The 72,089-nt window shown below is 31.5% G+C and overlaps 1 protein-coding gene across 1 annotated transcript; it reads left to right on the top strand.

Annotated features, from left to right (window-relative positions):
* Positions 1-4,955: 4,955 nt before the first annotated feature.
* On the top strand, positions 4,956-40,632 carry LOC139517812 (mu-type opioid receptor-like). The gene is made up of 2 exons (XM_071309257.1): positions 4,956-5,091; positions 38,939-40,632. The coding sequence occupies exon 2, from the start codon at positions 38,960-38,962 to the stop codon at positions 40,055-40,057; it is 1,098 nt and encodes a 365-aa protein (XP_071165358.1). The 5' UTR covers positions 4,956-5,091; positions 38,939-38,959; the 3' UTR covers positions 40,058-40,632.
* The last annotated feature ends 31,457 nt before the right edge of the window (positions 40,633-72,089 follow it).

Consider the following 72,089-nt stretch of genomic DNA (forward strand, 5'->3'; position numbering starts at 1 on the left):
TTTTTTTGTCCTTTTCATTTTTAGCCATGGCGTTGTCAGTTTGTTTAAGATTTATGAGTTTGACTGTCCCTTTGGTATCTTTCGTCCCTCTTTTAGATATGAGTACCAATCTTGCCATAAATGATCAATAATTATATCTGTCCAAGCTTATTATTCATATTAAACTTTCTTATTTTTTAAATGGCCATTTTAAGTCAAATAAGTGAATTTTGAAATCTGTGACATAGGGCTATCACAATTGACATTAACGAACCAGAACTTCGGTGAAATAAATTTGTCTTAATGATAAGGTAACTGAAGAGTCCAAATTTACTTAATCAGAAGCACTCGCATATTTCTTAAGGTTGTCTTCAAGTGTATAATCAGCATTCAGTTGTTTTTGCTTCGATACCGACATGATCTAAAACATACAATTAAAACAATTCGCCGTAGACAAGTTGGAGAGGGGACATTCAAGATAATTTTGGAAAAGCTTTCGATTTTTGAAAAAGTAGGGTCACCTCAACTGTCTTTTTTTTATCTGGATTTAATCTGAGATATAAATCAAAAACTTTTATGTGGCACATTATATATGCACATATAAACATTTTTCGTAGATAAAAAAAAAAGGGGCCACATTTTTTTTTAAATTACTCTCTAATAGACACAACTTTCTAATCTAGACATCAATGAGTGATTGCGCCTATAATTTATTTCGTTCCAATCAAAAGTTTCAAAGAGGACGATATTTTGAAGTACAAGTATGTTCACAACTCTGTTTCATATAAGCTTTTTAAAAGACTGTCATCAATTGAAAGTATGTGAAAACCAGGTGTTCCGCAGGGCACAGCTTTATACAACCGCAGTGGTTTGAACCTGAACAGTTGGGGCAAACTAAAATTGGTTACAATGTTCAAGCTTGATGCTGGAATTTGGATTGTGAATGAATATTTGACAAAATAAAGGTTTTTGTTACAAAGTAAATGTGGTCAAAGATCAAACAAATCTATTGCACAATTGAAGATTTCTTCTTTAAACTTTTCAAAATTTGAAATTTGAAAAATGTTGAAAAAAAAGAAATCCCTTAAAATAATTTTAAACAAATCCCCCCCCCCCATTTATTGACACTCCCTTTAAGCAATAACCCTTAAACTCTATCCAATCCTTTCCTTTGTAGTATAGAACCTTGTAGTACAATTGTAGAGAGATCCAAACCTTCTACTTGTGGTTTTAAACATTGTGGTACAATATCAGACCAATTGAAATACTTATACACAAGTTATTATCTTTAAACTATAAAATGCTGGTTTTGGGCTCCTTTTGGGCCCTTAATTCCTAAACAGTTGGGACCATCATCCCCAAAATCGATCCCAACCTTCCTTTTGTGGTATTGAATCTTCTGGAAAAAATCATAAAGATCTATACACTTAAACTTATTGTCCTGAATATAAGTCTACTTTGATCAGTTTTAGTTAAAATATTAAGGGGAAAAACTATTACAATTGGTGCATTTTATAGATATTTTAGGAGCATATTTTACTAACTTCCCATTATTTGCCAGGCTAAATTGTTTTACTTGTCTTAGAACTGATATGCACCTTTAAAAAAATCCTAAAAGTTAAAAAAAATAAATATGATCTTGAGAGAAAACACCTACTAAGTACATGTACTACATGCAAGTTATCTAATAAATCTGTTGCACGAACCTCTCTGGCAACCTGTCAAAAGGTAAAAAAATTCTCAAAATGCATTTTTCTTTTTTTTTATGATGTTCTTTGTAAAATATCACAATATAATGTTATATTTAAGAGATATATCAACTTACCAGGCCCTTAAAAAGTACCTAAATATGGTGATTTTTTTGCATTGATTTTAATAATTCACAAATATGTAAATAAGGCTGTTAAATGGAAAATAGTGTGAATTAACAAAAAAAACTTTTTTTTTATCTTAACTCCTAAATACCCAAAGATTTTGGAAATATATATAATGTTGCCAAGTTGTAACTACCAATTTGGACGACCTTTGAGATTTTGCATGGTTTTATGGCAGACTGGCTCTTAACATAGATGAATGCTTCTTTCGAAGGCAGATAGTGAGCTTAAATGAACGGTGACTCCATCTTTTTAATATATTTTTCTATAAGGTATATGATATAAAGTTTATTTATAGAAAAAAATAGTGAAATCATCTATTAAAAAAAGAAAATAATTTATACCCGCGAGCTCCTTTAATGGTGGACAATAATAGAGTAACATTTAACACATACGTTTAAAATTGGTTAATAACCTTTATTACATATAATTCAAATAAATTACACTAAACAATTATTTTTAGATAAATATTGCAATCTCAACTCTCAACATAAGTGTATTGCTTGTAAATAGCTTATAAATTTAGAAATATGAATTTATTTGGAATATGTCACAAATTATTAATATTATCCATGTAAACAGTTGAAGGACCTGTTGTTGATATTTAGAATGTACTTTTAGTGTTTTTGCATTGATGAATAAAATATTTAACGACTGTATAAGTCAACCCTTTACGACGAGATTTTATATAGCAATCTGTTTGGATCCAGGTATAATGTAGGTGATAACGATATATAATTTTGCGTGCCATTCTAGGTTATTATCATATCCTGTACACAATGTTTTAACGATACTGTGATGTCTACAAAAAAATAACTATAGCGTGTAAACATCTCTGTATCAACTGTCATGTTTTGTTAACATAGTCAACAATTTGATCGCTTTTTTTTAATTCGCAGATGAGTGTTGTCGTCCTTATGGTATCTCCTACACAAATTACGAGTTAAATAACATTTACACAGGGTCGTACGTTTTTTACGAAAGCATTAATCTACATGGTTGGTTATAAGGATTTTATCAACACTTATTCCCAAAGTCAGGGACATTGGCCTGTATTTGCTCGGTTGACAAAATAAACGCTAAGATGTAGGTTATACTCTTTATACAGTGCTCACCTAATAATGCTATTCCTAGAGTGTAGACTCTTTTATGTATACCCTGTGTACACGATATCGTTAACATTGCAATTCCAAAGATGTGAACCATGTAAAGACAGGGTTAAGACTCGATCAACAATATTAACACGATGTTAGCATTCAATTGCTAATATTGTAATAGCTTAAACGCATTGTCCATGGAAAATCACTGTGCACGCGATACAATGTACATTCGAAATAATAATGCAGGAAATATTCGTTTGGGCATTATCCATTGGACGCAGTTAAGAGTATGATTCCTTTGCCGATAGTTAAATTGTAAAGGAGAAGATAAGGTATAATTTCGGCCTTAACTTCGATCTACATCTGGTAAATGATTTTTTTTTCATTTTGTAAATACTTAAGAGTCTACTTTATTTGATACAATTGGTTGTTTGAAAAGATTTGGACTGACTTGGGTATCACAAACGTTCAAATTCAAGCTTAAATATGAAAAATCTATCAAATATGCCCTTAAACGTTACTTTTAAGATGGTTTATTTCTGTAATGAAAGTGGTCACATTCGTGTTCACTCACAATAATTATATATATTATTTATAACTATTAAATAAAACATATATTTGAATATCAAGAATGAACACAAATGCGTCCACTACCATTTTAGACAAAAACCGACTTAAAATTAGCAACAATGTGTAAATTGTAGATATCAGTGTTTGTCCATGCAATAATGAAGCTAGTACCTGTTGTATGTCCATTGAAAAATTAAAAAAGCCCATATGTATGTAAAAAAGTATGTTTCTTTCTGATATATAACTTAAAGTTAACAATTTAACAACTTTGTTAATATTTATTTTTTAGGGCCAAAAAAAATAGTCTTACCGTGCATACTCTTTTATTTCGCTATTGTTTAAACCTGGAACAACAATATATTCATATGTTGCTAATTTATAACTTAATTTAGTTTTCATTGAATTTTATTTATATTTTTTATAATTTTAAATGCAATTCGTCTATTTATGAATACGTTGACATTGTTTTCTAGAGTTAGACCTTTATTATCCCATATAATCAAGTATGACATTACTTTCACAACTTTGTCAGTTTTTGTGCGTTTCACAATGTAGTCCAATTACCCCAAAGTCTGCAATGGTTTTGGAATCACACATAATAAATGATAAAAATTGGAGATTTTGTTTTCTTTCTTTTCAGTCACATAAGATATAGAAACTTCTTTTCCTGTTGTGTTGTTGTACTGATGGCATTTTGTAACTGTTATCAATTAACTCACGACTTACTTTCACAGAGAGAAGTGGTGAGTTGTGACAATAATTTTGTCACGTGTGAGAATAAGATTATCAGAAGTGAGCGTATAATTCTGAAAATAATCATATCAGATAAGAGTCTTGAGAATAAATAGCGATTGAGTGCATCAACATAATAATTTCAGATGGGAGTGTTGATTTCTGTTAGTAATTTCCGATGGGAGCGTTTTGATAATATGTTAACTCCACTTGTGCTCATCTACAGTGTAAGGAGCTTGTAACAATACGTGTTGTAGTAAATACTATCGTTAACATTGAATGTAGTCTTAACTCAACGCAACAAACGTATCAAGTAATGTCATACGATGACATTTACATCTATATTCATGATGCATTTAATTTTAATTTAGAAGTACTACATGTATACTTGTTGTTAAATATGATTTTTTGTTGCCAACAAATGAATTTTATATCATCTAGTAGTTCATTCGTATCTAATATACTAATGCATCTGACCCTATTGTGTTTTACATACATTTTGTGGCTTAGTTTATGTGCTGCAACATTAGATATTGACAGGAGGTCAGGCAGTCAGTTCAATCAAATCAATAGAAAATAATTTCACGATCAACCTATACCGTTCATGATAATAACTACCATCATAATATTATATTGATTATTTGAACAAACCAATCAAAATAGAAATAAAGCCAAGTAAATAAAGGATATACTATGCGTAAAACCATTATTTTACAGGATTTCTCTAGATTCATAAAGATTTAAACAAATACGTATTATCAATGTTAACTTCAACATCTTAAAACACGGATGAGTATAATATTAGAATTATATACGAGGATACTTTACGCTGAGAGGTAAGATAAAACTTATTATTATTTTGAATTTGTATTTTGTATTTTGTATTTTTTATGTTTTTTAGGTTGGAATTTGTTTTAATTATTCATATAATATATCTAGCTCGATTGCGAAGAAACCGAGCACAATCTCCTAAACAGAACAACATTAATTTTAGCATCGTGTGCTCATGAAAAGAAACCGCTCTTTTAAAGAGAATGTTATGATATTTTTGACTTTACTGAGATTGACTGCATTTTATTTTCCAAAGATATTAATAAAAGAAGATGACTACGATAAAATGTATATAAAAATTAAACAGTTTGAAACATTTAGATATCGAAGTATTTTGAGTTTTAATTTGTCAGTTGTACTTTTTGAGTTATATACTCTATTTAGAACTACTCATATGGTAACATCAATGCAAATCAATTAACATTGTTAACTGTTCTATAAGTATTTTAGTTTTCTGCTTTTTTTGTCGGGTTGTTGTCTCTTTGACACATTCTCCATTTCCATTCTAAGTTTTATTGTTTTAATGGAGCTTCATAATATTCAATATTTAAATCACTTAAGACTTTCTACTAGCTACCAACAATTAAAACGATGACTTATTAAACACTATTTGTTTAATAAGTCATCGTTTTAATTGTTGGTAGCTAGTAAAAGGTAAAAATGATAAAAAGATATAAATCTAAAATTCTTGCTTTAATTTCCTTGAAGATCAGCATATTTACTAATATATTTACGATTACTACCCAGAGTAAACGAATAACATCTTTTATATACTTAATATAACAGTTCTATAGAAAGTTTATATAATATCAAATGTTTGACGTTCTTTGTTGTAATGTTATCTGTTGCTTGATTTCTATTTTACCTCATATGACCAAACATGGCAGTTGGATATCTTAAAACCCTTGCTTCATTCTATTCATTAGTTCAATCAGTCCTCTCCTACGTAGATCACCAAATTTTACCAGACAACATACTAAAAGTAAGAAAACTTTTAAGGTAATTGATAATCGTTTTTTTTTAATCTACTTATGTACAGTGATTTTGCTCATTTGTGTCTTTTCATACAGAATCTAGTGTGATTACAATTTGTTTATCTTTCATTTTGTGTAATCTGATGCAACATAGCCATAATAAAGCATTGCTATAAATGTTCTACATAATTGTAATTAATAAATCATTGCGCAAATATATTGTGTTAACAGCTGTAGTGACGAGCAATTATATATCATATTTATATTTTTCGTTGTGTTAAAAAAAAGTATTGATCGTAGCATTGATCTTAATCGAAGCTTAACAACGGTCAAATTAATGTAATAAACTATCCCTTCTTGACGAGCAAACACAGCAGAATGTTATATACATGTGTATGTTAAATGTCCTTTTTTATGTTGTGTTTTGATTACGATTGTGTGTCTGTTTGTCTCGTCCTTTTTTGTAAGGGCGTGGTCAAATTATTTTCGATTTTTGAGTTAGAATGTCCCTCTGGTATCCGTCGCCCCATATTCATATGGCAGTTTTAGATTTCAAAGATAGTGCGTTAATATTTGCATATGAGAACGACTTATAATATCATGTTTGTAAAGTCAAAATGAAATGTATAATCAACAAAGCCACTTTCACCTTTGGTTTTATTATCGGTGCTATTTTCGTTTACTTTTGAACTGAGGCTTGTAGCTATACATATCGAAGTCAAGCTTATATTATTAATAGTACGATTTGATTGCACTGTTTTAAATAATAAAGGGCGGGAAATTTTTGACTGCCGCTAATAACTGAGGGAATGATAGATAGAGAAAATTTATATTAAAATAGGCTTTCTACGGGTCTGTTGCGATGCTTCTTTTACTTTAAAAAAAAGTGGAAAACTCTCGGAAAAATGGTAAATTTATTTTAATTTCTTTCAAAATTAGGCTTGGCTTGATATGTTTATTCCTGTCATACGAACGTCCACCACTGTCATGCTTTGAAAGTCCAAATAACTACATGTGTAAGCTTCTGTCAATACGTCAGACCGGTAGATGGTATTCGTGGTAATGAATCGGATCCTGCATCGTAATGATGTGGTTCTTGTAAAATTACAATATCAAATTACATTTATATGTTAGTTCGTAAAAATGAGTTTATTAGTATGTCAAATACTTCTGGTTTGGATTAGCATTTTCTGTCATTTTCTGAATTCACGTGCCATAATATGAAAAACAATGATTTTACATTGTGTAAATATTGAATTAATATTAAGTCATAGATATGTACAACAAAATAACTGCTTACTTCAATCAATCATTTTTTTTTTCGAAAAAAAACCAATCAACCTTCTTTATTTACTCTTCACCACATGCATTCCATATACAATGTCCGTTTTTCCAGTTGACCATTTGAATTCTTATCAGAACCCTATGGTAAAAGCAATTTTGTTGATTGCCTTTGCATCAATCCAATGTCATAAAAAGACTTGTCTTTACGTTCAACATAGTTTATATCAATAATTAATGTTTTAATTAAAAGTGATACAAGTCGATATCAGCTGTCAATTAATGCTTATCTAACGAGAAGAGAATGGTCAATGTTTTAACTAAGAGACTGATTATTTTGACGTAGTTATAAATACAGCAAGATGACTTTAAGTGTAAAATAATTTTAAGTAATACATTTTAAACATGTGATGAGTAAGTACCTGTTTTACTACTAGTTGCAACGAAAGCTGGTGGCATCTTCCATTTAACAAAAAATAATATCCTTATAAGAATGAAGACAAAGAAGACAAACAGTGTAACATGTCCCGTACGGATACTTATATTATAATAGTTAATTTCTGTGTCATTTGGTCTTTTGTGAAGAGTTGTATCATTGACAATCACACCACATCTCCTTTGTTATGTATACAAAACAAATTCAAACGCAAACTGAAAGAAGTACATATTCTTTAAATTTTAGATACACACAGTTAAAATTTAATGTACGTGTTATGACTCTTTACTTATGGTGGGTATTATAATGTGATGGTGAAAGATAAGAATAGTGACGACTGTTTTGTTAATATTTCGTCGTTATTACGAGATTGTAGTGTATGTTCTATTGTATGTTTAATGAGTCAATTATCAACAACGGTTATAAATTTAACTGTAAAAAGGGCTATTTCAGTTCTATTTCCAATAAAAGAACTTCTTCTTGTTGGTTCTGTTGACAATTACAATTTGAATAACAAAGAATTAAAGCGTAAATTGTAGTGACTTGTTTGAATGTATTAAGTCCATTAAAACAACGAAAGTTAATTAACTTTATATGTTTCATTACAGATAACGGAAGCTAACTACAATGTACTGCAAAATTAATGTATCTTGTTCAATGAATATTTACTTCTGACTAGTCATTCTTCTATCTTTCTTTATGTGTAAATGAATACGAAGTTTGTATAAATTCGAAACACCGTCTTCAACCATTGATATACTGAACCTTAATTCTATTTAACTTTTACTAGTCAATGATCAACTTTGTTTATTACATATGGATCATTTAGAAAAGGGGGTTTATGTATTGAGTATAAAACATCAGCTTGTACTGAACTACAATGTATAACGCCACCATTATCTTTGACACATTTGCATGTCTAAGCACAGAAGATTAACTATATAAATATATACTTTGTCTTTCAGACCGATAAGTTAGAGGCGGAAATTATATAGATTGTATAGACTGGCAATAAGCCGATCAGATCATTTATTTGATACACTATAATTTGATCAATTAACGCCATTGACCAAAGTAATTTTCACCCAGTTTTGTCAATAAGTATGAACATTAACCAACATAATTCATATGGTGATAAAATCTACAGAGGAACATATATTAAAGGAAGATAAGTAATTGAATGGAAGTAAATTGATGCTAATGGAAGTTTATTACTTACAAACTAGACTATATTTTAGATACTGATGTTATTGCTGTCATTGGATATACAAATAAATAGGATTTTCTCTGTCTGGTATTCTTCCTAACCGCTTTGTTTTATTCTGTCATTTTTTTTTTATTTCTACATCAAATTTCTTTACACAATTGTCAATTGTTTCCCTGGTTATATACATGATGAGTTTGAAAGAACCAAATTGAGGGCGCAATTAAATTTTTTTTTTCAAACATTCTGAAACAAAAGACAGAAATACACGAGGAATGCAAAATGAAATTACATATTGCACTTGCACAAAATATATGTTGTGAACAAGATGTAAGTTTGTACAAATTATAATTTGTACAGGGCTTTTGTACAAGTTATAAGTTTATTGACACATACCGTCTTGCACCAGCTGTTGATAAAGTTTTATCTTCTTAAAATGTATCAGTTTAATTTTGTAAGTTCAAATTTATATACTTTAACCTTACATTAAGTGCTATTCTCTTTGTCTTCAACATGGAAATGAGGATACCTGAACAGTTGAAATGCTAATTTTAGTTTTCACTTTATACCATATTCATATCCATAAAAAGTGTTTTATTTTTTTGTCTTATAATGTTTGTTGTATCCAAGCTCAGTATTAGACTGTATCATGTAGTTGTGTAAATATGGCAGAAATATGCAAAACAAAGGACTGTTTGCTTGCATTATCCATTTGTGTTAAGCAGTTCATAAAACACTGATATCTTGTACAAAAAATATGTACACACATACATTTCAAATGCAAAATGAAGTAAAAGATAGCATTGTTATAAATGTGTAATGTTTTGTGACATAGATTACCAAAAGTTTGATCCCACTGTAAATCTGATACCATAGTGGCTACAGTTGAACTGGGCTTACATGTGGCAATACATCAGTCGACAAAGTTATACGACAACACAGATAGTTTTACCTTTCTGAACATTGAAAGGTTGATATTTGAAAGCTTTTGTTTAATTTTGTTTTCTTTTTAAGATAGTGGCTGCTGGAAACTTGATTTTCTTAACAAAACAAAGCAAAAAGACAATATTAAAGGTGCATTTTTACATCCTGACATGATCCTTATATAAATTTGAATCAAACATAAGGTTCGTCAGTTCCAAGTGTACAATTTGCAAATATATAATTATTTTATTCAAAAACTATACAGCTGTGAAATCGAATGGAGAGTTAGTTCTTTGTTATTCCATCCTCTCGGTACTACGTTAATAAGTCAATTTTCATTTTATAAATCATTTAACTGTTTTATACTTCAAGTTCTATCTCCTTAAAAAAAAGTGACCATAGATAACTGCGCTGTTTTGTTCAGACCGTATTTGTTTATTATGCTTAAAAAGAACTAATACATGCACATGTGAATATTGAGTTAAATGTACTTTCCTCCGAACTTTGTACTTTTCTTTCTTATAAGGTTTATTCTATTTTAGATAAGATAAGTGATGTTGCAACGAAACATTGTTGTTTTTAAATCAACAAAAAATCTCTTATTGAAATTTAATCCAGAATTATAAAGCAGCTTCACGATTTGTCAAATTTTGGTGGGCCAAGATTTTGAGTTTGTAATGAACAAAAGGAATAGTTATGGTACTGAAGGAATATGTGTTTGGGATCTTTTTTATAATTTGATAAAAGGATACGCCATGACTTTAAAATTATGAATAAAACATAGCATTTTATCATGTTTATTAAATTATTATACAAAATATGATGCCTTTTTGGCTACACACGTAAGGAATTTTCTGTATAAAACGGCATAGTGAACGCTGGCAAAAGCCTCATAGATCAATATAAGATTCGAAACACCTAACGGGTTCCAATGAAAAGGTTTTTTTCCCTAGCAAATTAAAGGACGTTTTTATAACGTCATGCTCTTTCTTAATTTTCTTCTTTTATTTCTATGTTATTTTTGAAATAAATATTTTTAAATATTTCAACTTACAAAGTTTAGCCACTGCCAAAGCAGATTAAGTATTTAGAATAAAAGAGCAATGGCAGTTCTTGAACAAATGCTAGAAAATGAAGATGGATAAACAAGTCATGTTATAATAAAACAATAATTGTTGTTGACCTTTGATATCAGTTGTAAATATACAATTACGACTTTTGATGAGGTTGATAACGAGGCCAACGCTCAAGGATGAATGTCTTATTTATGTTGTTAGTAATCCCTGTATCATCTGATATAAAAAGTCAACAATTATTTTTATTTTATTACTTTTTTATCAATCTTCAATATTTCTAATATTTGCTGAAGATATTTAAGTATTCCTGTAATACTAAATATCTCATTTACTTTATCAGTTGCTAACATTAATAAGTCGAAATATTCAATTTGATTAATCAAAAAGAAAATAAATATATCGAAAAAAAAGAGGAATTATGGTAATGCATATGACTTAATAAGCCTATGTTGTTGACGTCGCCTAGAGAAACTATTTATAGGTACATGTTAGCATTTAAAAATCTTATATCAAACTATCGTGATTTTTCCGTTGGTGAATGTATCGTTTTTCCAAAGAAGATTATCCATGTCTTTAGCCAAATCAGAAAAATATAATTTGTTTTCTCATTAATATAATGACATGATTTGTCAGACCCATATACACGATGTTCACCATCAGTTGTAGAATTAATGTATGGGGAAAATCTGGATTCAGAGTACTTTTTTGTCATCAGCTTGAACTTAATATTGTTTTTCATCAACAAGGGGATCAGAATCTTTGTTTAGGAAAACTCATAACCTTCCCCCTTTTTATGTTAAAAAAAACATATCATGTTTCTCTGTATCCTTTATTTGTCGTTCATGGTAATATAAATACAGTTTGGTGGTGTAGAATATAGTTATTATAGCTTTAAGACGATAAAACAACTCGTGGACGCGTACGTTCCAATATTTGCGGTACTGTTGTATGAATAACATCACGTTAATTTTGCTGATATGTTTTTATTTTTATTTTTTTTTATTTTTCATTGATCTTTTTGGTGTTCAAACTACAGTGCATACATACATTTTTACAAAACATAAGTGATTGACATGAAATTTATGGCATTGTCATACTATTGATATTTTTCGAATAAGACATAGTAAAAATTTACAAGTAAATGATGTGAATACTCAGTATATGATACATTTAAGGTAGAACAATACAAAGATTTTACTCCAACTCCCAAGTTTGAAAATGCTTTAACTTTCTTAATAATGCTTGAAAATTTATAAAAGTGGTAGTTATGGATAGCTAACAGATTACTCTTTCAAATTAATGCAATGTTAGTATTATGCAATAATTTTGTAACCAATCATAATGTTAACTGTGTCTAAAATATTTTCCCCCAAATTTCCACTTTCAATTGCAATTAGCTTCTTCATAGGTCTTCCTAGAGATATATGTTAAATACAGGCATTGGCAATTTTGCCCGCTTTGGTAAAGTAGCGATTTTTATAGAAATAACTATTTTGTTAGCCTCTAATTTGTTGATTAAAGCAAAATAGTCACTGCTGTATTAATATTAACACGGGTGAACCTGAAAAACGTGACTTTACAGCAATGTACCACGCGATATTGCTTTTCTGTTAAAGTACCACGCGCTATCGGCGATAAAAAGAATATATGACAGTATGATTTAAAGGGATATGTACAAAACTGTCGATAAAATGAGTAGCAAGGTATACATAAAAGATACTTCAAACAAACCAAGGACCCACATAACCAAACTTCACCCTGAGGTAAAAGTACTGTAGACAGGAAGTTAATATTAGGTCTTCACCATTGTTTCGAGTGTTTGCGTGTGACAAAATCATCAATTAAACATGTCGATACTTTTTGACGGATGATAAGGTGAATTACGATCAAACAGTCATTTCAGCGTGAGATGTACTTCTACAATATTTGTCAATTATCAGAAATTGTGATGAAATAGAATTGATCTACATGAAAGCTTTTAAGTATTGAAATTAATTGAAACATCAAATATTGGTATCATATTAAACATGTATTATCAGATAGTCAAACGGAAAATACTTAACTGACTTTAGTGAGTAGTATTTCAGAAGAAAATTTTGTTCTACAGCGGCAATTCTTAATTGATTTGTTTACGTCGGTATACAAGGAAATGGATTGTAAAATACATGTCTTAGAATTGCATTCAAAATACTTCTCTACAACTCAATTAGAATGTAAATGTATTTATCAATGTTGACATTGGTTCTAAGCATAAACAATTTAAAAATATTATTAAACAAAATTTGTAAAATAAATCGCTTATTCAAATTTGATACGATTATTGGATCCACATCAAAACATTCAAATCCAAATAGATAGAATTAAGAAGTTTAATAAGAAGGAAACGGTGTAAAATGTTATTCTTCAGAAATTAGAAAAACCAACACCATAAATTTTAAATCAAATCAAATTACAAAATGTAAAACCATTTAACCTTTAACGACCCAAGAAGAGCTCAAAGCTTTAGAGAAATACAAAAGTCAAACGAAAACCAATTGACCCGAAGTTTTTTCTTGTAATTTGCACACAAGACCAGTTATGGGTTTAAATACTTCAACTTGTGTGTGAGCGCTGATCCCCTTTTCTAACGTTTTACATTCGTGTAACAAGAAAACAGAGATTACAATTTAAAAAATAGTTCATAAGGGCTTTGCTCATCAGATTAGTAGTAGACACATACAAATAATTAAAGAAGCAAGGTACCACTTATAATACTTCCATTAACTGAAAGCTAAAAAAAAGTCCAATTTCAACTAGTAAATTAATATAAATCGGTATACCTCCAAGAAATAAAGTGTTAGCAAAATGAAAAAAAAATGCGACCTTGTGTAAATAAATCGCAATATATAAATTTTTATATCCGTTTCAAAGATGACAATAGATATTTTTCAATTGTCGTACCAACAGTCCAGTCCCATCCCCCTTTCCCCCCGAATGTGACCAACCGCATACGAATTATTACCGGGTTTGTACTGTCATGAGCAACACGATCTATCATACTTGGTTTTTTTATACATTTGTTCTCTGGTAACGAGTTGTCTCTGATAAGAAACTTTCTGTTTTGAAATTTCCTCGGAGTTCAGTATTTTGTGAGTTTACTTTTCAACAATCATACCACATGTCTTTATCTTTATATTACGTTAGTTGACATCCAATACGTTACTAAAATTTCGGGCAACACATTGTGTAGCCAGTGAGTATGGAAATATGCATTGTAAGATAAAACCGAAGGACTCTTAAAAAACAAAGAGAACAACTCAATGATTGCAAAATCGTCTCTTTGTTGTTAATTTTATCTTAAACCTTCTATTGACAAACAGAAAAAGTATCCATAAAAGAAAGTTGTTGCGAATATTGATTTCACAAAACAAAAAATTATTGACAGATTTTTATTAACAAACAAATCGACGTTTGTATCAACACAGAAGGCAAGGACAAGATTTTATTTAATTGCCAGTGACATTTAACATGAATCTGACTGTGTAACAGTATGATCTGCGATAGTTTAAAATTGAAGAAGCTACTGTTCATTTTGGATATGAGAATGATTGAGCAACTGACACAGCGTATAAATTATATCCACATTACATGTTAAAGGTAAAGTTTGTAATATATTGACAACTGTATTTTATAATGGACATGCATGCTATTTATAAACAAACAAAAACACATATATAATTTTAAAGTGATTATAAACAAATTAATATTATACATCAGTATGTAATTAATTGATCTCCAGTTATTATATATCTTGAGACATGTCACATATGTGATAAATCTAGGCATTTTGTAAAATACCTCAAACCAGATATTTTCTTAAATGCCGATAAGATTCAGGCATTTTATGTCATAAATTATTTCCCAGTTGTTTTTTTTTTCTTCAAATCCTGGACAAGTTAAAAAGTCTGGCATTATGTTATAGAATGTAAAATCTTAGCCATTAAAGGTATTGAACAACTGATATGCTACTGAAATCTGAAAAATAATGATTAAGTACGAACTGAAATTAAGCAAATTCACACATAAACTGCAGAATACGACATTAAAATACAACATTTCGATACTGGTATCTATGATGAGTTTATTTACAACCACTGGGTCTATGCCACTGCTGGTAAAGTTTTTATTTCCTGGTTGGTGTCACCTTCTCGGTAGTCAGACCTTCTGTGTGGACATGAATTATTATTTAAATGGTCCTAATTATAAATTAACTGTTTACAAAAAATTGGAATTTTTGAAATACTAAGGCTTTTCTACATCAGGCATAAAATAATTACCTTAGCTGTATTTGACAATTTTTTTTTGGAATATTTGGTCCTCAACGCTCTTTAATTTCGTACTTTATTTGGCCTTGTGAACCGTTTTGTATTCGAGCGTCAATCACGAGTCTTTTCGCGTCTTGAGCAAATACAAAATTTCAATCCTGGTATCTATGATGAGTTTATATATTTCCTACTTTCACTAGAAATTAATTATAAAATAATCCATCAGTATTAGATATAAATGCATTATTACTCGCAATTTTTTTTGTTCATCTATCACAATTAACAACACTTCCTGACTCAAGAATGTTATTCTGCGGATACGTGCTTATATTCCCATTAATTTCTAATGATCTATCAGTGGTCCTATATTTCTAACATCGGATCGGTACAACTTTCTTGCACTTGCCTAATTGTTTCCTAAATTGATCTTCTATAGATGCCTAAGTACAAATAGTTTGCATTATTCAAGTTGACAACACATTAACTTTAATTGGATGTGTATCAATATTCTAGGATTCCATAGGTTTTCTAAATGAAATATGATTTTGGATATGATGTTTAATATTTTTCGCCACCATCTGTCTCTAATGAACTCCCCACCCCTCCCCTTAAAAAGAAAAAAAAAGAAATAAAATAATTTCATTCAAGCGGAATGTATCATTACTTTGACATTGTCTTCAAAACTTTTCAAATCTAATAATCAGTATTTTATATAATGTACTGGATACTAACATGAGTATAGTTAAATTGTGTGCATACATGTGTCGTCAAGGATTTGTACAGCACTACTTATACAAATTGAAATCTTTAGCTGTGTTTACTTTAGCTTTGAACGCGAACCTTGACAAAATACTTAGATCTGATGGAAATGAGCGTTTGCTTTTTAATATATTTAGTACAAACATGCTTTATGAACTTTCGATTTTTAAAACTTTTAAGAGAAAAGAGATTAAAAAAGGTAGACAAAAGAACAACGATACCTTAATGTTACATGTATTAAGATAAAGTGAAACAATGTCGTCAAGAATAATATTTAACTATGAATTCATTTTTAATATTGAAAAACACTAACAATCATCGTCAAGGGGCACTAGCTGTCAAATACATGTTCACTGGTTTGACTCAGATTCTCATACTTAATTTATAGCATACTTAAACGTATATCAAAATTACAATAAATCTGAAATAAACAGTTAGAAAAGCATGCACCTGATAATCTATATAAGAATGTCGTGTGTCTACGAGCCATCTAACATACTATTTAGATGACCTCCGAATACTGCAGATGGTCACATAACCTTATATAAACATAAACAAACATGTAAATAGATTGCGATCTCGTGCAATGAGATTGGTATAAGTCTGTTTGGTTTCATGTTACAGATTAAAAAAGAGTTAATTAACGTTTTTACCTGTATTATAATGATTTTTTTTTCTGGATGGATAAGTCAACGAAATGCATCCCATTTGTTTCACGTTCTATGTTCACATTCTTTTCCTTTTAATGGCTGAACACGACTTGTGCTTGCAAATTAATCTCTAGCTAATAGCTTATATTGAAAGTCTCACGAATACGGATGAAATGAGGTCGAACTATTCATATGTAAGCGATATTTATATTTGCCTATTTTGAAAACAAATTGTACCAAATTGGCTGCTAAAATGCATCATCCTTTCATTATTTCACTTTTAATATTGATTGAACCAAACGAAATCATACTCAATTATTTTTCATATCTCGTTGCTAGCGCCCCTTTACTTCCTCAGAAAATATTAAAGGTTCTATACCTATAAAAAGTGTAACAAAAAACAACAAAATGAAAATAAGGATTCTTTTATAAACATTTAAAAACTTCGAAGAACTATTTGACCAATACAAATTTAGCAAAATCCACATTAACTAGATATAAAAAGATGTGGTATGAGTGCTGTGTCTATCTTATTAAGGTGGTATTGGGTGTCTTTCGCCATCTTTGATTGAAAAAATCAGAGAATCTAAGGTCCATATTTTCTATCAAGTTAGCAAAATTTGATGCAGGAATGCAGATATTTAATATGAATTTTCATTTTAAAAAAACCAATTTATAAGAATAGAACTTATAAATATTAATATTTTTACAAGTATAGATATTTTTTTTTTTTTTTTTTTTTTAAATTGGCATTTTAAGGGGAGGTAACTCTAAAACAGTGCATTTTCTGAAGGAATCTACATGGAATTTTCCTATTTTGTATTTTAGACGGGAAAAAACTTACGGTGACCCTATCTTTTCTTTTGATATTCTCAAAGCATTGTCTGCGAGCTACCTTTTTCCTAATTTATTATACAATTCTATCATTTTATTTAGTTTATAATCACAAAATGTTTTTTTTTTGCTGTATAATCTATACAAAATGTGTCATTTTTTTCACAATCTGTAGCTTGAGAAAATGTGCGGTGACCTATCATTTTCATTATATTTCTGAACATATATCAATAAATATTACGTTTTGGCAAAGTATGTACAAATTATATCATTTTTATTTTAGACTCCCTTACCACCTTAAAGCAATTGTTTTAAAGTACAGAAAGTGCTTTGAATGATATTTTTTTCCAACTTTGGCATATAATGAAAAGTAAAACCGTTGGATAACCTTTCTATTGTATAAAAATATTTCGTAAACAATTCCTTTAGTTATTTGGAGCTAGTAAACGACTTCCTTGGTCATATTTCTGGGTATCGGTATCTAAAAGCAAAATATAAGAGCTATCTCCTAATGTTTTATATCTCAATTACAATTATTTTATTATGACTGACTGATCGATTTTTTGACTGGTGTTTGTGCGCCACTATCAACACTATGTTGTGCTATTTGGTTAGGAAGCCGGATGAGAGAATCATGGCCCTTCGGTAAAAAAACTAGCAGTCCTAGTACATTAAGATTAGAGTCGAGTGCACTTGCCTCAAGCAGGAATCGAGCTTTCAACCTAAGTGTATTGACAGGCAGGCTAGTGTCCGTGACAAGGTTATTTGTCTTAGGTAATGCTCGACTTTCTTAAATTATTTAACATCTCACAGTGGTATACTACTGTTACCTTTATTTATTCACCCCGTGTTTTATTGATTTAGTATTGACATTGTGTCATATATCAAATTTATTCGTTCAGTGTATAATCAGTTGTGTTAATATGTCTTTTGATTGAGTTAAGTCATTTCAATTAATATTTTATATTGTGTCATTCTATGTGGTGATGCAACACTATTGTGTAGGGTAAGTATGAGGTTGGTATGTAGTGAAACGTTCAAACCAGTTGCATTGGTTTGTAGCTGTTCTAAGTCAGGAACCTGATGTTCAGTAGTTGTCGTTTGTTGGGATGGTTCATAAGTGTGTCTCGTTTGTTATATAGATTAGACCGTTGGTTTTCCCGTTTGAATGTTCTACACTAGTCATGATTTTGGGCCCTTTGAAGCTTTGTGTTTGGTGTGAGCCGAGGCTCCGTGTTGAAGACCGTACTTTGACACATTATTGTTTTTCTTCTAAAATAGTTACTTGGATGGAGAGTCTCTTTGGCACTCATACCATATCCTATTATATCTAGTAATTCAGTAGTTCAACTACTTTAAACCTCTCAGGACAGCCATCGAGGCCCCACATATTTATGTTTTATCTTAACAAAATCTGACAACTTTGCAAACCTTTAGCTGCTAAAAAGCTTCATGACCCATTTTATATTATATTTTTAGAACTTTACTTTGTCAAAATATTTAAAAAAAAAAAAAAAAAGACTTGATAATAATTTTGACCCTTAATCTACCGTAAGCCAATCTTTGCATCAGGAAATCAGATCCTTGATTTCTTTCTATTTTTTTTTTATTATTTAGAAATTTATATGTTACAAATCAGATTAGTACCAAAGCACTGACTATATAGATATCGATACCCTCGAATACTAGAAGAATTTTAGTAGTGCTATCGACCCAGTGCTAGAAAATAGAAATATATAATTATTCATAAATTTGGTCATTCAGGCGAACTTTTCTAGATTAACTCCTCGAGTTCAAATGAAACAACACATTCTTTAATCTAAAATCAATTTAAAATGATGTAAGGTTTGACCAATATTCCCATCCTAGTATTTTAGATGTAAACAAAAATAGAGATCTTGAATAAATCGTGAATCGAGAAATTATTTATGAGAATTAAAAACATTTTCTATTATTAACAACAAGAAAACTTTGACGGTTTTCTGGTTTCAATAGTGAAACATTATGTTATATATCATTTTGCACCACAGTGTAGACAGAACTTATAAATATCTGTTTTCTTTGGTATATTAATAATTCCACTGAAGAGGGTTCAAGTCAGCTCACTTCATAAGGGAAATTATCCATTAGAAAAAAGTAATTACTGACTAATGAGAGTTCTTTTAATATTACCCACAGTATATAAAAAGATGTATGTCCACATTGTGACGTCGCTATTTAGTTATACTTCCACTTTGTGACATCGATGATAGGTTTAATTTCCACATTGTAAGGTCGATGTTAAGTATTGCTTTCACATTGTGACGTCGCGGAAAAGTTATATTTACCGGTGACATCTTGGTTTGTTCTGTTCTAATGTCATAAAGCCGTGATACAATAATAGTGGAGCGACGGAGCTGGATTGCTCATTATAATCAAAATTAAAGTATGTATTATAAATCTGTCATGAACAAATCATGAACAAAGTGTACGCGTAAACCCCGGTTGTAAAAGAGAAGTTTCAGAAAGAAAAAAAATCTGAATATATGTATGTAGTACTAATAAACGAATATTCCGAAATTGTACATCGTCAAGCACATTACTCAAATTGAACTATCATGGTAAATAAAAAAGTAATGAAAGAGTAAAATATCTTTATTCTATGACCACAGGACTATGTCTTATCACACATGGCTTGATTTATCCATACATAAATGAAATACCGGTAACAAATAAAAAGGTTGGCATCTTTCCATTATTATTAATATCTGTTTTATATTGTTTTCCGTAAAACGAACGTCTGTGTTTACATTTTGTTTATTTTTGCTCATTATTTAAGAATAGGAAGATTTGGTAGCTTGCCAATAAGACACCTCCCATAAATATTTAGAATGTTCTTTCTACTAAATTGTGTTCAAATAAAGCATGTGTATAGGGAGATACAATTGGAGGATATTTTCTCAATAACTACGTATTATTTTGCTGTATTTATCAAATATCATCTCAAAGTGTCTTAAACACGCGTTTGTATCTATTAATATTCAGAAGATACCAAGGGGCATTCAAAACTGGGAAAACATAAGACGACGAAAAAACAAACAAGTCCAGATCGATATACTTCAACAAACCAAATGGTAAAATCAAAAGCTCAAACACATTAAACGAATAAATAATAACTGTAAAATTCCTGACTTAGTACAACTGCGCTGCAATAGACATGAGTGTCTTTACGACAATAAGAACATATCCTTCGTCTTTTGTTACATAGAAATTCAAAATGATAAACTTACACGTGATGGCGTCTGTTATTTACTGGGATGACTCTATAACTTTGCCATTGGGAACTCTCTATCAATTTAACCATGATAAAACCCTTCTCAGACTCCTCCATATATCATAAATATAAAAAAAGAAGATGTGGTATATTTGCCAATGAGACAACTGTCTAGTAGAGACCAAAATGACACAGACATTAACAACTATAGGTCACCGCATTAAGAATTATTTGTAAAGAAGCTTGTGTGATTTTGATATGCAGTATAGTGCAAAATGATACAGTTTTTTTTTATCTTTGGTTGAAATTTCCTTGGAATATAGAAAATACTGTTCGGGAAGCCTTAGTAGAGCATGTTGAGTTTTCAAGTTAATTGTTTGTCGTCTTTTTGCAAGGACGTGTTCACTTTGTCGTTGATTTCTACGATAAAAAATCTAATTGGTAAATTCCGACTCTCGAAACAAAACGGTAATATAAAAGCCTGTCTACGTTTCAAATAGAAATAATTTGTTACAACAAATATGCAAATATAAATAATAAAAGTGGTTGTTTTAAAATGTTATAGAGACAAAATGATTTTTTTTATTGTTAAATCTCTTATTAACTTTAATCTTTCATTACTCGACAGGGTAGTTAAGTGTTGTTATGTAAATACTTTATCCATTACATCACAAGCCTGTCAACACAAGGGTTGTGAGTTCAAATCTAATTAAAGTATAGATTTGCCTATTGCTATTTTCCTCTCCGATTACTCTAGTTCCTTAAACAATAAAAAAAAACTAGCAGCCACTATATGGACATTAGGGCTAAAGGTGGCGAATAACACCGACAATTAAACAATCATTCATTACACGGAACCTTAGATCTGTTCCGGACCATATGAGTATTTGGACCATACGCGTATGGTCATGACCATATGCGTATACTCATATGGTCTGACCATACGCGTATATTTATATTTATATTTATTTATAAACTTTATCTAAAAAAACAGTGATGGTTTAAAACATGACAATTTTTTAATTTTATAATAAAAAAAACTACGTAAAAATTTAATATTGATGCCATAGTTAGTTTTCATCGCTAGTTACATTAGTGCATGTAGGCTTGGATGACATTCACTGCCACACGGTATCATAGCTTTTTTGCATTTGCAAGTTTTGTGCACGATCTTTTTCATTTACACATTTTGTTTGCGAGTGAAAAACAAGCCTTTTTTGCAGCTGCGTACAGTGATACCGAGGTCTTTGGCAATTCTGATGTCTACAGTGTTTTTAAGAAGCTCTAGATCTCAAATATCGTAAAATGGTTGACTGCAATACACCATCTTCACAACACAACTTAAATAAACTAATAGTATGCTACTTTCCAGTGACTTCTTATGTAACAGTTCATTAAGAAATTTTTGGAATTTAATTTTTTAGTCGACATATTGCCATTTACTCGTAATAACAAATCGGTTATGACCATCGGTAATGACCATCGGTATAAAATGTGTTTACTTTAAATTTGACAATTAAGTAAAATTAACAATGTGAAAAAACTTCTTATTTTTATTTAGCTTATCTTTTTATTATAATATAACGATAAAATTACCTATATGATAGCGTCTTTTGAATGAACGGTCATACCATATGAAGAGTTTAGAAGTATGAAAAGTAAACTGTAACAGAGTGTTAATTACCCCGACCATATGAGTATATACCCATATGGTCATGACCATACGCGTATGGTCCAAATACTCATATGGTCCGGAACAGATATATCAATTTCAAAATAGAAACGTTCCGCTCTTTTTACTGTCAAATATTAAACTTAATTTTAACAATTTTTTATTTTTATAAAACAATCTCCTGTTGATTTCCAGACTTGTTTTCATACAAGAATAATTGAAGTCATCAAGACAGTTGTCTACAGTATCATTTAATGATCGTTTGTGTGTTATAATAGAATTTAGTGGATTTAGAAAACAACACAAAACACGCTAATAAATACTTAAAAGGACATTTGCTTAAATGTCAATTCTGCTTTGCTTCTAAATGTCATCAACAAACGAAAGGACTTATTTACAACATAAAATACATCATTCAGTTATCTATATACAATTTCCAATATTTAGAAATGTCAGAAAAGCACTTTCAACAATATTATTGATATGAGTGCGTATGACATGTCATTGCGATTATATATATATGCATAAAAAATGATATGGTATAATTGCAATCGAGAGAATTATCGACTAGTATTCAAATGACATGAACATAATCAATTAAAGGTCATCGGACGGCCTACATCATTGAACAGAACCCACTGCAAATTAATTATAAACGGCACCGGCATAGAATATATTAAACAATGCAAATGATCAAACCAACCCTGATAAATGAAATAATAATTAACGAATAGCAAAATATCACAACTACTGAATTATATACAGTGCGAAAAGTAGTCTCAGATCTAATCGTAGTGTTCTGTTGTTGTGAGGAATGAGGGGTGGATATATTCTGCCACGTCCTGTCTGTGTTTTTGTTTGGTGTTTTTTGTTGTAAAGATCTGATGAGTTCAGCCTTTTTTAACTGATTTTATACAGTTTGCACTACACTACATTCCTAAGTTAGGGGAATATTGAGCGCTCACAAACACGTTTAACTCCGCCTCATTCCTCATTGGTTCATGTCTGTCGTATTTGCCTTCTGTAAATTGCTTTAATATGAATAAGGCCATTATTTTTTTATTTCCCCTGTTTACTTGATCACGTCGGGGCATTGTATAGCCGACTATACAATATTGGACTTTATCATTGTTAAAGGCCGTACGGTTGCCTACAATTCTTTCGTCCATTTCATTTGGACTTTGGTGGATATTTGTCTCATTGGCATTCCTACCACATCTCCTAAATTTTATATTTGATGTCGATGCACAAAACACAAAGGTCGTAGTCAAACAATTTTGTGAGCGTTCACTCCACTAACATTGAAATGTTGTACAACTACAAAAAATGTACGAATTTACTTTAAATATTATTCGTCAATTCTTATGACTTATCAAATTGGCACGAAACAAAATCAAAACAATTAAATACAAATAAAGAAAAAAGGTGCATACCAATCTAAATGGACTTGTGCTTACTAAACGCTAGTTTAAATAAAAAAAAACCAATACGAAAATCAGGTTTTACCAAAGTAAGGAATCATTCAGTACAAATCTAACGATTGTATAGTAAAAATACCCTATTACATCCCACAGTAAAAGACAGATATAACTGGATACAATGCCAAAATCTAAGTACCGTGTATAGAATACAAATTAAGATAACTGTGAAGAAATATACATATTTGATGTTTTCAGTTATATAAAACACAATGAATGTTAATATCGTTATCTAAGATAGGTGGTTTCAGAACTGTGAAAAGGTCATTGAGTAGTTTATTTCAGATCACGAATTCTGTATAATTTTCAAATCTGATTACCCAATGGTCTGGTTGAATATGCCATTGAATACATCATTCCGTTGCATTACTGTTTTAAAAGTCATTAGTGATCATAGTGCCATTATTATTTAGATGCATTCATGTATATAATAAGGGGAAAAGAATAAATTCATTACCGTTTCTATATAACTAGATTTGTTTTTATTAGTAACTCAAATACAGCTTTCTTAAACGCAAGTCCATCCCTATGACTCGATTCACAATGGTTGACTGCTAAAAAATACCGACTACGTGCAGCGTCACAACGATTATAAAACAATTTAGTTTCCGAATAGTCATCAATTTTAAATAATTACAAAATACAAAAATGTACAACAAACCTTTTGATAAACAACATTATATGGCTGAGACTCACAATTTCCCTTTATAAATGACAACTTAGTAGAACCAGAAATGCAAGTGCAACTAATGACTCTTGACAACCTGTACTTTTATAAACAAAGCATTACAAAACTTCATTTATTTCAAAGAAAATTGTTAATTTATAACTTAAATAAGTCATTTATGCACATTGTTTTACCAATACTGTCAAGCAGTTTGATCAATAGAAAAAATATTATTTTCTTGTAAAACTGTCACATCAATTATTATTCTATACAATATTGTGTTGGTCTGTTGTTAGGGAAGTATAAACATGGGATTATACAATGTTCAACGAACTGAAATTTTACATAATAACCTTACAGTTTCATGTATTACATCTTACATGTTTGAACCGTGTGTATTAATAAAGATGTTAGCACTTGTGTTAGTTAGTAAGTATTCAAATAGAGTAATATTAAACTGTAATAAACAGTGAACTTCCAATCCCTGTCTACAGTTAATTGATGGTATACGACTGGTTCGCGTGGTTATTTGTTGAGATTGTTTCTATTTACTTATCATTAACCTTGCTTATTGACTTAGTCTCCTCAAAAATGGAACCTAATATGCAAATCAATTTTGAAACACGGAAGAAATAACTTCCAGTAAAATCCTGTAATCAAAAAATCATTCTTTTGACGTAACATAATGATGTTGTTTTAAAGTACATTGTACCATCCCTGCAAAACCTTGATTGATTTTTGCTTGTTTTTGTTTGAGTTTTTTTCGACACTTAAGTATTAGGTTGCCGAAAAATTATGGAACAATAGAAGCTTAAGAGGCCTATAAGACATTAGAATCTCAGTCGACAAAAAATCACTACGCCATTGTAAACAAAAACTTATAACGACGAAATTAAACAGTCAACAAAACACTATCAATGTAATTTCATGGTAAGTATATTTAACCAAATTCATATAAAATGTTTTTTTGAAATCTCAAGAAGAGATTTTATATGAATTTATAGGGTTAAATATACTTACCACAATCCACCACAAACCCCTGAAATAAATTCATGTTTTTGTTCACATATTTGAAATTATTCAATTAAACGACAAATTAAAACGAAAGTTAGTGTGTGTTACACAGGTAAACTATGACGTAGGTGAGTATTTCTCATGGATGCAATTTTTAATCACCTAGTTAATTGCGATGAGAACATACTGTGAAAGCAAACATATTCTATATTCTAGCAACAGGAACCTAGTGAAATAGGCTGAACGTTAGTGCTCTGAAAAGACTGACCAGCACGAAATTAGTGAAATAGGCGTGCACATTGGTGCTCTAGAATGCCTGCTCAACACTAACCGAGTAAAAAAGGGCATGAACGTTAATGCTTTGGAATGATTGAGCAACACGCACCCAGTGAAGAGGGCGTGATCTTTGGTGCTCTGGAATTATTGAGACACAAACCAAGTGAAAAGGGCATGCCCGTATGTGCTCTGGAATGTCTGAACAACACAAACCCAGTGAAAAGATCGCGAACTCTGGTGCCCTGTAATAACTGATCTACATTAACCCAGTGAAACAGGCACGAACGTGAGTGATCCGGTATGACCGAGCAACACGTACCCAGTGAAAAGGGCATGCACGTCTGATGCTCTGGAATGTCTTAGCAACACGAACCCAGTGAAAAGGTCGTGAACTCTGGTGCTCTGGAATGACTGAGCAACACGTGCACGTACCCAGTGAAAAGGGCATGCTCGTATGTGCTCTGGGATGTCTGAGCAACATGAACCCAGTGAAAAGATCGTGAACTCTGATGCCCTGGAATAACTGAGCAGTATAAACCCAGTGAAATGGACACGAACATGAGTGCTCCGGTATGACCGAGCAACACAAACTCAATGAAACCGGCTTAAACGTGGGTGCTCTGAAATGACTGAGCAACACAAACCCAGTGAAACGGTCATCAACTTTGGTGCTCCGAAATGATTGAGCAACACAAACCCAGTGAAACGGGCATGGACGTGGGTACGCCGGAATTACTGAGTAACACGAACCCAGTAAAACAAGAATGAACGTGGGTTCCCTGGAATGACCAAGCAACACGAACCCAGTAAAATGGATGTGAACTTTGGTGCTCTGGAATGACTTTGCAACACCAACCCAGTGAAAGGGCGTGAACGTAGCTGCTCCGGAATGGAATGACTGAGCATAATGAAACCATTGAAACAGGGATGAACGTAGATTCCCTGGATGACTGAGCAACACGAACCCAGCGAAACGGGCGTGAACGTGAGTGTTTCATTCACGCAGTTACTTGTTAATTGAAATACAAGCCAAGACGTAAATCCTGCCATAGAAACCATTGACGATCATTTAAACAAACGTATGTGTAGTAGTCGATTGGTCTTAGTGGTCCAACTACTGTAGCACTAAATTTTCAACACCTTCGTTGTGAGTTCGAACCCCTCACGTGCAAGTGACTTCGAAACTAATTTCAATTGAATATGATTAACAGTTTTCCGTGTTTCTGTCCTGACATCCTTAATCAATTAAACTAGCCGCCACGAAATATATTTCTTATTCATAAGTAATGAAAGTGGTGTAAAGCACCGATCAATCAAAATAACATAACTGGTTATATATTTCTTTATGAATTGCACCGATTCAAACTGTGATTTAAAAAAAAAGACGAATTATGATGTTACTCTTACGATACATTTCCAATGTTTAAAGGAGATTTTTACATTCACAAGTTTTTCATAATGTGATGAAGTATAATAAATCACAGATTTTTACTTGTACGTGAACTGTACACTGTACACCAATGTCAATCAGAAAACTTTGAAGCAATTTTCTTAATCACTTAAATAAAATAGTTTTGAGGTCATGCAATGATTATAAAGCAATATCTAAATAAGGTTACTAATTTATATATACATATGTATAATATAAAACATTTAAAACTATATATTATCAATGTTGCCTAATCCGGGCCTTTTTTCAGTTTTGTTTTGCAATTTATAAACTATTTTTTAAGGTCAAATGCAACATTCTTTTTCAAGTTTTTAGCGAATTCTATAAATGGAAACAGTCAAACATTTCTTGTCAAAGAAATATTTATTGCTGGTTTACAACCAAATTTCGAACACTCAATCATGATCGTTTTTGACGTTGATTGCTTTAGTTGCAAAACCGCTGATACGGTCATATGGAAATTTTATGTGAAATTTATGGTCGACTTGAAAATGGTCTGACTCACAATGACATTTCACGTCCGTAAGTATAACTCTGATCTCTCTGTAACTGACACGTCATTTATAAAACAGAACAGAAATAATTATCGCTTTCAGAAAAAAAACACCTGCTTCAGACAGAGTCTTGAATTGAAAAAAAAAATAATTTGCCACTATATTGCTTTTAGATATTATCAGTTTTAGGTAAATTGCTATTATTGTTAATTATCCTAAATATATTTATTCATGAATGTATTTTACGGAAGCGTATTAGCGCCACACATTTTTTTTTAAATTTTTCTTCCTATGTTTGCGTTATAACGCAAACCTTTGCGTTATAACGCAAACCTTTGCGATATAACACAAACCTTTGCGATATAACGCAAACCTTTGCGATATTACGCAAACCTTTACGTTATAACGTTAGAACGCAAACATTTGTTTTTATCTTATTTCGTATTTAAGATTCAAAGGAAACAGTAGTTATTAATGGAGGAGGCTGTATAGATTAAAATTGATCACCTTTGTAGTCATTGCAAAGTAAAATGCTTGAATAATTATATCATATCATTGACTAATAATGAGCAGAATAATATAAGAAGATGTGGTATGAGTGCCAATAAGAAAACTCTCCATCTAAGTCACTATTCGTAAAAGTAAACCATCATAGGCCAAAGTACGGTCTTCTAAACGGAGCATTGGCTCATACTGAACAACAAACTATAAAGGCCCCTAAAAACGATATCCATGTTACTACTAGTATATATATTACAAAGACAATTGAGTAAATTGAGGTTATACCTAAGAAAAAAGAAAAACCCTGCTAATATAGCTATAACCGAATATAAATATACTTCCAAAGTAAGCTCTCGTTTGAGAACTGTGTGAAGTAGGTTAGATTCAAACAAGCTACCCTTTGGCAATAATTGTATAGAATGAAAATGTTTTATTAATAACATTATGTTCTCTCTATTCAAATTGCTACCCAAGCATCTTAAAAATACTTCATTATATTGAAATAAAAATTCAATGACTTTCTATCAAAGAATCTTGATCATATTCTGAGAAAAAAATGTTTCCTTATTAATAATTCATTTTAAAGCAGAAAGATCATTTTGTCTATTTGACTTGGAGGTTTCCTAATTGTATGACATTATTTTTGATCTTTCAATTTAAATATGACTATATACTAAACTATATCTATTTTCTTGTTAAATTATATACTTTTCTGATGCACAAATCAGTCTTAATTTATGTATAATTGCACTTCAAGTATTCCATTATTCCTATGCATATTCATTATAACGATTTGGCCTTGTATGTATGTTTCTTTTTTCATCTTCTAGTAAATCACATCCGAAATGAATGACAGACGGACATATATACAAAACTTAATGAATAATTGAAATCAAGAGGTTTGCGTTATATCGCAAAGGTTTGCGCTACATCGCAAAGGTTTGCGTTTAACGCAAAGGTTTGCGTTATAACGCAAAGGTTTGCATTATATCGCAAAGGTTTGCGTTATGTAACGCAAAGGTTTGCGTTACAACGCAAAGGTTTGCGTTATAACGCAAAGGTTTGCGTTTTAACGCAAACATAGCAAAAAAAATTTTAAAAAAAATGTGTGGCGCTAATACGCTTCCGTAGTATTTCATATGCATTACGATCAAACTATTTAAGTCTTTACTAGGTTCGTCAAAACATTAATGTATAATACTTAATTTGAAACCCCAAATTTGAATGTCAATGTGTTTTGGCATTTTTCATTTAAGAATTGAATGCTGCTTTTTGTAAATTTATTGGGGTGTAAAAGCGTTGACCGAAGTACATTTTGTATGAAGCGCGGAAGCGCTTCATACTAAAAATGTGCGCACGGTCAACGCTTTTACAACTCTATAAAGTTACAAAAAGAAGCATTCAATACTTATATTTACATTTTTTTCAGCTAGAATCATGAAAACACGATTTTTATCAAGTTTTCATTTAATTTACCTGTGCACTTTATTGTGGGACCTCGTGTCATCATGAATGATAAATGTTATTGTCTAATACAATTGTTTCAGGAATAGCACGTGATGTGCAGTTAGCCAATCAGAATAACGTATTATAATGAAACATACATCTAATGTAATTATGTCGAAATAAAGAAACATTAACAAAATTGCAACCACGTTATGGCTGATTCACAAGAGACGATCGTTCACCATCTACAAAGTATTAATATATGGACAATAGACGATCGTTTACCATCAACATGTTACCAATATATGGACAAGAGACGATCGTTCAAATCTACAAGTAACCAATATGTGGATAAGGGACGATTTTCACCAAATACATTTTATATACTATTATTAAGGTTCGTCAAAACATTTATGTATACTTAATTTGCATCCCAAAGTTAAATGTCAATGCATGTGTTTTGAATTTTTTGATGTCAAATTAAGAAACATTAACATTATGACCACCTCGTTATGACTGATTCACAAGAGACGATCGTTTACTATCTACAAGTTACCAATATATAGACAAAAGACGATCGTTCACATCTACAAGTAACCAATATATAGACAAGAGACGATCGTTCACCATATGCAGTTTACTAATATATGGACAAGATACACTCGTTTACCTTCAACAAGTTACAAATATATAGACAAAAGAAGATCGTTTACATCTACAAGTTACTAATATATAGACAAAAGACGATCGTTCACTATATGCAGTTTACTATTATATGGACATGAGACACTCGTTTACAATCAACAAGTTACCAATATATAGACAAGAGACGATCGTTCACCATTAACAAGTTACAAATGTATGGGCAAGCAACGATCGTTCACATTTACCAGTAGTCAATTTATAGACAAAAGACGATCGTTCACCATCTTCAGATTACATATATATGGACAATAGACACTCGTTCACCATCAATAAGTTACAAATATATAGACAAGCGACGATCTTTCACCTCTACAAGTAACCAATTTGTGGACATATGACGATCGTTCACCTTTTACAACTTACCAATATATGAACAAGAGACGATCGTTCACCAGTTACCGGTACCAATACATGGCCAAGACACTCGTTCACCATCTTCAACTTACCAATATATGAACAAGAGACGATCATTCACCATCTACAAGTAACCAATTTGTGGACATAGGACGATCATTCACCTTTTACAACTTACCAATATATGGACAAGAGACGATCGTTCACCATCTACAAGTAACCAATTTGTAGACATAGGACGATCGTTCACCTTTTACAACTTACCAATATATGAACAAGAGACGATCGTTCACCAGTTACCGGTACCTATACATGGCCAAGACACTCGTTCACCATCTTCAACTTACCAATATATGAACAAGAGACGATCATTCACCATCTACAAGTAACCAATTTGTGGACATAGGACGATCATTCACCTTTTACAACTTACCAATATATGAACAAGAGACGATCGTTCACCAGTTACCGGTACCAATACATGGCCAAGACACTCGTTCACCATCTTCAACTTACCAATATATGAACAAGAGACGATCATTCACCATCTACAAGTAACCAATTTGTGGACATAGGACGATCATTCACCTTTTACAACTTACCAATATATCGACAAGAGACGATCGTTCACCATCTACAAGTAACCAATTTGTAGACATAGGACGATCGTTCACCTTTTACAACTTACCAATATATGAACAAGAGACGATCGTTCACAAGTTACCGGTACCAATACATGGCCAAGACACTCGTTCACCATCTTCAAGTTACCAATATATCGACAAGAGACGATCGTTTACCATCAGCAAGCTACCAATATATGGACAAGCGATGCTTGTGTACCATCTACACGCTACCAATATATGGACAAGAGACGATCAATTACCATTTCCATGTTACCAATATAATGACAAGACATAATTGTTCACCATGTACAAGTTACAAAACATGTACAAATATGTGGACAAGTCAGAGATGATTGTTCAATATCTTCAAGTTACCAATATAGTGACAAGACACTCGTCCACCATCTTCAAGTTACCAATACATGGACAAGAGACGATCGTTCGCAATCAACAAGTTACCAATATATGGACAAGAGATGCCCGTTTACCATCTATAAGTTACCAATATATGTACAAGCGACGATTTTTCACCGTCTACAAGTTACCGACAAATAGATAAGAGATCAACGTTCACCATCTACAAGTCTAATATATGGACAAGAGACGATCGTTAACCATCTTCAAGTTAAAGATATATGGACAAATATATCGATAAGAGACGATCGTTCATCTTTTAAAAACGTCCAATATATAAAAAAGTTGTACACACATTTAGATAAAAACAGTTTATCAATATATTATAGCTCCCGTTCCTTTGACAGGGCAAATTTCGAACAAATCTCCACTTGAGACCAACTGTTATAGAAGTAAACAATTATAGGTAACCACAAGGTCTTCATGTCACATGCTTTTATAAGCACTTCAGCTGCATCAACACTCAATAAGTGAAGCATGGTGTTTTGTAAACTCAGTCACGTTTAACTTAAATTGATTACTTCTTTGTAATTAAAAAGTAATTAAATATCGTTTGAAATGCTTCCAATTCTATATTCAATATGCAATTAACTGTTTGAAGTGTTTTCAAAATTAACCACTGGATACTTTATATAATTGATGTTTCAAAATTCACTTGAAGAAATCGTGGTGTGCACATCGATACCACATGATCGCTTCTTCTGTTGGAAAATTTAAGTTGGTTGATATTCATTGCATCCGCCTGTACATTTTTCATTAAAAAAAATTAAAAGAGGCTTTATTATTTATATTTGAAGCTAGTTTTCTTCAAGATCAAATATAGCTACTCGTGTAGTTCTTTTTTATCTGGATTACATGGGTATAAGAAGATGTGATATGAGTGCCAATGAGACAATTCTCCATCCATGTCACAATTTGTAAAAGTAAACCATAACTTTATTTGCCAGTCATATCAGGTACTCAGTCGGTGTTTTAGTCATGCTATGTTAAGTATTTGAATATTTAAGAGAATTGATGTCGGTTGCTCAATATACTGTACAGACACACTTGCACTGTTAACGATTATTTTTTTATTTCTTCACCTCTTTGCGTCTGTCAAGTATTTTGGTCGTTTTGTTGCTATTTCATTGACGTATGTCCTGCTTTGTTCAAGCACTTGATATTGCAGGTCTGATCAAAATAAATATATTTTCTGTCCTATTTTTAAGATAGAAATAACAAGCGAATACCATATGTATCTTTGAGTCCTTTCTGTAGTAACCAACGGATTAGTTTACCATCTACAGAGATGTTCAATTCAACAATTCTGGATTGAAGTTTTTATTCAATCACAAAAAGACGAAGAAAATATTGGACAATATCAAGAATAGATTCTCCTCATCATATATATAGGTATGAATGACATTAACATGACCATCATGATGCCAGTAAATATCGCCTACTGAAACCCAATCGTGGCTATGTAATGATTGTATATACATGTTAAAGGTAGCTGTGGGCTGATAGTATAACACACTTTTCAAAATATGTCTCGAATGACATTTAAAAAAGAATTAAGAAATGTCATGAGTTTAAGTATGATAATAAACCGTTAATCAAAGAAGTTAGATCCCTACAAACCTTGTATAGATATGACTGCCTACAACATCGAGTGTAGTATTACATGGGGTTTCATGGTTTAACGAACACCAAAAGAGGTAGTTGAGGTTTATTTGATATATGTAATGAACAAAGATTTAAAAAAAAATGTAATTACCGTATCTGAAATAGTCTAGTATACTATTGTATTTCAATGTTCCCTTTATTCTGAGATAATTTAAATTACGATGATTTATAGAGTAACGTTCTCTATTTGAGAACACTTCAATCTGGGCTTTCAACTTGTCAATTGTTAATTTGTATATGACTTGCATATTAGGGAATACGTTTATATATTTTGTCGAGAGGACATCCGGTAGTTGATTTTGACGTTGTTTATTTCTAGATAGACGACGTGGACCGAACTTCTTTTCGTAACCAAGAACAACGACCTTAATCATAGAATAACTAATCGAAGAATTCAAATAGAGAAAAATATTCAATGAGTGACCGAACAACACATTAATTCACGGACGCGCGTAGCGCATGAGTTAATTATCAGTGTTGTTCGGTTACGAGTTGAATATTTTGCGATATTTGAATTCTTTAATTAGTTATTCTTTTTATTACATTGGCAAATGGCATTTTTAAAGGAAGTAATGTCAAATATGTAAAAAACTATATATTTTTTCTAAGCATTCACAATTTGTTGTGATCCGCCGTAATCGACGTCTTGACAACGCCTATTTAGCAAATATGTAATAAAAACTCATACGTCAAGAAGAATAAATGATTTAGACAACGTTCTTTGAAGAAGTATTTCAAAAGTCTCGTAATCCTATTTGTTCATCTTTTTGGTCAAAAAGTAAGCAATGATTTGATGAAAATAATTTCAAACATAAGAATGATTAAAACAACGAATAAAAAACAAAATACGATAGATGTATTCCGTAGATAATATAAAGTTGACAATAATTGGAAATGAAAATGATATTTCTATTTTAATTCGACTTCGTTGCGCTGACCTTCACGTTATTATTCTATTTTATTTGATTATAAATAAATTATGTAGAAAAATATTGTCTGCTGAAAAGGTTACAATAGTTTATCATGACTGATAGATTTCCCTTAAGAAAAACATTCGTCCATACAGATGATTCTGGATTTGGATTACTGATTCAAGTTTATAAACAAATATAAATGCAATTATGAAATTAAAACACATTAACGAAGATGTTATGTTGAATAACTAATTCCACCAGGGTACTGGCGTACCTGTTCTTCTACAATCACATGAAGCCAAATAGTGTTTAATATAAAACATGTACACATTGTATATGCATTTTTCAAATATCATCCTTTTCATATTCGTAATACAACATTGTCTGTCAGATATCAGTATTACTATTATCAAACTGTTTACCATGTTTGTAAGGCTTGTTCGTTCTTGCACAATGCAAATGTCGCAAAAATAACCTCTCGTTCAGACATTGTTATTTTTACATTTACATTTGAATCTGGAATCAAAAATATATTTTGCTACAATAAACCATATACATACATGTAGATGTATTCAGGTAGGTAAAAGACTCTTGTGTGCATATCTAATTGTGTCAACCACATGTAAAATGACATTTTTAGTCACACAAACCTATTTCTTTATGTTTATGCTATAGTAATGAAGACACAAGAGACATTCCTCATCTAAAGCAAACATTGAATATCATCCTTATCACATACCGATGTAATAATATAGAGTTATTGCATGATGTTTGTCCCGAGTAGATTTTGAGAGAGACTTGATATAAACAAACAATTATTATATAGAAAATAACTCCCGACAGTGTCGTGTAGAGTGATACAGTACCTCGCTCTTTACAGTTGTAGAATCCATGTAATTTTATAACCTGATTAGTATCAATCAAATAATTTGAAGACAGACATAGAAATGAGTGGATGTGATGGCCGTTCCTATAATACTTTTTATTTCTATATAATAAATATGTTTCATAATTCTCCACATTGCCTTTTCTTTCAATACTCTTTTTTACAGCAATTTTCCTTTACTTATCATCTGAATAAACGTAAATCATCAGATAATGTAGCTCGACAAGCACCGTTTCCATTAAGAGTCCATAAATTTCAATGAGAAAACCGATTATATAACTGAGGAACATTAAAGTACAATTAATGTATTATAAATAACTCTGTAGGGGAGAAACCAATTAATTTTCTGGCAAATTAGTGCTATTTGAAGCAGAGTTAATTACTAAATCTTTCGTACGAAAGTAAATAGGCATCTTTGAATTTGATAGAAATTTTCAGAAATGCCTTGTAGGGTTTTTATACTTTCATAGAAATTTCGTTTACTTCATTTAAGTCGCATAAAAGAATGAAACCGATTGTAGTATTGAAAAAGTAAGCTCGTAGGAATTATGTATTGAACATAAGCCACCAATCTTAACAATGAAGACCGCAACAAAACAAAGAAGGACAGACTAAAAACTAAAAAACACTCACACCAACATCCATACTCACTAGCATCTTCCGTCGTAGTGTAAGCCAAACTATAGAGGTTAGCTGACGATTAATTAAGCATGTATTATGATGAAGGTATGCATTTCTTTGACTAGAAGCAATGTAATTACATGTTCTAAAATAAATCTTCAATTACTGATTCTCAAGAGATTGCAAGTAGATAATAAATCTTCAGTTACTGATTCTCTAGAGATTGCAACTATAAATATATTTTAAACTTTGAAGTTCGATGTCCTAAGACAACATTATCCTAAAGTAATTAAAACAAATAGAGCGTCATCAGCTGTCATCAGCATTTGTGCAGTAGTTTGTTTTTATTATTGGTAAATGCCGTTGTTAGGAACTAAAGTGCATCGACATTAATTTGCATCATTAGACTTGGCATTCAATGCATCAGATTCAATGTTTGTATTATAATACATTATATTACATTGTTATAGTTTTTGAAAAGTTGACAGATACGCTATTATAAGTGATTTGTCAGCTGATTTGTTCTTTGTGTTGAAACTTAATATATATTTATTATTAAATGTAAAGTTTGACAATTAAATGTAATGATTACTTCTATTGGCGTGTTAAAAGACGTTGTTTACAGTTGCAAACTCTGAGAGATTTATGTAGCGTATTGTGTGTATAATTTCGTACATCCTGAGTCTTTTCTTGTTTCATTGATTAAAAGCCTTTAGTTCTGAAATGGATTAAACGCTCTCTATGATATGTTCACATGTCACGTAACTGTAACATAACTTACAGATATTGTTTTCCATTCATTATTAGAGGTTCACAAAAATTTCACATTTGGAAGTCTATTATGGCGTAGTTTGACGGAAGTTCTAAAAATTCTTGTTCTTTTATTCCTCCTACATAACGTTTTCCTGGTGAAACAACGAACGTTTAAATACCGATATTAATTTACACAATAGGTTTGAATAACACCTTTAATTTATAAATACATATGTAATATATGCATAAAGGTACATGCTCAATGTATCCATTGATAACCAAGTGGTATCTTTGGTTACATATATATATAAGGTATCATTTTTTATTGTTTATTCTTAGTGTTGGTGTTTAAATTTTTGGTATTTATTAAAGTAGTTAAATGGTTTGTGTATGAGTTTTGTTGTTTTCTGTATTAGGTTAGTCCACTAATCCTGATGAAAAAAGGGGGAAATGTGTGATATGAAAAAAATAATTAAAACTGTTACCTGTAACTGTTCTAAGTTATGGGCCTGGTTTTCGAATATATCTTAATATGACTTAGACATTTCTACGACATAAGATGCGTAGTTATAAGCTTTCGTCTCAATATACATCTTGACATATCTTAGGATACTTTCAAAAACACTTCCCAGGGGCTTTATCATACGATGTGTCTTTCAATGAGACTATCTATTTGTGTTTTTTTTTTCATCTGTTATATATAAAACCTATAATTTTTTTTTATCCACCCTACTAATTAAAATAAAACATAATTTTTCGCAGGTATCACTGTTCGAATCCCAAAGCAACAAGAAGAATTAAATTATCAACTTTTAATTAGTAAATATACGATAATTGTTCATGTTTTATTGTTGTTTTGTTTCGCAATATGGTGACATAAAATGAAATATATAGCACATTATTAATCCAAAATGAATTTCATATAATAAGACCACTCACATTTAATTCCTCCCTTGATATGCATTTATTTACAACAATTGTGTTATTTTATTACTTTATCTCTGAAATGATGCATCGAATATCATTTGTCAAATTGCCAGAAAAAGTGAAACTGAGGGACCATGCCAATGAACAAAAACTTTATTGTATAAGTTTATTTTTATGAATCATCGTAACACTTATATAAAATAAAATACAGATATTATAAACAATGAACATAATTTAATATATGTATGTGTTTTGCGTGAATGAAGTAGTTCAGTAAAAATGCCATCCAACTTTTAATATTTAAGTCATTTTAGTTTAATTTCTCTCGGTTTAGCATTTAAAGCGAAAACCACAATACATGTAATAACGTAAATTAAACAAAAATAACCAAATTCTGGGCTATTTTTGTCAGTAAAAAAAACCCACCTTATACCTTCAAGTGATAAAACACATCACCCGAATGGACAAAAACTGTCATATTCCTGACTTGGAACAGGCATTTTCAAATGTAGAAAATGGTGGATTGAACATTGTTTTATAGCGCTAAACCTCTCACAGTCGCATCAAATTCGATTATATTCACAACGATGCTTGACCAAAACAGACAGAGTAGATACAATAGTCAAAATATGGGTACAGCAGGTCATCTATGTGTCGCAATCACAAAACAAACAAATATTTAACAAAAAAGCAAGAAAAGTATCTTTCATATTTAATAACCACATTCATTGCTTCAAGTGTTTGACGTCAGAAAATGTAAACGTCACATAGGAAGAAATATAAAATAATTTTGTCGTTCAAAGTATTTTCCAAAAACATATAATGGGGAATGGTGGTATACAGGGTTTTAAATCAAAAGTTATATTAGAAAAGAAATTCAGAAACAGACCGAGATATAAAACTATCCAGAGGTTCTTTAGAATTTTGATGAATATATATAGGGTTAATACCACTATCTTTGAAAGTGCGGAGTCACGTCAATATAAAAAAAAAACACAAGTCGCACAAACTAAACACACCTGTCCAGCAAAAATGAAAGACAAAACAATCACATTGACGGGATGTCTAAGTACCGAGCCACGTCAAATGGATATCACAGAAAACAGACCAAACAGTAAAAGTAAAATTTATAATAGAACAAAGACAAAATAACAGACATTATAACACGTTTTTCAGATTATAAACAACTTCAGTACGCAGAATCTATACACCAAGACCATCATGTATTATTTGTGAATTTGATATACTAAATGTGTTTCCCTTTAAATTAATATAACATTCTTTTTATTTACAGGAGATAAGAAAAACTTCAGACATGCATGTGAATGCGACGGAAATCTATCAAAATAGTACAACAGAATATCTCAACTATTACGGAACAGTGAACCTAGAAAGAGATATACAGAAGTATTCAAAGCCTGTCATATGTCTGTCAGGATTTATCGGGAACTTTTTATCAGCAGCCATCTTTCTCAGTAAATCACAGAGGAAAACATCATGCAGCCTCTATCTAGGGGTACGTTCGCTCTCGGATACAGGCTTTTTGATATCATTGTTTTTTATTTGGTTAGGTGATATGCAAGTGAATGCATTTAAAGCTCCCGGATTATGCCAGTCTATTATATTCTTATCATATGTCTGTGCGTTTTTATCTGTGTGGTTTATCGTGATAGTAACGTTTGAAAACTACATTCGGATTTGTATGCCGTTTCAAGTTAATACATATTGCACAACAAGGAAGGCAAAGATTATAATTGTACTGTTCACACTAATTTCATTTATAATTTACAATTTCACTTTATGGACTTTCACTGTCAAGATAGCTCCCTCTGGTATGTCACTGTGTTTGCCGATCCAGGAGTTTAATTACATATTACAGTACTTGTATTATATTGACACCGTCGTAACGCTTGTACTGCCAACATTGATAACAATAGTTCTAATGATACCAATTACGTACAATTTATTAGAACTTCTTCGAAGACAACAAGCTCGCCTTACTGGAAAATCTCAACAGAAAGACAGAAGACAGAGCACCCCGCAAAGTAAAGTAACAAAACTCTTGTTTTCTGTGTCACTTGCATTCATTTTGCTCAGTTTACCAAGTCACGTTGTTCGAACACATCTTGCAATTTCAAGCTTTGTCGCGCTGGAAGAGATAGATCCATTGGTGGTATCGTTGAAATACATATTTGAGACAATTTATTACCTTAGCTTTGCCGTTAACATTGTGATATATCTTACGTTCGGTGATAGATTCAGAAGTGATTTTAAGAACAAGTTTTGCTCAAGGTTTAGTAGTAAAAAAGAACAGTCGTCACAAACCACCCCTTCAGTGTTAAATGCTGATAGAGAAGAATCAAATACTTTGCTATGTCAGGCAAACAATGTGAGAAGTGAAACTCATGTCTAAACAACACTAATCACCTATAAATAATACACAACTCATATGTAAATACGTCTAAATACTTTAAAAGTAAACAACATATGTTTTTATTCTACATTAAAAAGTAAGCGTTGCGTAGTCGAGAAACATAAAGACGAACATAATGTCTAGGAAATAATTTAATTGCTTTACACTGAATTACAAGTACATGTAAACTGACGGAATCAACATTAATTTAAATGATAAGTGGATAATCATGTTTATATCAAAATCTCTGCTGGTGTTCAACGGAAATGTCTTACAACTAAGAGCATTACATAAAGATTGTTCAAGAATCAATACACTATGTCCATTTTCAAGAAATGAAAGCTAACATTAGTCATGCCTTCAATAATTGACGTAGACTCAGTAAGCTTGTCAAATCTATTTTACACGTTTCTCACGTTTTTGACTATCATAAAATTCCTCAGATATTTCGTTGACCTTATATAAAGTATATGTAGTTATGGATTAGAGTAATAAAGACACATATATTGTTATCAATTCTTTCATTACTAGATTACTAGATTACTAGATTACTAGATAAAACAAAGTAACATGTTCGTCTCTTTAAAAGTTATATCCAAGACGAAAAGATCTTTATTTTGCACCAGTAAATCAGTGTATCGGTTTTTAAATCTCCACAATCTCGACTTTTTACAAAATATATTCCACATTAATTAGTTTGCTACACAGTTTTAAAAGTTTGCAATTGATTTTGTCGTAAATTGTTCTGAAACAAGATTAAATGTACGTTATATTGTAAATTGTTTTGTTTTAGCTTTAACCAGGACGTTGCTTTTGTCTTTTGATTTTATGTAAATCGGTTTTATATTTATTTCATTTTCAAGATATCTTATGATACAGTTAATTAAATATTTATATTAAGTACTGTAAATATATTGGATAAACTATTCAAAATATCACGTTCTATTATTAATAAGAAAAACAATTTATTTAGATTTGATTTTTTTCGTTTCAAATAAATTATAAAATCGGAATACATTTCCGCTATGAGTAGTCGCTTCGGTTCAATGTGTCAAATTAAGATTGAAAATCGTTGGTAATGGGAACTTTGCAACCTCAGTTGAACCCGTATTTATGTAACCTTAATGTGGTCTTTCACTGAAAATTGGGTACGCATGCTCTAAGTATGTTCAGTTATTAACAATGAAAAGTGAAATAAGGATGTAACAGAAAATAAAATTTCTTTGACCGATCCGGCACAAACAAAATCTTTTATAGCTAGGTATGATAATGGTTTACTCTTTCAAACATAAGAAAATAATATGTGGTATGATTGCCAATGAGACAACTCTCTACAAGTGATCAAAATGACACAGAAATTAACAACTACAGGTCACCGTACGGCCTTCAACAATGAGCAAAGCTCATACCGCATATCAGCTATATGTATCTAATGGTATGTAATCAAACAGAGTTGGGCAAATCGTAATTACACAACTCCGAGTGCTTCTCTTTCTCTTGTTTTATATATATATATATATAATTTTATAGGTTTATATCAGGTCGAAAAACTATCTGTAGTCTTTTAAAACAATTTGAAATCCGATGGTGTCTAGGTAAGTATAAAATACTAACGACATGCTGATATATTAAAACAAGTCCATGCATTGTCAATTATAGATTCTTTTGGACTTATATGATGTGAATTTGCGTTTAAGAATACTATGAAAAAAATATAAAAAAATGAAGTCAAATTGGTGATCTTGAATTTGAGAGCTAATGTCTCTATAGGTACATCTGCAGGAATACGTTATCTTTCTGATATATTATTGAAGATATCGAATTTTGGTTTAAATGTTTCTTCTACAGATATCTGGTATATCGTTAATTAAATATCCTATAAAAAATATAAGATATTTCACTTCAAATTAATTAAGACATATACCAAATAATGCATGATATCTTACATATTGTATAAGACATGAACATTTTATAAGATATTTTGGAATTGAATAGATATCATAAAAAAAGGTCTTCAATAGCTTAGCTTACATGTACTACATGTATACGGTATGGCTATGAGATATGCTCATTCTTGAGGCACATTTAGTTGTTTATAATCTTTGTCGTTTGTTCTCTAGTGGTTAGTTGTCTTATTAGCAATCATATCACTTTTTCTTATTTTATTTTATTTTTTAATTTATCTATCTAAATGTATCTTTCTATCAAAATCTAACAGGTTCATTCAATACATTGTACACATACAATGAATGAACATGTAGTCTTGAATTAATTTCAAATCAATGTAGAAACTATAATATACAATTATGGTCCATAGAAACGATGGATACCCTTAGATGCTATATTCATCATTCTTTTTTATGGTTTGAAATATACATTGCTTCATAAAAGACCACACTTAGAATGTAGTATACAGAACTAACAATAGAAGGGCAAATCAAGCCATATAAAATACTTAAAAACAGCACAAGTTTTACTAACACAACAGATTGTCAAAATAAACACATCTTCGTGAGAAAATTACTCTGGTCTTAGAAAACATAGTATATGCAACAGAAGTAGACCATTTTTGTAAAAAATATGATGGCCCTGAAACCGGCCGTTTGTTAAGGCTATCCTCTTCAATAGATACATTTACTTATCTTCTTTCGTATTCACTCGATGATTTCTTATCTGTTGCTTTTTTTTAAGGTGGCTGGAGCATCTTAATTAAAATCCATAGAATTTTATCATTATTTGTAAAAAGAAAGATTTTATCATGCTTTTTTCAATAAATTATGGGTCACCGGACTTTTTTTATGCTACAGGTTGTACAAAATTTTATGAGATAAAAAGAAAACTATACCATAACATTTTAAGATAAAAGGTGAGCAAATGGCTCTTATAACATGCATTCGGATAAGAAAAAGAAAAAAAAAAATGGTGTCATCGGACTTGTTTTATTTGCTACATGTTCAAATATGTTAATGCACAACACTTTCTATTGTAACTATATCTGAGCTATCTCCATTTATTTGGCAAACTTGAAAAAAATTGAATCAGACAAAAATATTGTGATGTTTAAAACGTACAGCTGTAAATATGACAAAACACACAATTTTCTATGTTAACATATTACTCTCAAAATTTGCAGAATTCGTTAAAGATCTAGAACAATATTTATCTACTACTTCAAAATCCAAGATAGAAAAGACACCCGGACCACCTTAACATGAGTGTAAGGGACGTCTTTGTGGTAGTAGAAAACTTATGTGTAACTGATATTTCACCGGAGATTGATAGGTTAATTAATCGCACAGTGTTATTTTGGCGTAACTCACTGCATTTAAATGAAAATTAACCCATGATTTTCATATCGAGTGACAATATATTCCTCATAGAAAAATTTAAATCACAATAATACTTAACTCCGAGGAAAATTCAAAACGGCAAGTCCCTTATCAAATGGCAAAATCAAGTTCTAAAATACACCAAACGAATGTATAACACAACTGTCATATTCCTGACTTGGTACAGGCATTTGTATAGAATTGTTTGTTAAATATGTAAGGTACATGCATATATAAGGATACAATATATATGTACACATGGGGAAAAGTATTACAACACCAAATTAAAATAAAAGTAACGAAGTAGTATATATTGTTTTGTGATATCATTTATTGAAATAGAACTATTTAAACATTATTAAAATTTCACCTGGGTTTAATCAATTAATGTCGACTCGATAAGTTCTAATCTGCATGTGCAGCTATTGTAAAATTGAGAATGGAAATTGGGAATGTGTCAAAGAGGCAACAACCCGACCAATTAAAAAACAACAACAGAGGGTCACCAACAGGTCTTCAATGTAGCGAGAAATTCCCGCACCCGGAGGCGTCCTTCAGCTGGCCCCTAAACAAATATATACTAGTCCAGTGACCGTACCCGTAATTGTACCCGTTCACAATACAAACAGGTGATATACCTCATTGTTTACAAATCCCAATCAAAAACAAAGATTGTAAATGTATGTGATTGACACCATAAACAAATGTAAAGAGTAATCCACAACTCTCAACTGCAACACGATGACATATTATTGGGAACACATGATATTAGATGAGGAATAAAGACAACAGTAGTATACCGCTGTCCACCAGAAACACTGAAGTGCAAAACAAAAAGTACAACTACAAGACATAAAACAATATCCGACCAGAATTGCAAATAAAACATCATAACTGAATACATGAATCTTGGATAAACAAATACGGAGCCATGTCTTCTATCAATGTAAATTAACACGGAGTAAACAAGTCATATGTGCCTGTCCCAAGTCAGGAGCCTGTAATTCAGTAGTTGTCGTTTGTTTATGTGTTACATATTTGTTTTTCGTTAATTTTGTTTTTATATTAATAAGGCCGTTAGTTTTCTCGTTAGAATTGTTTTACGTTGTCTTATCGGGGCCGTTGAAAGCTGACTATGCGGTATGGGTTTTGCTCGTTGTTGAAGGCCGTACGGTGACCTATAATTGTTAATGTCTGTGTCATTTTGGTCTCTTGTGGAAGTTGTCTCATTGGCAATCATACCACATCTTCTTTTTTTTTAATATATATTCGGGAATAGATCACGACCGGTTCTTTAAAGACTAGACGACGTAAATGGTAAACCACAACCTAAGACGTGGTTTTAATGCCCTAAGATAGTTAAGACACAGATTCATCGGATATATCAACTAATTCGTGATGGTGTTCATACAATTACGGAGTTTCATTTTCAACCTTGGCTCCTCATAACTCTGTTGTAGCAGTTTCTGTGTAAGGAGCCCAGTCCTGTATATGCAGTCTGTATAGTGTTAACATGCACAATCACAACGTATCAACTGAGATATGTAAACGTCAAACGATAAGACAGAGGGTATGTTACTGTTGAGAAATGGAAAATTGATACTAGGGAGTTGGAATCGTACCGTTTGCCATTGATTTTAGTGTAAGGTCGTCTATATGTGCCAATGTTTAGTTCAAGGATTTAGTAGCAGTATTATCCTTTGTTTCAGGTTCACTGTGATATATGAGATGCAAAATTGGCTAAACTATGGGTTATGGGAAGAAAAATCTTATGGGTTATATACAAAAGACTCCCTTTAACATCAGCTATGTAATACCAAGCCTTAGGAAGCACTATAAAAGTCAAAGGGTCTGAAAAGACCATTTTTTGTCTGAATTTGCATACATTTTTCTTGACAAATATCTTGACAGTATTAAAATTCTCTAAAAAATTCACGACACTTTCTGTATCATCTGATAGGAGTCTTCATCAGTCATGACCAATTTGTTTACTGTCTTTAATTTGTCTCGATAAGTCTTGACATAATCTTGACATTCTTAATAATGTCTGAATATGTCATGACATATTCTTGACGTTCTTAATAATGCCTTAATATGTCTTGACATATTCTTGACGTTCTTAATAATGCCTTAATATGTCTTGACATATTCTTGACGTTCTTAATAATGTCTGAATATATCGTGATAGTTATCTAAGGTACCAGGATCATAATGTAATACGCCTTACGTGCGTTTTAAGACTCACCAGTGTCGCTCAGATCAACACAGTTATTTAGCCAAACAAGTACAAAGTTGAAGAGCATTGTTGGCCAAAAATTCCAAACAGTTGTTTTAAATACGGCTAAGGTAATCTATGCTTGGGATAAGCAAATCCTTAGTTTTTCTAAAAAAATATACTTTGTTAACAGGAAATTTATAAAGTGACCACATAATTGATAATCATGTCAACACTGAAGTGCTGACTACTTGGATGGTGATGCCCTCGGGGACCAGCAGTGGCATATTCTTGACATTCTTAAAGCTGCTGAATATATCTATGACTTATCGGGGAAAGTTTCGGTTTTCGACTGATTTTTATCATTCAAACTTAAAGACGAGTTCATGGACCCCTCTTTTTTAAAATGCCATTTGGTTTGATTACGCGAGAAGATTATGTGTGCCAATTTTCATGAAAACGTCAATAGTGCATTTTTGTTTTAATTTGATAAACATACAGCAAAACATTATGTTTTTCTACATTCATGAACATTTGATAAATATGAGATATTTCTGAATAAAAAATGTATAAATTTTTAAGATATTTATAAAATACTGAAATTACAAATTATTTAACAAAAACACAATTTGTGTTTATCTTTCAAAACAAAAAAGTTATGTCTTTCTTTCGGAAGAGAAAATACGGCCACAAATCCGAATTTTGAGCAAACATCTAAAATTTCGACCTCATTTTACTCAAAAAGTAGCACATAAAGGTATATTTTTTTTTATTACATATTGAATTTAATCTGGTAAAAATAGTCTATATGAATTTTTTGTTATCAAAATGTAAATACGGGATGAGAACTGTATCGTATGCCCTTAAAGAGATATTGACACTATCTCAACAGTATAAATGTCGCCTGAATTGTGTATAGACACATTCCGCACTGTTTAAACACTTACTTTTGCTCTTTTATATTAATTTTTATTTAAGAATTGAATGCTCTTTTTTGTAAATTTATTGGGGTGTAACAGCGTTGACCAAAGTACATTTTTTATGAAGCGCGGAAGCGCTTCATACTTCAAATGTGTGCACGGTCAACGCTTTTACAACCCTATAAAGTTACTAAAAAAGCATTCAATACTTATAATTACATTTTTACCTATAGGATCATGAAAACACGATTTTTATCAAGTTTTTATTTTATTTACCTGTGCACTTTATTGTGGGACCTCGTGTTATCATGAAGGAGAAGTTTTATTGAGTGATACAACTGCTTAAGGAATAACACATGATGTGCAGTTAGTCAATCAGAATAACGTATTGTAATGAAACATACATCTTATGTAATTATTATCGCTAAACTGTAAACTTAGAAGAATTAGGATAAAATAATACTTTGCTAATTATAAAAAGCCACACTTTGGTATAAAATTTGTTTATTTACCATGTCAACATTGAATAGTATGCAAGTATAATGAAATATATATGGTTTTAATCATTAAGCAATGATTCAAAAGATTTACGAATCAACATTTGTAATTATTTGCACACCCTTATTTAAATTGTTGTGTATCAACATACCCAAACTTGTATTTATTAATACTTTAAATTTCATACCCATATTTGTATTTATAAATATATATATATCCAAATTTATAATAATAAAAATATTTACATGCCCAACTTTTTTTGTGTTTGTAATAAGTGTAACTTGAAACAACAGAATATTATATAAACAGAAATCATCATAACTATTTATCATGTGTATATTGGTCATGGTTTATAAAACTCCCAATTGTCAAGTTATTTGAAGACACAATTCAAAATGTTCAGAATAGGTCAAGCAATATTGAGATAAAATGAAAATGTTGAGAATCTGCCGAGAAATTTCATGACAGTATTCACATTTTGAGACCATATTCAGAATGTCGAGAAATTGTCGAATCATTTTCATACAAATTTATTATCAATCAGAATTTGTCAAGAAAAATTATGACACAAGTCATACTTTATGGGAATGTCGAGTAATTGTTTATTCAAATATAGACAAAAATTGGTATTTTCAGACTTTTGTGGGAAGGTTGTTTAGAAGAACACCCTTTGCCATCAATTGATGGAGTGAAGGAAAATAGTTTTGGAACGGAAACGATCACTGTACTGAGTTTGGTAAAGTGCGCGAAAGGCAGCAAAAACTTCAGCCACTTGATGAATAAAAACATGTGAATTCACATTTCTATAAGACGTGTCACGGTACTTATCTATCCAAAATTAATGAATTTGGTTTTGATGTGATATTTGTTTTTCTCATAGAATTTTGTCTATTGCTAAGTCCGTTTCTGTGTGTGTTACATTTTAATGTTGTGTCGTTGTTCTCCTTTTATATTTTTAAATGCGTTTTCCTCAGTTTTAATTTGTTACCCCGATTTTGTTTTTTGTCCATGGATTTATGAGTTTTGAACAGCGGTATACTACTGTTGCCTTTATTTTTCATCAGGAATTCGTGGATTGGTGGCAGGTATGCGTAGACGTTTGAACACAGTTATCGATGTGGTGTGAATAGAGGCTTAACCAAGTATTGGTTCTTTGGCCTATAACGATCAACCATGATTTGAACAATAATTTTATGATTTCTTTTTGACATTGTAAATTCGATTACAGTAAAAGTTGTAAATTGCATTTTTCGTACAAAAAATACTTCATTTGGTTAACAAAATTGTCGTTAATTAAATGGAATTTTTCGTAATGTTTTTTTTAATTTGATTTAATCGTTAACAGTGTATCAATATCATTATACAAATATGTTATCATGTTCTATTCAAAAAGGATGCTAATTTTCCAAATTTTACAAAATCAAGGCGTTGCAATACTTTATTCAATGTGTATATATCTTGCGTCATTAAACAAGGGTAATTCACTTATGTATTGGAAAGAATAATTATTATATTTTATGAGTGGGTGCTCAACTGGGACTTATATTCGATCAAATGTCCTATCGAACAAGACATAACGTGTGGTGATGCTTGAACAATAATAAGACATTGTTATGTTTTATTTAAACATCAATTATGATTCTACGATAGTATCATGATTGTTGACCCTTAATTGACACTAACCTTGATAATGACAATTTGCTTATAATCGATGGAAAACAATGAAACTTATCGGCAGTATGAATAAACTGAAATATTTATTGAATTGTCTGTTCAAAAGGTCATTGTACACATTTTGAAATAACTGGTAACTGTAAGATCTGTACCACATAATCAATTCAAGGGAGTGTTAGTTTCTCAATTTGTTAGTTCCTTGAGTTTTATTTCTGTTAACTATGAGTATTTTGTGGATGTGGTACTGCCTACTTTAAAAAAGATAAGAAGTTAGCGATATCCTTTAACTTTACTTACCGCTATATAGATGATGTTCTCTCACTAAATAATTCAAATTTTGTGACTCTTTTGAATGATCTATCACACCGAACTAGAAATAAAGAATGCAGCAGATACAGTTCAGTCTGTTTCATATCTTGACCTACATCTGGAAGTTGAGAATGAGGTTCGACTAAAAACAAAACTTACGACAAAAGAGATGATTCCAGCTTCCCAATAATGAACTTTCCATTTCCATGTAGCGTTATTGTAGCAGCGCCGGCATACGGATTGATACTATATTCCCGAGATTGTTTTTCCTATCATGTATTCCTTGATAGAGGGTTGCTGCTCACAAGGAAGCTATTAAACCAAGAGTTCCAAATGGTGAAGTTGAAATCATCCTTTCGTGAATCTTACGGATGCCATAACGAGTTGGTTGAACGTTTTGAAATAGCCGGTTCACAGATGATATCGAATGTGTTCGTAATGTCGTCACTACAATCCATTTCCATTTTCATCACGAATTTGACCTACTGAATGAGGACTATTTACCGGTTTTGTAATAAAACGAGCAACACGATTGGTGTCACAGGGGGAGCAGGATCTGCCTCATCTTCCGTAGCACCCGATAGAACGTGTTGCTAAGTCTTTAGTTTTCTATGTTGTGTCTCTTGTGTATTACTGTCTGTTTGTCTTTTTATTTTTTAGCCATGGTGTAGTCAGTTTTGTTTAATCGTTTGCTATTTCAACGATCAATTTCAATACACTATTTGAACATGACACATGTTAACCTGTCTGGCGCAATATAGATGCATTTTTATAGTTAAAATCGTATAGCAAGTGCCGAAGGTATGTATTCATTTGATACTAGTTCTCTTTGATGAATTATTCCAATGCTTCGCAGATGTATGATCATTCGTAGACACTTTTCTCCACAGTTACTCCAATTACGAATGTCAATAAATATAGATTATAACATGGCATTTTTCATATCGGACCCCTTATCAGCCCTAGGTCATAATATCAGCACGAGAGCTGATAGGCGCGGGCGATTATTTTTACTAGTTGCTGATAAGAGGTCTGATATAATTCATTGTATTATTTGTGTTCAATTTTGTAATGATATATTTTCCTGGTTCTTATATGCTTTTTATCCATCTTAGTTATGTTTTTTGCTAAAAACGTTCCAACAAGAGTGACGCCGAAATGCCATGCGAAAATAATCGGAAGCAGTTGATATAAACCGGAAAAAAAGTTAATATCAACCGGAAGTAGTTGATAACAAAAGGTATATCAATCGGCTGAGGCAATTCTTTAAATTCAATTAATAAACATATTTACAAATGAGGTTTATCATGGGGTACAATTAAACCATCAATTTCTATAAGTTCATGATAAATTATATTATCGCTATTTTACGAAATTTTCCTTTGATCTTACTGTCAGATCATTTTGTTTCTCATCGGAGTCGAGTGATATGAAAATTATCGCTAGAACTAAGGGAGCACGTGGCGTTGCTAATGAAATTGACATGAAATTGACAACGTCGTCATAGGTAAAAGAGCGATAAACAGATTACATTAGAACTAAATTATACTCCATTCCATTGTCAAAACTTTCTTTACTATTTCAAGATGCCAAAAATACTTCCGTTACTGATTCTCGTTCTGTTTTGTATAGATTTGTTGCAATTATCATGGACATTGCTAACCATAGACTATTCAAACCCGTATCCACTACATCCAATAGTGAGGAAAAACGTTATTTTTTTAAAGTAGAATTCGCCAATAAAGGTTTAGATGCTGTAAATATTAGCAATATTTTCCATCAAAAATCTGTACAAAAATCTATACCTGATTACTTCAAAAATAAAGCTACATCTGTTATTTCTTATACTTACACCAAGTCTATTGCATCCAAGATTTTCAACCACAACAGAGTTTTAGAGGCTTTTAACACAAAGATACAAAATCCAAGCCTCCGGATTGCTCATGTACATCGTCACAATACAATTACAGTCCAGCTGGTCATAGTATTACTAGTGACCTTGGCATCGTTACCAATGAACAACTAAGAGAGTTGTTAGCCAAGGGACCAAAAAATAGAATCCCCCAGTCCATCAACTGGAAAAAGAATTTCAAGTTACTGATGGATGCAATTGAGGACTATGCAAGAAAATAGGTAAAGCGCGAACCAGACAAACCAGAACTGGACACTTTGTCTGAATGGATCAAAGCTATTCGATCATGCATTCAGAGGCGCATACATAAACTACGATGTAATATGAGTACTAGAGTTTCTAACCCTTTCAAGAATCCGGAGGTTGTGGATGCTTTATCCTCTTTGCATGACAAATATGTCGTTGTTCCAGCAGATAAAGCCTCCAATAATATTGTCTTCATATGTAAAAAACATTATTTGCAATGTCTCACTACAGAGCTTGGAATTGATAAAACTACTGGTAATCCTACATATTCTTTAACATAATTTACCAAGAACGAAAGAAGAAGAAAACTTGCCCTCATTATACTGGATACTTAAATTACACAAAACTTCATATAAAGAACGATACATAGCTGGTTCTTCAAAATGTTCGACTAAACATCTTTCTAAAGTACTGACTACTATTCTTGCTACAGTTAAAGATGGGCTTCAAAAATAATGTGAGGAGATATATTCTACCAGTGGTGTTAACCAGATGTGGATTCTCAAAAATTCCAAAGATCTACTGCTTAACCTTCGATCACAATCTTTGCAATTTTGCAGCAACATAAAAACTTTTGATTTTTCTACGCTATATACTACTATTCCCCATGCTCAGTTGAAAGATCGACTTCACCATCTCATAAAACAGAGCTTTTTCTATAAAAATGGGAATCGTAGATACAAATTTCTTGTTTTGGGTTACAATAATTCAAATTTTGTGAAGAATCACACTGAATCTTCCAAAAAATATACTGAAGATGATATTATCAAAATGCTGGACTTTTTGATCGACAATATATTTGTTGAGTTTGGAGGATTTATATTTCAACAGACAATCGGTATTCCAATGGGTACTAATTGTGCACCCCTGCTGGATGATTTGTTTTTGTACTCGTATGAAGCAGAATTCATTCAGAACCTTCTACAAGACAAAAAGAAAAAGCACATTGCGAAATTCTTTAATTTTACTTTCCGATATATTGATGATGTTCTATCATTGAATAACCCATACTTCAGACAATACTTACATCTCATATATCCCAATGAACTTGAAATTAAGGATACTACTGATACTAGAAGGACTGCTTCATACCTTGATCTTTTCCTCAAAATTGACGTATTTGGACGACTTCACACGAAAATCTATGACAAACGGGACGATTTCAACTTCCCAATTATCAATTTCCCATTTCTCAGCAGTAACATACCATCGGCCCCTTCGTATGGTGTTTACATATCACAATTGATACGTTATTCACGAGCTTGTTCACACTATACGGACTTCATATACAGGAGTCTGCTCCTTACGCAGAAACTTCTCCAACAAAGTTATGAGGAGGACAGATTAAAATTGAAACCCCGTAAATTTTATGGACACCATCACGAATTGGTGGATCCATACGATGTGTCTTTAACCAAACTAGCTAAGGACATTTTTACCACATGGTAGATTGTGGTTTGTCATTATGTCGTCTAATCTTTTATTACCAAACGTGACGTATTCCCGATTGTGACTGTTTTGCTGAGTGTGAATTTGCATTATTATAAGACGTGTTACGGTACTTGTCTATCCCAAATTCATGTATTTAGTTTAAATGTTTAATGTTATATTTGTAATTCTCATCGGATTTTGTCAAATGTGTTGACGTCTTTTCTATTATATTTATGTGTTATGGAAAGAAAAATTAATCACCGCCGTCATTTATTAGATTTAATTTTGGTCAACGTAATCTGTACGATAATTTACGTATGAAGTTGGATTCATAACAAACTGGACATATATATATATATTATAGTTAATTGCTATTAATAAGTATTGCAATATTCATTGTGTTTAAATGCAATATCAGGTTTTAGTTCTATTACAATCTTTAATCAATCCTAATTCTATCTTACTTTTGAGATATGGCTTTTCATATGTGACGTCATTTTTCTGCTGTTTCAGAAATTTCAAATATTCAAATCGTATGTGACGTCATTTTCATAATTTACTGCGTTGAGGCCTGGACTGAGTCGGGTGTGTCTATTCTGTGTTGGTCTTTAATTTGCATTATGTATTCGTGTTTGTTTTATGTAATGAGTTAATACCTCAGTTTCATTACGTATATCTGTTATATTCATTTGATAAAATTTACTGTTTGCAATAGCATTAATTGTTCTAAATAATAAGGATGTTCTTATCCCAAGCATAAAAACATAGCCGTATTTGACACAATCTTTTTCAACTTTTGATCTTCAGTGCTATTCAACTTTGTACTTTTTTTCGCTTTCGATCTTTTATATCTGGGCGTCACTGGTGAGTCTTGTGTGGACGAGGCGCGTTTTTGGCGTATTGAATTTTAAACCTGATGCTTTTTGTTATTCATCAATCATGTATATCTTTGTCTAATACGTTCTCCTTTTTATTTGTATTGTAGTCCTGAAATATTATGTTGTCATTTCAATGTTATATTTAACATTGCCATTAAAGTGCGAGGTTTGGCATGCCACAAAACCAGGTTCAACCCACCATTTTTTCCTTTAAAAATGTCCTGTACCAAGTCAGGAATATGGCCATTGTTATATTATAGTTCGTTTCTGTGTGTCTTACAATTTAACGTTGCGTCGTTTGTTTTCTCTTATTTTTGAGTGTAAATTGACATTGCGATAAGACGTGTCACGGTACTTGTCTATGTCAGATTCATGTGTTTGGTTTTGATGTTGTGTTTGTTATTCTCGTGGGATTTTGTCTGATGCTTGGTCCGTTTCTGTGTGTGTTGCATTGTGGTGTTGTGTCGTTGTTCTCCTCTTATATGTATACGTTTCCCTCAGTTTTAGTTTGCTACCCCCGATTTTATTTTTTGTCCATGGATTTATGAGTTTGAACAGCGGTATACTACTGTTGCCTTTATTTACCATTGGTCATCTCAACAAGATTGCTTTTCTCGCTTTCGCCGTCCCGGCCCAAGAAAGAAAATCAATCTCGTTGAGATGATCAACGATAATCTATAAATATCAGGTGATAAATACACTAAATTGTAAACATACTCTTGTTTCAACCATAAGACATCACCAATTGTGTACACCATCGATCATATAAATGTTCTAACCTTGAAACTGTGCTGAATGTGACATGTTTAAAATGAAACATGTTTTTCATGACAACGCATCACTGTCAAAATTATAACAGGTAAAAACAACACACACATGGATAATTTTAAAAAACACCTTAGACTATCATTAGAAAATTACGCTAGAAAAATACAAAACTACGGGTTGATCTAAAGTAGTTCGAAGGAATAAGCAGATTATGCTTTAGATGTTGAAATATACAATTCAAATGAGAGACAAAACAGTATAGGCCTCATTTAAAATGAGTGACAAAAAACATACATGAGAAAACAAACTGCAAAAAAATCAGTTGGAAAGGGCTCGTATCATCAGATGCTAAGAAAATAAACGGAGATCAAAAAGACAGGATACAAAAAGTATTGCTCTAAGGAAACTTGCAGTTGCTGAATAAAACTGAGAATGGAAATTGGGAATGTGTCAAAGAGACAACAACCCGACCAGGTTAGTTCAAAGTTTAATGTCAACTAATATGTAAATCAAAAGTAAATATGCTGACTTCAAGTTATTCCTACTCTAACACGTTGTATCTACTCCATAATTCGCCAAATATCCCGGTCTTCTCCCCTTGTCTGTTGCTGAAACTCACTTCCTCATTTCCTCCTTTAATAAACTACATCTAAGTTGTTCATAAATATTCCTCATGTTTTTCCTATAACTAGACATCATGTGTAAAATTTTATATTATCTCATTTTTCACGGAAAACAATAAAATAGCTATCTGTTGACAGACAGTTCAGATATCAACACACACAATCTATGACTGACAGATCTGCACAATGTTTATTGGATATTTATCCACAGAAGCGATTCTTATTAATATTTAATCTGATCTTCTGAGCTTTCCGTGGTCTTTGGGGGTTGAACTATAATTTTCCGTAGTCGGAAATATCACTCGTATTGCATCCATAATTAGATTTCTCTGTGATTACTTTTGTATGGTTATACATCATACGTTTTACACTTATTCAATATATTGTCAATATGTGAGAACAAATTAGATTTAACTGTCTGTATGATCTGACCGATAATATGGCGTTCTGGAAATAAGAACACTAATATTGCTAATCGCCGGAAATGAGGTGTATTCCCTCAAGCTGAATAATTTGCCTTTAGTCCGAGATTCAATGGTAAATATTTATATCTAGCTAATATAAAAAAAGAACTAATACAATATAATAACAGCGAGAGAAAATTGCCAAAGCAAATGAATAAGAATTCCTGAAAACAATCAGATCTAGAAATACAGATAAAATAGCCGGATTAAATAAACAGAAATAACAGTAGTAGAGGTGGATAAATATGCAATCGGAACATAAATAATTCAGTAAAATTTAAAGCAGCATTATCACCAGGAACACAAGAATGGCAAATAGAAAAGCAGCAGAATTAAAACATAAACAACATGAACACACTTTATTACAATAATAATATAATAAAGTTTTAACAACAGGAACACAACATTGGTTATGAACAGGCAGCTGAAAAAAGTTTTGACAACAGTTACACAACATTGACAATAATAAAGTAGCAAAAACAACGCAGTAACGACAGGAACACAACAACACAAGAAACGGTACACAACAACGGCAATAATAATAGTAGCAGTAATAAAGCATTAACAACAGGTTCATATAGATTCTTACACTGAAACAAGTGTATTACGATATTTCTCCACTCGAGACAGTTAAATTTTATTATTTAAAGCGCGAGGCTTGCCGAGCCCTTTAAATAATAAAATTTAACTGTCGAGAGTGGAGAAATATCGTAATACACGAGTTATAGTGTCGGAATCTGTTTCTCTAATGCTTTTTATCGTTCTTTTTCAAAGATTTTCAAAAAATTGTGCTCTTTATATGCGACGTCATCAGGCAAGGTCGCCTTTTTTCATGACGTCACAATAGGAAAATTGAGAAGAAAACAAAACATTTTGACGTCATAATCAAATTTCGACTAATCATTTGCCGAGAACAGATTTTTCGCTAGTGAGGAGAAATATTTTTCTCACACCGGTCAGGAAATGTGAAAATAGCACAAAAATTAGAGAAACACTAATCTAAATGATAATAGCAGCAGGAGAACAAGTTTAATGTTATTCCTGTCTTGTTGTTGGAAAAACGCTTGCCAAAACATTTATATTCTTAACTTTTATGTCTGTTTGTTTTGCTCACACATTGTTGTCAATATAATTGAATTCAGGTGACTGTCATACAAATGAGAGGTTTATCTAACTATACAACCAGGTTTTATCCACCATCTTATACATACCGAATTGCCTGTATTTGAGCTTTTGGTTTTTTCTTATTTGCTTACCCTCGCGAAGCACCTGAGATCAACCCCCGGTTTTGGTAAGGTTCGTATTGCTCAGTCTTAAGTTTTCTATGTTATGTTTTATGTAGTATTTTTTGTCTGTTTGTCGTTTTTTCCTTTTTTATCCATGTCGTTGTCAGTTTGTTTACTATCTATGAGTTTGAATGTCCCTATGGTATCTGTCACCACTCCTTTAAGGGAATTATATGTTTTGAATATTTACTGGAGTTCGGTATCTTTGTAATTTTACTTTTTGATAAAACAGTGTTTACTTTCAGTGTACATGTATAGCATTGAAAAGTCAGACATCTAAAACCAATTATAAGAACCACCAAAAGCAAGTAATCTAGCATACACATCCAAAGAATTTCTAAAACCGTTTTGTATCGTCCTTTTTAAAAAGTGCTCTTACTGACGACTGTTTAATTATTATATGAATGGCGATCAATGTTAGTTTTTAAATTTTGTACTTTATTCTTACACAATCTATTGGAGCTTTTCACTACCTTAAACATAGACAAACACCGATGAATTGCTTCTATTTGGTTCACACAATATTGAGATAATGCCCAAATGTATTATTAGTTCTTTTCTTTCTGACCTGTTGAGTATATGTGGCAAAGATAAATCTATAAGAAACGATTACAAGAAAGAAATTTAGGTATACTTTCATAAAATGATACTGCTTTAATTGTATAAAATGATTAACGACATTAAACACAGATAAAGATATATTCTCTAGTGAATCGGCAAAGAAATCTGAATGTGTGGCACTTAATTGTCAAATTCTAAGTCTTGCTATTTACAAAAATGTCACTCAAATGTATTTAAATTGTTACAATTGTTGTTAGACGTTTAACAATTTGATTTTTAATGTATTACTTGAAAACTGAAAATAATATTTGGTCTCTACGGTATTCAGGGGTTTTACATACATAATCTCTAGTGCAACTATTCCTTTTTTCGTAATAATGTAACTTTTGTTTGACATTGACACCAATTTTTTTTTTTTTTTTTGGGGTTAGAAAAATAGTAAAATAGATATTAGTGTCATTCATCTGAGCCGACATGTATTTCAATGTGTTAACGTAGCATTTGTATATTGATACGTTTTTCAATAATTAAGCACATGTAATTTATTCTCATAGTTTGCAACTACAAAAATGCTTTGTTATTGATTTTAATTAAGTCTATTTTCAATTAGTAACGACGTCGTTATTGAAGTTTCTCTTTCAACGAGCGTTTTTTGTGTTAGGGCAACCATTTAATCATATTTTGTTTATTTTCTTTGGTTACATCTTCTGACATCAGACTCGGATTTCTCTTGAACTGAATTTTAATGTGCGTATTGTTATGCGTTTACTTTACTACATTGGTTAGAGGTATAGGGGGAGGGTTGAGATCTCACAAACATGTTTAACCCCGCCGCATTTTTGCGCCTGTCCCAAGTCAGGAGCCTCTGGCCTTTGTTAGTCTTGTATTATTTTAATTTTAGTTTCTTGTGTACAATTTGGAAATTAGTATGGCGTTCATTATCACTGGACTAGTATATATTTGTTTAGGGGCCAGCTGAAGGACGCCTCCGGGTGCGGGAATTTCTCGCTACATTGAAGACCTGTTGGTGACCCTCTGCTGTTGTTTTTTATTTGGTCGGGTTGTTGTCTCTTTGGCACATTCCCCATTTCCATTCTCAATTTTACGTAAACTTTACAGTTGCTATTTAGGGAATAGCAAGATTGAAAGTAGGTTCATATATAATGTTTATCATAATATACAGTTTTGAACAATTCGAACCTCACTTCAAGTTTGTCAGAATCTATCAGTAGAACTGTTATTGTATGTAGAACGATAACGTTACATTGTCAGAACTGTTTTTGACAAAAGCGGTACAACTGCATATATAAACGGTTTTGTACATTTATAATCTAGTACATATATTGGTAATTATTATATATAAGCAATCGTTACACATCTCTTCATAATCATCTACAGTCAAACCCAGCATACACCGGACACCGTACACGAAAACAACACCAGGTCAAATATATCAGAAAATGGGATATGGGTGCCAGTGAGACAACCCTCCATCCAAGTAACAAATTGTACAAATAAAACCATTATAGGTCAAAGTACGGCCTTTAAACACGAAGCATTGGCTGAAAGAGAACAGCAAGATACAAAGGGCCCCAAATGATTAGGGTCATTACATATCACGTACGATCTGTTTAGCAACTGCTACGGAATTAATTCTTAACCATGGTACATGTACATACCGGTGGTGTTGTTGTACAACACAAGCACGATAACATAGTAAATAACTTTTCAATCTTTTGAAAATACTAAACGTCTTACAAACACAATGGGTCAACGTGCGTGACCTGTAAAGATAGTCTATGTTTTTTTCTTCAAATCTCCCTTTATATGTTTTTCATGTAATCAAAATATTCTACCTTTTATACATATTCATTTATTCAAAATCAATTACTGTAAATTCAGAAATTATTGCGTGCATTTATTATTGCGATTTTGTCATTTTACACTTGAATGCGATTTTAATTTTTACGATTTTGAGAAAAGTCATGCTTAAGTCAGTTCAAATATTACAAAATGCGAGTTTTAATTATTGCGTTTACAACTCAGTCGCATTATTCGCAATAATAAAAACCTCGCAATAATTTCTGAATTTACAGTATACAATTCAACATGACGAAACCCAGAACTAAAATATACTTTCAAGACTTCAGTGATCAATTTTACCTTTTTTATCCTTTTTATCTAAAACACAATTAACTTCGCGTTTTTTAAATCACAATCAGAGAAATGTTATTATTTACGTCATTTTAGAATATGTTTGAACAGTTTTACCATAAAAGGGAAGTTTAAGCACATAGAGTTGGAGACAGTAACACAAAAAAAAATGATTTAATTTATGTCAACATTCATGTCTATCTAGCCTCATGCACATGGTTACCATCATTTAATGTTTACTGTTTCCAGAATAATCCAATATCAAATGTTACACATTCCATACTCGAAAGTTGAATCTCTGTGTCTGATACACTATTATCTTTACTATAGATAATTGAGCTGATCTGTAACAATACCATCTCCATCTCTATCATACGACGCTAGATTAAAACTGACGAGGAAAGGTAACACACGGCCACCGAAAGCTTTATTATTGTGAAGCCCAGGTGGTCGTGTGGTCTATCGGGACGGCTACAGTGCAGGCGATTTGGTGTCACGATATCTCAGTAGCATGGGTTCGAATCCCTGCGAGGGAAGAACAAAAAAATTTGCGAAAGCAAATTTACAGATCTAATATTGTTGGGTTGATGTTTAGACGAGTTGTATATACATAATGTACACAGCCATGTATCACCATCATTGCTGGTGATCCGATGGATAAATCTGTTGTAGAGTTATATATATTTATATATAAACGAGTCTAAATTGAAAACTACGTTCAAACCTATGATTGCGTTGGATAAAAACCGCAATTTTTATACGTGTGCATGTAAAACAAATTTCGTTGTAGAATGGTCTAAATACAGCACAAACAACATTTTCCAAAAGACCAAAAAGGTGAAAAAGTATATTTAAACAAAACGCATTTGACTAACAGGTAGAACAACTGATGTTTTTAAACCCTGCTGACTGCCATTGGCGATTGCCAAATAAAATGGATCACGAGATGTAACAAAATGGATCTTAATATAAATTTAATGCTAAACAGAAAACGATAAACTTGTGGCCAAGATGTTATGCCACAAACACAAGGTGTCAATATTTTTTTTGTACACCAGATCTAGATTTCGACAATATATGTCTCTTCAGTGATGTTAGGGATCGAAACGGTATTTGGAAGGCCATATAATTTACTCTCAATTTCAGATAGACTCTTGAATTTTAAGAGTCGATATAGGATAAACGGATCATATAAAGCGGAGGGAAAATATGATACAAGCCCAAACGAAATATATAAACGAGTCTAAACTCTATATATATATATATGTATACAAATTGCTTTACATTACTATTGTTTGTTTTGTTGTTGTTTGTTTTTTAAACAACATTCACATATTCTATTTCACTAAAGACAGTAATATTCGATTTCAATTAGGGGGAGGGCTAGGATGAAATTACAAACAGGCAGGATAAGACACTTTACCAAAAAAAAGTCGGGGTAAAAAATATGAAAATAAAAGTCAGGATAAACGAATAAAAAAATTAAAATAAAAAAGCAGGACAGAGATTACAACTAAAAACATGCAGGATGATTTTTTTAATCCTAGCCAACCCCCATTTTTCCCATAAAAATCAAATTTTAGCTCACTTATAGTTTTTAACAATTCATATCGTTTAAACAACGGCAATTATGTTGTTCTTAACTTTCTGAATGTTGAGCATTTGTTGCAAAGATAGATCTATTACAATCGTTTTTAATAAAGAAATTATGGTATACTTGGCTTTAAAAAAATACATTGCTTTAATTGTAATATGAGGAAGGCGCTACCTTAAATGCCAGCTTTATACCAAGACAATGTCCTATATATTGATTGGTTGTCAGTTGCGTAACGTCAAGTGAAAAACATTTCATGTATGTTCAGGACAAATGTCCTAGGCTACATTAACATACATGTAGCTAGTTTTTGTCTAAAATAAAATTATAATTTCAGATGGAAAATGTTTAGGGATCGATCATTGAACTTCAAAAGGCAGGAGGGGCTATGGTATTTTTTCTTTTTTATAAAAAAAAATTAGTCTAAATTGATGAAAAAAATATGTTCAAGCAGATCTAGAGGACAAAAAATATTTTGAATCCAGATCTTCACCAAAAACGATTTTATCTTTCAGATATGCAAAAAAAATTTAAATTTTATATATCTAAAAACATTTAAATCTTCCCGAACCGCACAGGTAAGGCTGTACACAGTAGGTTTTTAGGTGAAAATACGGCCGTATTCAGTGCAAATTTGTTATGATGAACCTTAATACTAGTATTTTGACTAAATAAATCTAATTGATAGCGCTAAATGGCTTCGGTGAAAAAAATCTGACTCGAACAAAAAAAACATTCGTATTCCTGATCATCTTCAGTTTGTGGGTTCTTTCTACATCAATTTCATATACTAATTCAGAGTCAGTTTTATGTCATTTCTTGCATACATAATTTTTGTTAGCTTACTTTTCAAGTTTTTATGACAACAAAATAAAATTGAGAATGGAAATGGGAAATACAAGCATGTCAAAAATTTGCTTTCGGGTAATGCTTAATCATGTCGTAGTTGTTTTCAAAAAGACACATTTGGTTTCCAGACAATAACTTTAGTATACTTAGTGAATGGATCTCTATGAAATTGTACTAGAAGGTTCAATAGACAAAAGGAAGATTAGAATCGATTTTGAGGTTATGGTACAACATTTTTTGGGATGTTTATTTTATAAATATTTTGGGTTTTTCTTCAAAAATTTACCATATTTACATTGATTATTACTCATCTAGTATATATAGATGCAACAGATACTGATTTGACAGGAGATGCACACAAAATAAGGTGGTTGAATTATTTTATCTGTAATTTGTGCATTTTTCCTATGATATGTACTCCTTAATAATGTCGATGTCAGTATCATGATAAAGAAAATATATTTGGTAAGTATATTCACAATTGACATGCACCAGTGCGCTGCTTTCCCTTTAATTCTCAAAATTGCACATGATTTTTTTCTGTCACAGAAACACATGAGTTATTTGGAAAATAAAACACTTGCCATTTTTTTAAACTTTCAGTAATAAAAATTAGTTTAGCCTTTTTGAATGTTTCATTGATTGTGTGCAAATTTTAACAGAAAATGTACAAAACACTTGATAAAATTGCATTATCTGCAGAATTATTGATAACTTTTCTCACTATATATTCACAAGGACATATAACTAACATATTGTTAATGCTATTCTGATCTGAGTTTTTATTCATACATATACTGGCATGGCTGATGCTGTTCCTAGTTGTCTTCTTTTTCTGTTTTCTTGAGAAGTATTTGTTTAACCTGTTCAGTCACTATAAAGTGTTACAATTCTTATTTAGACGCAACACATAAATAGTGACCAAAAAGGTACTGCATTTACATGAGAAAAGCTAGGGAAAAAAAATTAAATGTACAAATTTTCAATGTTTTTGTAGGACTATCATATAAAATTAAGGAGATATGTAGTTATAGAGACTGCTTCTGAGTAGAAATGTTTGGGTTCACCTGAAATCTGTTTTCAAATTAGTCCATATTGAAGTTTGAAGGGTCCAAAATTAAAATATGTTTGATTTCAACCGACATGAAAAAAATGTGTTTTTTATATGCTAAATATACATCTGTGGTCGTATCAGACTGTGCGTGGCGAAGCATTTGATTGATTTAAGGTTTGTACTGTTTTTATTTTCATCATGAAAATACATTTGTAGTTGTGAAGTTGCTAACATGAGAGTACCCAACTTGCACCTATATTGTCAGTTTTTTCACCAACTTTTTTTATGAACCAGACAGAAGTCCATTCTGTGCTTATTTTGTAGACTATCCTCGTTTACAATATAGTTACAAATTTGATTTTGAGTCCATGTAGAGTCATAGAAAAATGGGTTTGAACTGTAATTGATTCTGTTATAAGATCAGTACCCAAATTCCATACATTATTACATGTTTAATATCAAATCCTTTAAACTGGAATATAAACAGATGTTTTGTTTTTATTTCTTCAAATATTTCGAACAAATTGACATTATTCCAATTTTTGCAGCTTTTTTTGGTGAATAGGTGCAATTTGGTTACTGAGGGCAATTTTGGTACTATGATGTTATATATAACCATAAGTGTATATTGCTAGATAGGTTGAAATGTAAACCTGATATAGTGATAAAGTACATGGTAGATTGAAAATGTTTCGATTAGGTTGAAACTGACGCATAAAATATACAGGCGACTGCTGCAGCTTGAATTTTAAAGGATGTAGCCCACATACTCCCAAGTAACATGCCCTGTATATACCTATCAAATTCATGGTATTATCATGGTATTATCATGGGTTATCATATTAACTCCATCTTCCCATAAAATCAAAATTTGGACAATATGGGAGCATACAATATATAGCAGGCTGTACTTAAATGTAACACTCAGACTCAAGTCTCCTCATGTTTAAACTTACAGTAGAGAGAGAGATAAAACAAAACAGTTTCCATCTCCTGGGATTGTATTAGGTAGATATCTCATATGTGATATATATCAGTGAAAGAGTTTGTTGAGAGTTTGCCAAAGGACGTACAGTATAAGAAGATTGTTATTTTTTTTTTAACTTTTGTTAAGCTTTGAATTTGTCTGTGAGCTACATGAATAAACGTGATCACATTCAACAGTATAACCCAACGTCATTATCGCTGTTCCTTGATATGGGGAATTATGTGGCAGATGAACATAAGTAGCTATGGTCAACCAGTGCACCGGAGTTTACCCCGCATGTCGCATGGCCATTATAAAAAAAAATCCCGAAATGTATTGCTTGCAGAGGTGTTTGCTGTGTTCCCATGGCTGGACGGAACTTTTACACTAAATATGTTGTCATTATTTATGATTGTGTGACTTTTAAATGAAGTACCTGTGATTATTTAGGAAATTTGTTTTGGAAAGATGAGCAGACGAAACATGGCGTCAGATGTTGTTGTCCAAACTTCGATTATTTCCGTGGTACAATAAAATTTAAATAAACTACACAAGTTACTTAAAGGAGTAGGTTCAGTAAGACCCCTTCTTGGCCCCAAAATATAGCAGTTTTACAAAATTGTTAAAATGTAAACCGTTAGTTATTTATTGGACAGTACAATGCTCCCGCTACATAAATTTGGGCTGTTTTTGACAATACAATGCACATATATCCGGTACTAGCACCATTAAGTCATGCCAAAGTACTGAAATCCTAATAATTCTAGCATTTGAGTTAAATTTTAGACGGTTTTCGTGTAAAACGAAATTGGCCGCATTCGTGTTCATCCTTGATATTGAAATGTAAGTTGTATTTTATGATAATACATAACATATATAAAGGTTGAGGATGAACACGGATGCGGCCACTTTCATTTTTACCAAAAACCATCTGAAAAGTTACATTTTTCGGCATATTAGGTAGATTTTTCATATTTGAGCTTGAATCAGTTCGTTTTTAATGACTAAATCTGTTAAAATATTTCACAAAAACTAATTAATTCAAATAAAATAGACACTTAAGTGTTGAAAAAGTGGTCAAAATCTTTCGTCAGATGAACCTGAAACTTGAGGCCAAAATAGGTCCTTACCGGACCTACTCCTTTCTGTATTCTTGTTTTTGTAAACAAATAAAAATTAATGTCGTTTTTAACATCGAAATTATTCCGATCTGTTCCTTTTTACAGGTTTGCGTTGAAACGTTAAATTCGGCAACCATTAAAAAAAAGAATCGTACGAGATTTAACGAGAGTGACGAAACTTTTCAGATGAGTCGTGTAGAGAGAGTTATAGTTCTTTATTCCAAAAACGATGCTTCTACCATAAGTGCCAGCTAAAGCTGGCATATAAAATGATTTATTTAATAAAAACACAAGTAAACATGTCTTCTCTAGTGAAACAAAAATCTGCAAAGAAAACTGAAATGTGTGACACTAAATTGTAAAATTCTACGTCTTGATTTACAAAAATGTCATTAAATGTATTTAATTTGTTACACTAGTTGTGAGACGTTGAATCCAACTTCATTTTCAATGTATTGCGTGAATGACTAAACCCGTAAACTAAGAAAAGTTATTTGGTATCTACGGTATTAAGAGGCTTTACATAAATAATCTCTAGTGCAACTATTGTTTTCATGAGCAATAATGTTATTTATTGTTTGGCATTGACACCATTCAATCTTATTTGGTTAGAAAAATAGTAAAATAGGATTAGTGTTTTTTTATCTGAGTAGACAAGTATTTCAATGTGTTTGTGTTTGATTTGTATATTGATACGATTTTCAATAATTAACACATGCACTTTATTCTCGTAGTTTGTAATTACAAAAATGATTTGTTATTCATGTTGATTAAGTTTATTTTCCATTAGTAACGACATCTTTATTGAAATTTCAGTTTCAACGTGCGTTTCATTTTAGTGCAATCATTCAATCATCTATGTAAAATGTACAGTTGCTATTTAGGGAATGATAAGATTGAAAGTAGGTTCATTTACAATGTTTATCATGATTTACAGTTGGGAACAGTTAGAACCACTCTTAGGAGGAGTATGTCGAGCAAAGGCCAAATTTTGGCCTCAAATTTCAGAACAATCTGATGAAAGATTTTGGACACTTTTTAAACACTCAAGTGTCTACTTCAGTCGATTCAATCACTGTGAGTGAAAGATTTGAACTGATTTAGTCATTAAAGTCGCTCAACTTCAAGCTTAACTACATGTATGGAAAATCTATCAAATACGCATAATATGTTATTTTTCAGATTTTTTTTGTCAAAAATTAAAGTGGTCGCATCCGTGATCATTCTCAACCTTTATACATTGTATATGTTATGTACTATCATCAAATACAACTTTATATACATTAAAATATTAAAAATGAACACAAATGCGACCACTTCCATTTAAGACGGAAACCGTCAAAAATTTAACTCAAATGCTGAAATTGTGAAGATGTCAGTAATTTAGCATTACTTAATGATGCTAGTACTCGATATATGTGCATTGTATTGTAAAAACAGTCCATATTTATGTATTCTATTTTCCAATAGATAGTTAAAAGTTTACATTGTAACACTTTTGTAAAAGTGCTATATTTTGGGGTCAAAAAGGGGTCTTACTGGATCTACTCCTTTGTCAGAGTCTGTCCGTAGAACTATTATAGTATGTAGACCCTAACATTGTCAGAACAGTTTTTGACAAAAGGAGTTCCACTGCATGTATAAAGCTGTTTTGGACATTTATAATCTATTACATATTGTGATAATTATTATCTATAAGTGTGTGCACAGATTTTATCCAGGCTGTTTTACACTGTCCTACACTTGATCTGATTCCGTCCTGTCTACCAAGAACCGGATCTTGAAGGCTCTACCCTTGAACATACCATGCCTGTGTTAACTCTAAAACAGTTTTAGAAAGCACTTTTCGTTAGTGATGAATGTATTTCATGATTTTAAAGTTTAAATTATTCCATCATTTTTTCTTAAATTCATATGATTTTTTGAATTTATTTACTTAATCTATTTAATTTCATTTTTCTAATCGCTTTTATTTTTTTCCCCTTCAAACGACATATTCTAGAATATCTTGATATCTTTGTATCTTTTTATTACCGATTATTTAAAATGGTTCATTTTCTTATTATTTCTTATTGATTTGTGTTCAATATATATAAAATACAATCACAAAAACCCAGAGGGAAAATTCATAACAGAAATTCCCTAATAAAATGGCAAAATGAAAAGCTCGAACATATCAAACGAATGGATAACAACTGTCATATTCCTGACTTGTTACTGACGTGTTTTTATGTAGAAAATGGTGGATTGAACCTAGGTTAATAGCGCTCAATCTCTCACTTATACGACAGTCCCATTAAATACCATTATATTAACAACGATGCAAGATTTGATAATATGGTATAATGTTAGGTACACAATGTATAAATTTCATAAGATAGTATAATGTAAGCTAAACTTGGGTATAAAACACTCAAAGAGTAAAAAAATGTGTTCGGATCACTGTAATGTGTCTATTTTCTCAAACACATCTACCATACACTTTAGTTCGAGCTAGAATATTCAATCTCATAAGTCGACGCTATGGCGAACAATTAAAAAAAAAACACACCCAAAAGACAAACAACAGTAGTACACTTACGATAGAACAATTAAGATGTGTGCCTTAATCATAATACGTATCCTTAACGACCAGTTATTTGATTTACCGGCGAAGATGCAGTATTAGCTGAATAGTTCAAAAGGTACCATGTTAACAATTTGATACGCCAGACCCATGTTTCGACTCTACATAAGACTCATCAGTAACTCTCACATCAAAAAAGCTCAAAAGTACAAAGATGAAGAGCATTGAACGTTTTCAATATAAACCTGATCAACCAAGAACGATAAAACATAAACAAAATAAAGTTAAAGTTCCTAACTTAATCAGGAATTAACACGTCTACCTGTCGTCGTAAGAGACAACGTGTAGACAAGTGCATACTCTTCAAGCAGAACAGAAACAACCAGCTAATTTGAGATCTAGAATCCAGAACCGACAAATACGACAATAATAAACTTAGAAAAAGAGTAGGCTACAAACAAGCTACAACACCGGTCACATAATTTGGCACCAAAAGACATGTAAGTAGTCAACACTGCGTCCATACTCCCACATACTTTTTTACATCCGCACCTGTTTTCACGCTTCAGTTCACCAAAAGGAGTCAAGCTTCAATTCACACAAAAGCAAGTTAAAGACGGAATTCGTAACATTAGTATGACTAAACTGCGACACCAACACAAAAAGAGTCATAATGAACTTATGCATCTGCAAAGTAATATGTGTGTTAAGCAAAAACAAGTGTTATAACATTGCGCCTTTAGTATTCTGGTTTGAATGGTTTGACATTTTACATCTCAGAATTTTATAGCCGACTATTCAGTGTGAGGATTCTCATTGTGGAAGGCCGTATGGTTGCCGATTATTGTTTACTTCTACTTTACTTATTATAACTCTGGTGGATAGTTGTCTCAAAAAAAAATCGTTACACCTCTCCTCATTATACATATAACAGTAATTCTCGGCGTACACTGAAAGCCATGGTTCGGCTGTTGCACAACACAACCTCGATAACATATTAAATAACCTTTCAATCTTCTAAAAATATAAAACGTCAAACAAACACCATGGGTAGAACGTACGCGACCTGTAAAGGCAGTCTATGTTACTTAAATCTCCCCTTATATGTGTTTTGTTTAAACAAAATATTCCACCTATTATACCTATTTGTTTTATTCAAAATCAATTATACAATTAATTATGACGAAAGGCAGAACTTAAATATATTTCCAAGACTGTGATTAATTTTAAATATGCATCCTTTTTATCTAAAACCTAATTAAATTCCCCTATTTTAAATCACAATCAGAGAACTGTTATTATATACGTCATTTGGAACTGCTTTACCTTAGGATAGATTTAAACAGCTCTTCGATAAAAGGGAAGTTTTAGTACATAAACTAAGTGGGAGTAAAACAAAATGATTAAACTTATGTTCGCATTCATGTTCATGTATGCCTGGTGCACACGGTTACCATCATTTGATGTTTACTGTTATGCATGATACTAATATTTCCTTTGAAAAAAAAATTCCTTCGTTAATATATTATTTGATTTTTAGAAAGCTTGCCAGTATCATCGTATATTAGAAATTTAAAACCTACAGAATATTAATGACCAATATGATGCGTTTAATCAACCTGAGTTTTTACGAAAAGTTCTAAAATTGAACAAAATATTGAAGGATGTAATAACTGCAGCAGTTTTAATTGACAACACATTCTTATTACAGAAGAAATTGATTGAAACTCGATTTTGCGATAGAACAACAATCACTGAAGCAGTTTCAACAGACTCACAAATACTATTAAAGTAAAAGAAACACATTTTCTTTAAACCTACCTTTTATTTCCAAGTCGCTGCATATTTAATAGTATTACATGTAATTAACATGGGATTATGTATTTCATCAGTACAAAATATATCTCGGTTTTAATACAGATCAGTTTCTTAGGATGGGCGCTTATGGTCTAATTTTGAACAGAAAATCTGATGATTTTAGTAATTGGTAGGTACAAGTATGACTGTGTCGATTTGAACTCTTTGAAATTTTGAAGTCTTGTAGATATTTACGAAAATGTGACGTTCTAAAGATAATATAACTCCTTTTTGAAATACAAAATGACAAAATTGTTAAATTTTTACACATAGCAGTTGAAAAATATTTACACCTTCAAGAACAATGCATATATTGATATTATTCATGACGGGGCCTTTTATATAGAACTATATGGTATTGTTTTTTTCTCATTGATGAAGACCATGCCGTTGCCAACACTTTTTAAATCTGTTTTATTTGAACTTTAGTGGATAGTTTCTCGTGGCAATTATACCACATCTTCTAATTTTTGTTTGCAAAGTTATATTTAGTTTAAACATATTTATTTATAGTGGTTTAGGAAACAAGTTTTGCAACTTATAATAATCCCTTTTCACTTTGCGGGTGCAAGTGCTGCCTTGTAGTAGCATTAGCCTACTCTTTTTCGAAATCTACAAGGGTGTCTTTAACGTCAAGAGATATGGCTCTCTCTAAACACGGGTCAGCCATTAAGTTATATTTATACACATATAATGTGCTTTAAATTGTTATTTGTTACATATATGTTTTTAATAAACTTCATATATTCCATTTCACTTATAGTTTTTAGCTTTAAAACAATGGCACTAAGGTTCCTTCCTATATTGATAATAACCGATAAAACCACTCAATCTCATACATCTATATATTATACGTGATTGTACGTTTCAATATGCAGAGCATTTTTACAATGTTTATGGTATGGTGGCATATTGACTTAGATACAATTATAAAAGAAAACGTATTTTTGGCCGTCTTTTCTCTAAGCTTTTAGTTTTGGAATTGAAAATAGTGGGTAGTATTTTGCATCTGTTCTATGTTTGAAGTTCCAACACAATGTATGTTTCACGAAAATGCACAGAAACCCTTTCTTGTAACGCCATAACTATATCTATTGTGAAGTCATAGGTAAAGAAACCCTATTTTATTTTTTAACACTAAATAAAGCCTTTGAAAAAAAAACAGGCATGAAAAAAGAGAGAAACAGAAAGAATCGTATCTTTACAAATATAATTGAAGAGACTAATACGTGTACATGTACAACCTTTTAGCTTTTCAAAGACATTTAAACTTATGACACAATATTTCTTTGATGTTATAATTTGTACGGTTTATATTAAAACACATATGTAGGTATGTCTGCGCATGAGTTGAAAGTGTGATGTACTTATAGAATTCAACCAATATTGTGATTTAAACATTTGGCAATTATTAAACTTAAGAATACCATTCAGTGATACCAGAAAACAACCACTAATCGTTCCTTATAATCACGAAGGTCTAAACTCGTTTCTTTTTATAAAGATTCCTCTTTCATATTTTCTCTATAGTGTAGAATGCTCTACGCCTTCGTACTCGATTCTTTCCTACTGAGATTTGCAATATAATTAATAATCGTTGATGACATTTTGCGTGATTCTGGATCTATGTTGAGAATCACCTAGGTATTTGATTTAAGAGTAATCAAACAAATACATTGACATCCGTCAAGTCTTTCCTTCGTGTTTTTCTTTATAAAAATAATTCTATTTTGTCAAAGAGGATGTCATGTTAACGGTCAATGTACTAATACTGAATTAAATTAATACGGTAAGGAGAAAATTCTTCTATAATGTTTTTTGCTTCATCAGGCACCTCTGTTGACGTTTTTTTTTTAATATTTCAACCTGACTCGTTTTATAGACATATACACAAATATACAGCAAATTGATAACAAAACAAACAAACAAATAAACAAACAAACAAACAAACAAAGGAAACGGACAACCTGATGACCATTTAAGGCTTAAACATACATAAATTGTTAAAAAAAAATGCATGTTTCCAGACATATTAACCCATATTGATATATTGGACTTAGTACATTGTAGGACACCAATATATCCAAACTTTGATGGATTATTTTACTCGTCGTCTCAGAGAAGGTTTGATGTGAATTATCCTTCAAATGATTACAAGAAACAAATACACCAGTAATAATCCACAATAATAACAGATAAATGAAAGTATTTTAGTCCGCTTGAAATAGTGAATTGAGCTTTGATAGTTGTATTACAATCCTTTGCAATCCGTTGTATACATTTTTAGTTATCATGATTCATATTATGTCGAACACAGAGGGGTTGAATAATTCTAAAGTGTTTTTATCACTATACCTTGGCCAAATAAAAATATATACATCATTAGTTTTGTCGTTGCATCCGTAACGGATAATTGATCCCAATCCTCATCCGTTAGGGATAAAATGTAAAATAACAAAAATACCGAGCTCCCACAAAATCAGAATCTTAAAATCCTTTATCATATGTCAAAATCAAAAGCTCAAACACATCAAATAAATGGAAAACAACTGTTATACTCCCGATCTGTTGCAGGTATTTCCGAATATGGTAGATTACACCTTGTTGTAAAACCTGATAAACCTTTACCTTGTATGACATTTGCGTAAACTTCATTATATTGACAACAATATGTAAACAAAACGAACATATTACCTAAGTATAAAAGGTCAAAAATAGGGGTACACCAGTCAACATTATATTATAGTCTTAATCTC

Source organism: Mytilus edulis, chromosome 3 (genome assembly GCF_963676685.1).
Source record: "Mytilus edulis chromosome 3, xbMytEdul2.2, whole genome shotgun sequence".
Taxonomy (NCBI): Eukaryota; Metazoa; Mollusca; class Bivalvia; order Mytilida; family Mytilidae; genus Mytilus; species Mytilus edulis.

What these genes read in the sequence shown, in the direction of transcription:
- LOC139517812 (XM_071309257.1), top strand. Translation starts at nt 38,960, where the DNA reads ATGCATGTGAATGCGACGGAAATCTATCAAAATAGTACAACAGAATAT.